The 72,089-nt window shown below is 31.2% G+C and overlaps 2 protein-coding genes across 2 annotated transcripts in view; both read right to left on the reverse strand.

Moving 5' to 3' along the window:
* Positions 1-18,206: 18,206 nt before the first annotated feature.
* LOC142326241 (uncharacterized) lies at positions 18,207-35,999 on the reverse strand. The gene is made up of 7 exons (XM_075368553.1): positions 35,841-35,999; positions 28,598-28,690; positions 27,352-27,507; positions 24,688-24,780; positions 23,473-23,590; positions 20,168-20,288; positions 18,207-18,347 (listed from the first exon to the last, which is right to left on the reverse strand). The coding sequence occupies exons 1-7, from the start codon at positions 35,906-35,908 to the stop codon at positions 18,313-18,315; spliced, it is 684 nt and encodes a 227-aa protein (XP_075224668.1). The 5' UTR covers positions 35,909-35,999; the 3' UTR covers positions 18,207-18,312.
* A 23,823-nt stretch (positions 36,000-59,822) lies between these two features.
* LOC142326242 (uncharacterized) overlaps positions 59,823-72,089 on the reverse strand; it is a 19,669-nt gene continuing 7,402 nt past the window's right edge. The window contains exons 3-6 of the mRNA XM_075368554.1: positions 71,967-72,062; positions 66,867-66,987; positions 62,891-63,005; positions 59,823-60,246 (exon numbers count right to left, since the gene is read on the reverse strand). Of these exons, the coding sequence (XP_075224669.1) occupies positions 60,215-60,246; positions 62,891-63,005; positions 66,867-66,987; positions 71,967-72,062 (364 nt within the window). The 3' untranslated portion in view covers positions 59,823-60,214. The remainder of the gene's footprint in view (positions 60,247-62,890; positions 63,006-66,866; positions 66,988-71,966; positions 72,063-72,089) is intronic.

Genomic DNA, 72,089 nt, shown 5'->3' on the forward strand with positions numbered 1-72,089 from the left:
AACCACGACACTTCTACCTGTGTCAAGCCGCGTGAGGAACCAGCCTCATGCGTCAACTGTAAGGGGCCGCATCCGGCTAATTACAGGGGCTGCCCCTATTACAAGGAGCAGATAGCTAAAGTCAAGGGACTTAAAAAGCCCGCGACTGTAGACGGCCGCAGCTGGGCCCGCGTTGCCGGTGGGGGAAAAAGAGCCCCCCCGAAGGTGCCGGCACCTGTGGCCAAGGCGGCAGTGAAAAAAGGGGAGGTACCCTCCCAAACACCCGCCAAGCCAAAACCGGCGGCAACCACCAAAAAGGTGGTAAAGCAAAAGGCTGCGCCAAAGCCGGCCCCGTCGGGGAAGGCAAAGCCTACTCCTTCTTGGCTATAAATTAACGAACATTATTTTTATTGATTGAAATTATATGAACTCCTGAACAGTGAATAAAAGCGTTATATGGTATTTAAAAAAGATGGAACCCAAATTCTGGTTTTGTGTGTGATTTTTACAAACCTACCTTTAGTTTACAATAGATGTTGAGAATGATAACCTCTAATCCGAAAGCTTGTAAATTGTTTACCTTTCGTTAATTTTCAGCCACTTTTCATAAGGCTGCTCAGTAATATTTGAAATCTCACTATAGATATTGTTATGTTTACCAAGCGTATCTGGATTGTTTTGAAAAACTAAACGTTTTTACCATCTAGAAAAGAAACAACACTAGTTGTATAAAATATGGATATCTTGGCTTCTAGATATAGTCGCTGCTAGTTTATTATCTCATGCTAAGGATAAGCTTCTTTTTTTTTATAAAACACTTATTTTTGTTTGGATAGACTACTTTGATTTTTATTTTATATTTTGGCTTTAGATGGTAGAAATATACAGTATTGGTCGGCAATAACGTAATGTTCATAATATAGGTCACTTGTACACGTTTCCCACCTACATTTACCCGATTCAATCAATTATCGATCTTCCGTAAAGAATTGAACTAGAAAAAGTTTGTAGAATGAAAATCCGAATTAAAGTACACCTTTGTCCTAGACACGACGTAGTTGGTAGCCTACGTCTTAGAACATTCTTGGGATGCCGCTTAAATTTAATCTATTATTTCTCTGAATACACAGGATTAAAATTAGTTCCTTCTAAAACATGTTGCATTATTCTATAAAAGGGATTTTTTTTTTACTGAGCAAGTCATTTTATTTGTTTCTATTTAATTAGGTGAGGTGTCATTAACGAATTTATTTACATATTAATCATTGTCATGTAATAATAATTATAATATTAATCAAATGAAATCATTAGGCTTCGTTATTAAATAGAGTTAATAGACCGTAAATTATTACGTACACAATAATTTTATTAATATTATTATTAAAAATTATTATCTTTAATTACTCAGTTTAAAATCATTTCATTATATACTATATATGTGGTTGGGTTTTCATGATAATTTTTTTAATTTTATTTTTTATAAATTTTGTTATTAAATATTAATGATATCCTGAAGATCCTTATATCTAAGTATTTTCAGTTATCGTAAATAATCTATTCACTATTGATTATAATGTTAGTTTATCTGAACTTCTGCAAACATATTTTGTATCTTTCCATTAGTGTAGTTATTCCACCGGGTTGGTCTAGTGTTGAACTCGTCATCGCAAATCAGCTGATTTCGAAGAGGATTTCAAATCCTAGTAGAGGTAGTTTACTATTATACGGATTTGAATATTAGATCGTGGATATAGGGTGGTCTTTGGTGATTGGGTTTCATTCAATTAACCACACATCTCAGTGAAGTGTCGACCTGAGACTGTTCAAGACTACACTCATACGTATCATCCTCATTCATCCTTTGAAGTAATTTTACGGTAGTTTCGGAGGCTAAACAGAAAAAGAAATAGCGGTATCGGTTATCTTGTTTGATTTAAACTACTATGTATTTTGCTTGTTATGTATATTATTGGTTTATCTTTGACAAAATCGGTCAAATTTACCTTTTTTGTTATTTTTATCTGCTGAAGTAGATCGTATTAATGTACTTCGTATTATAAAATAAACTGTTTAGGAATATTTATAATAAGACATTCATCAACTTATTCGTGTATAAAATGAAGGAAAAGTGCATTCAAGATAAAGAAAAAACTAACCACTAAGTAAATAATACAATAAATAAAATATCTGTATAACATAAAATGCCTATAAACAAAAATTATGCTATAATTGAACAAAATTCTATTAGAGGCAAACAAATATCTATCTATAATGTACTAAAGTTTCTTAAATAAATTAAATTATAAATAAATCCAATCCATTTTAAATAGCTCACAGTTAACGGAACTGTAACAAAAATCTGTAGCGGATGATCATTTGAAAATTTACCACATTTATTATTCAGCAGCTGTTAGTCCCATCGTATTTTTGTTTGCAGGCATGTACACCATTCTCGGGGGAACCTTTTTAAAATTATTTTCAAAGGGATGGAATCCTCTCCGTTACACCTACCCGAACTCAAAAATCTTAAATGGCAATGGTAAAATTTAATTACATTAATTGATAACCCGAAAAACAAAGAAATTTTATGAAAAGAAAATTAAAATCCGTTCACCCCTTCGCTCGGTAGGTGCGAAAACCCGTTTGGGGGGCATTACTTTTTTTTAAATTTCAGTCTAACAGAAATAACTGTAAAATTATGTGATTTATTATCTTTGGCTTAAAACTTTGTTTTAATTACCAACAAAATTTCGCCCTTACATGATTTATAAATTTTCAAGGGTTGAAAACTTTTTTTAAATGAGACGATAGTAGCTTGTGACACTTCATTGGAAGACCCTATGAATGATAAGTAATGTGATACAAATAAGATAAAAATTTGTTCACTGGCATTGAAGTTATTATTAAAAATGTGCTTTTTTTAGGTGTTTGGATACAATATTACTGACCCAAAGCATTAGGTCTGAATAGTCCGTTCTTGTTAAAAATATCGATTTTAGGTTTCTCCAGCATTGAAAAAACGTACCAGTAAACACAGCATTATAACATTAGTTATACGAAAAACCAATAATTAAGGTACCTACTTTTTTCCTGGTAAAATGTTGAAAATAATTAAATAGAAACCATTCATATATGAATAATTGTTAAATCAATAAATAAAGCTGAAATCATTCATTAGTTTATTTTGTTAGAATGTTAAGAAATAATAAATGAAACGCATATCAGTTTTTAAATCATTTGTTCTATGATTCCCATTTTCCTGTAAACAATAATAGTCTTTGCTAAAATTCACATCTTACTTTTATTAAAGTTTCTTTAGTTAACATCCCTGCATGCTCTTACAATTTTATTTTTCAACTCTTGTGTGTTAGCACGAATCTCATTAAAAATTATTGATTTTAAATTACCCCCAAAACAAATTCCAGTGGTGTAAGATGAGAGCAGATCTTGCCGCCCACTCAACTGTTCTTCTTCTACCTACCTATCCAGTGCCCAGGAAACATTCGGTCCAACCATACCGGAAGTGAAAGTGTGTTTTAGGAAAGAATAAAAAATATATTTAATTTTATCATTCGAAGAACAAAAAAAAAAATTAACTTGTCTGGATAATTATTGCCTAAAAACAGTGCTTATGACACTAATAACATATTGTTGTAAACAAAATGACCTTTATTTGTTGAAATTAATTGGAAAACAGCTCTCTCTATCTATTCTGTTTAGCCTTAAGGTATTTAACCACCTTAAGGGGTATTACTTCAGAGGTTAAATGGATGATTTGTTTGAATGTAAATAAAGTGTAGTCTTGTACAGTCTGAGGTCGACCATTCCTGAAATGTGTAGTTAATTGAAACCCGACCACCAAAGAACAGTTTGTTAGAATATGTTTTATACTAAACCTTTTCTTTTTCCTGTTTAGCCTTCGGTAATTACCGTTCAGAAAATACTAAAGAGGATGAGTGAGGGTGATATGTATGACTGTAAATGAAGTGTAGTCTTGTACAGTGTGGTTAATTGAAACCCACCCACCAAAGAACACCGGTATCCACGATCTAGTATTCAAATCCGTGTAAAATTAACTGACCTAGACTTGAACGCTGCAGGAACTCTCGACTTCCAAATCAGCTTATTTGGGAAGACGCGTTCACCACTAGACCAACCCGGTGGGTTTTACACCAGCCTAGTTTCAGTGTAATATACGTAAATATATTTTTAATCAACTGATATGCGCAGACGTATTGTATCGATGCCATTAAAGGTGCAAATCATCTTTTAACATAAGGGGTTGCGGGAGAAGTTTGAAGAGCAAATCGTTGTGCTTTTATAATCATGTCTTTTCGGTTTAGTGAATAGGATAAATGAACAGATGTTTATCATTCTTCGCACGTTTTATTGCATTATTGTGTGAACCTCTACTGCCGCTTAGCGGAGAATTCGGGCATTCTAAAAGTTGTGTAATGAGATCTCTCCTTAGATCATTATATTACTTAGTCAGACGCGTTGTGAATTAAATACACGATAATCCATGCGATGCTGTAAAACAATCTTGTGGAAATAAATTGAAATGCTGTGTAGATTTATAATTTAAATTAAAAAATCTCATAATTACGAGAAGAAAAGCAGCCGATTTCACGATAAAGTAAGGTTGAATATAAAATTAAAAGATTGTTCATATCTTGTAACACTAATTCATATTTAGCGTGTTTAAGCAAGTAGACGTAAATGTTGACGCGAAATAGTTTAAGGATTTTATTAGAGTTTGTCAAGATCAATCATTAGCTAAACAAAATAAAAGAAATAAAAACAAATTTATCGACAAGATGTCAAAAAAATGATAAATAGTTTTTATCTTTGTTGATGAGTTTGTATTTTAATTGTTCGCTTTATACTTCGCTTCAACTAGCAAAAATACCTTAAAAATGTATCCTATTAATTGACGATCATTAATTTTTTTTCTTCATTCAGATTGGGCATTTTCATATCATAAGCTTTTCGTTTATCTCCTATTTTTGATATACACTTCCAGGGAATGGTTACTTTTTAGAAAACGCTGGTACATTTGTTTCGATCAGTTGGAGTAACAAAAATGTGGATGATAACGGAAAAAAAATTTTTACATCATTGATGAAAAGATATTTGAAATTAAAAATGTAATGAATAATAAACATTCACGCCGAAACTAGTCAAAATGGATACTTCAGTTGAAATCTGAAAACCGTAATTTTTGCGATCACAATACTTCCTTTACTTCGTACAAGGAAGTAAAAATTATTGGGGAATTAATTAATATTTTATATATATATATATATATATATATTATTTTTATAGAAAAAATTATAAAACTTCTTAAAAATTAATTATTTTTGTTATTTACGTGCTCCTACGTTCAAGTGCAAGTGATTCAATTTGTCGACAGATTGAGATTATGAAAAATTATTTTATCTTTCTTTCCCTACGACATTGATAACACTGATTTCTTTTTTGTGTGGATTAAGATCTGTAAATAGAATCATTCTATCATTATCGGTTTAATAGAAACGCCACATTAAAAGGTCTTTAAAAGTTAATGTAATTAATGTTATGGGATGATATATACTTATAACTTCTACCAGATGCTCTCCTTTTGTATGTTCCCTCAGGTACGTATTTACAGATTGGTACAAAAGGATTTTTATTACTATTGCGAAACAGAACTGCTTTTAAACTAAAACCTTAAACTTTGAGGAATCCATGTGAAGATTCCACTCCTCAGGTTCATAAACTCACCTTAATTGTAACATAAGCTCATCAATATTTGTAATTAAATTGTATGTAATTTTCTTCGGCTAACTATTGAGAAAAATTTTCTGTTGTCTTCGATAGCCCAAGATTTTAAGTAAATTCCAACCTTGTAAATCTTGAGCCTAAAAGTTCAACTTGATTTTTGATAAATCCTAAATCTCTTACCATATCATTTAGCTCAGTTTGTGATATAATTTGTGGCTCATTGATTGAGCTCTTTGATAAATTCAAAGTCTGAATCACGATTGTCTTTTTCCATAATGTGTCTTCTCTATCTTGCTTTTGTGGAAAATATTTTCAGAAACTTTGGAAACTGGAATGGCTTTACCGTGAGTTTCAGGTCTGAGTGCAGATGGCAATGAATGATAAGAGTTTACTGTGTTAGATTTCTTAGAAATTCCAGACACTGTTAAATAGAAATAACAGTCGTAAGTGATTTTGGTTCACTCCAAACCAAATGGCAAGGGCTTTCGTTTGCCTTTGGCCTTCCTCCTTCCTCTTAAGTTGACCTCAGACACTACGTATCAGGGGTCCATTTCTTATCATGATCACCGATTTTACAAAGTACAATTTATTAGATTTTTTAATTAAAAAGTGTAATATTTCTGCTTTCTTTTAAATACAACTTCTTATTTTATGTTACTAGATTATCTTATGAATTGCTTTTAAATATTTTCTAATTCTGCTCTTTATACTTTTTAAATGATTAAGTATTTCGCCATAAAAAGAAACGTTATGGTATATTTTTATGTTATAAAAATGTTGGCTTACTCTATATACGTGTCAGCAGACAAATGCAAAATAGTAAATTAACTAACATTATAGTTGTTAGATTATAAACTATGTTCATATATCTTGATTTCATTTATCTTAAAAAAAATCGCGTATAGGCCAAGAATCATAACCCAGGAAATGAGTAACCTTTCGTAGAATTATATCTAGAAACTGAATGGTTTTTATGTGGTCATTGTTTACATAACAAGTAAAAATGTAAAAATAAAAAATGACTCATAAGCCTACATGTTTGAATTTAAACCATTTAACTAGTAGTTGCGTGTTTTTTGATTTGAATGATATTCCATTTTATGTGTAGGCCTACTATGATACAATTTAGCTTCTGTAATTCGTCACCATTAAAATTTTGATAAATGCATATGTTTTTTCGCAGAAAATGATAGAGAATAAATTTATACTCTAAATAAACTTATACAGAGTGTCCCACGAAGAAACTGAGAAGCCTTTTCTGAACATTCTACTGATGAAAGTAATGATAAACACTCTTTACCTCGTACCATAACGTATATTTTTATTTGGCCGTATGTTTACTTATATTCCTGTTTTTGCCTGATTTTCGACATAATCCGAGAAGGGGCTGTCACGGTACCATTTTGTTTATCCGAACGATGTTCCGAGAGTGTTGGCCAAACGAAATTGAGGACGCAGTGTAAAGAAAAAGTGTGTAGATTAATTTCTTTACTCGTTTTTTCCCCTGTTCGCCATTTTATTTTTCTTACTATAAAAAGTTCTTTATTTTAAGAACCGTTTGATTGATTTTAATAAAATCTTTTATATTACTTAACCAATAACATATCTTATAAAACAAATAACTTTTATTACTTAGTCGATTAAAATTTTAGCACCTTACATTTTTATCAAATAATTTCTTATTTAACGGTAAGATTTTTATTATGAACAAGATACTGTATAAAGTGTAAGGTATAACTTTATTTATTTTTTTTTTTTTTGTCTTCAGTCATTTGACTGGTTTGATGCAGCTCTCCAAGATTCCCTATCTAGTGCTAGTCGTTTCATTTCAGTATACCCTCTACATCCTACATCCCTAACAATTGTTTTACATATTCCAAACGTGGCCTGCCTACACAATTTTTCCCTTCTACCTGTCCTTCCAATATTAAAGCGACTATTCCAGGATGCCTTAGTATGTGGCCTATAAGTCTGTCTCTTCTTTTAACTATATTTTTCCAAATGCTTCATTCTTCATCTATTTGCCGCAATACCTCTTCATTTGTCACTTTATCCACCCATCTGATTTTTAACATTCTCCATTTCAAAAGCTTCTAATCTTTTCTTCTCAGATACTCCGATTGTCCAAGCTTCACTTCCATATAAAACGACACTCCAAACATACACTTTCAAAAATCTTTTCCTGACATTTAAATTGATTTTTTGATGTAAACAAATTATATTTCTTACTGAAGGCTCGTTTAGCTTGTGCTATTCGGCATTTTATATCGCTCCTGCTTCGTCCATCTTTAGTAATTCTACTTCCCAAATAACAAAATTCTTCTACCTCCATAATCTTTTCTCCTCCTATTTTCACATTCAGTGGTCCATCTTTGTTATTTCTACTACATTTCATTACTTTTGTTTTGTTCTTGTTTATTTTCATGCGATAGTTCTTGCGTAGGACTTCATCTATGCCGTTCATTGTTTCTTCTAAATCCTTTTTACTCTCGGCTAGAAGTACTATATCATCAGCAAATCGTAGCATCTTTATCTTTTCACCTTGTACTGTTACTCAGAATCTAATTTGTTCTTTAACATCATTAACTGCTAGTTCCATGTAAAGATTAAAAAGTAACGGAGATAGGGAACATCCTTGTCGGACTCCCTTTCTTATTACGGCTTCTTTCTTATGTTCTTCAATTGTTACTGTTGCTGTTTGGTTCCTGTAAATGTTAGCAATTTTTCTTCTATCTCTGTATTTGAACCTTAATTTTTTTTAAATGCTGAACATTTTATTCCAGTCTACGTTATCGAATGCCTTTTCTAGGTCTATAAACGCCAAGTATGTTGGTTTGTTTTTCTTTAATCTTCCTTCTACTATTAATCTGAGGCCTAAAATTGCTTCCCTTGTCCCTATACTTTTCCTGAAACCAAATTGGTCTTCTCCTAACACTTCCTCCACTCTCCTCTCAATTCTTCTGTATAGAATTCTAGTTAAGATTTTTGATGCATGACTAGTTAAACTAATTGTTCTGTATTCTTCACATTTATCTGCTCCTGATTTCTTTGGTATCATTACTATAACACTTTTTTTGAAGTCTGACGGAAATTCCCCTTTTTCATAAATATTACACACCAGTTTGTATAATCTATCAATCGCTTCCTCACCTGCACTGCGCAGTAATTCTACAGGTATTCCGTCTATTCCAGGAGCCTTTCTGCCATTTAAATCTTTTAATGCTCTCTTAAATTCAGATCTCAGTATTGTTTCTCCCATTTCATCCTCCTCAACTTCCTCTTCTTCCTCTATAACACCATTTTCTAATTCATATCCTCCGTATAACTCTTCAATATATTCCACCCATCTATCGACTTTACCTTTCGTATTATATATTGGTGTACCATCTTTGTTTAACACATTATTAGATTTTAATTTATGTACCCCAAAATTTTCCTTAACTTTCCTGTATGCTCCGTCTACTTTACCAAGTGTTCACTTCTGAACACTTTTCTTTAATCCATTCTTCTTTCGCCAGTTTGCACTTCCTGTTTATAGCATTTCTTAATTGCCGATAGTTCCTTTTACTTTCTTCATCCCTAGCATTCTTATATTTTCTACGTTCATCCATCAGCTGCAATATATCGTCTGAAACCCAAGGCTTTCTACCAGTTCTCTTTATTCCGCCTAAGTTTGCTTCTGCTGATTTAAGAATTTCCTTTTTAACATTCTCCCATTCTTCTTCTACATTTTCTACCTTATCTTTTTTTACTCAGACCTCTTGCGATGTCCTCCTCAAAAATCTTCTTTACCTCCTCTTCCTCAAGCTTCTCTAAATTCCACTGACTCATCTGACACCTTTTCTTGAGGTTTTTAAACCCCAATCTACATTTCATTGTCACCAAATTATGGTCGCTATCAATGTCTGCTCCAGGGTAAGTTTTGCAGTCAACGAGTTGATTTCTAAATCTTTGCTTAACCATGATATAATCTATCTGATACCTTGCAGTATCGCCTGGCTTTTTCCAAGTGTATATTCTTCTATTATGATTTTTAAATTGGGTGTTGGCAATTACTAAATTATACTTCGTGCAAAACTCTATAAGTCGGTCCCCTCTTTCATTCCTTTTGCCTAGCCTGTATTCACCCACTATATTTCCTTCCTTGCCTTCTCCAATGCTTGCATTCCAATCTCCAACTATTATTAAATTTTCATCTCCTTTTACGTGTTTAATTGCTTCATCAATCTCTTCGTACACACACTCTACCTCATCATCATCATGGGCGCTTGTAGGCATATAGACGTTAACAATCGTTGTCGGTTTAGGTTTTGATTTTATCCTTATTACAATGATTCTATCACTATGCGTTTTGAAATACTCTACTCTCTTCCCTATCTTCTTGTTCATCATGAAACCTACTCCTGCCTGCCCATTATTTGAAGCTGAGTTAATTACTCTAAAATCACCTGACCAAAAGTCGCCTTCTTCTTCCCACCGAACCTCACTAATTCCTACTACATCCACATTTATCATATCCATTTCCCTTTTTAAATTTTCTAGCCTCCCAACCTTTTTTAAGCTTCTAACATTCGTATAACTTTAGGTATTATATAATTTTTTCAAATCGATTGAAGAGCAGGTGCGATATGGCTAGAAATTTTTAAGTTGGAAGGAAAATTATACATGAAAACAGACATAAAATTATCAGGCCGGATAGTTTCTAGTCTGTACCCTATCAACCAGACTGACTGTAAGTTGCTTGTTGCTTCGGAACTTCCGATACATCCAGCTGGGCGTAGTCTTCTCGCTCGATTGTGGGCTGGCTCTTTCTCTCGGAAGATACATACTCTTATAAGTAACTAGTACGAAAGATTCTGCTTCCTGCCAATACGGTGTTGTGGCGGGAGAGTAGGCGCCACAACATGTATTTATTTTTACAAAGACACAAGTCATGCGAATTCACAGTTACCATGAATTGTTTGTAGAATCTGTTTTCACGTATATAGTCTTTTTATAACATCATTAAATTTTTTATTAACACTAATTATAAGATTTAATAAAAACGTTTCATTATTTGGGACATAAGCTATTTCTCTTGACTTATTTAGTGAAACATCGCCAGAAATCTAGCAAAAATTTGTAGAAGCCATTTTATTTTGGCCATTTTACTTATGATATCGCGACCTACTACTTCTCTGCATATCTCAGCGGAATTTCTGAAACCAGTGTTTAAAAAAAATGTTTTTAAGTTCTAAAACCAGATTTGTATTACGACTATTAAACAGTTATAAGCTATAAAGGGAAAATATAGACCTGCCCATATTTTCGATGCCGGTTTGTGGCAGGTATTAACGTTTTACACCTCCATGATTCAAGGAAATGTAAAAAACTCTGTAGAAATTTCTAAACAAAAGCGTTTATTTTTTATGAACAAAATAACCTTATATTATTTTTTGAAATTAATAGATAGCTGCTGCGATATGGATTAGACCTGTAAGTTGAAAGTAAAATTATACTTGGTCACAGAGGCATAAAATTGTCAGGCTGCGTAATTTCCTGTCGGCATCCTTGTTTTGCAAGCTTGTAAGGTGCTCCTGAACCTCAAATACGTCCAGCTGGATGGTAGCCTGCTTGTTGTGGGGCTGGATCTATTTGTCGAAAGATTTCTACATTTAACCACTACGGAGATTCAAGTTGTTTTCTTGGATGTATAAAACTCGAAACTTGTGTGTAGTAATATGAAAAATAATTTTATTGACCTATGAAACATGCCGTGCCTGACCAGGATTCGAACGCGGGTCCTCCGGGTGATCGGCCTCTACCACTCCGCCACGGATTTCGACGATATGGTTTTTCTGGTAATATGATGTTGAGATTGAAACAGTTTTGCCGTCATGTGCATTACATCATACCTTACGTATATATTTTTTGTTTATAACTATATTTACTATATTATTTTTATAATTCCTCGATAAACTAAATACGAAATTGAAGAAATATATAAAGATATAAAGAAAAAACAAAATTTAGAGTAATTGTTAACTCGTCTTATTTCCCCTGTTCACACTATTGTCTTTTTCTTGCAATAAAAACGGTTTTATCGATTTTAATGAACTTTTTTATATGTAATATAAATTATATATTATTTATAAAAATATAATTTATATTTTATTTAAATTTCGATTTTATTTTCATTATTATCTTTGGACTGGCTTAACATAAATTCTTAGAAAATGGCTCTATAATATTTTGTATGTGGAGCATTGGTGGCATGAAATAAAGAATAATACTTTATTCCTTCTGAAATATATGATGAGAGTGGTTTGCTGTAACTTAAGTCTGGTTAAGGTGTTTATTTAAACCGGTGGTCGAGTGTGTATCTTTTGCTGGATTTATTTTATTACCGACTGACGATTTAACCACATCTGTATCAAAAGCGTAGAGCGCTCATCATTTTTCCGTTTTCGCCAAGATCCTGCTTGGTGTATGGTGTTTGATTTAAACGTGCATACGCTATATACAGGACCTTTTAAAGCGATTGGGTTCTACATGGCACGGGGAGAAGAAATGACAACGATTGCTGGTGTAAGTATTCTTTAACAATCGAGGGTTCGTCTAGGTGGGGCTTGTCTTTAGAGGTTCGAAGAGTGACATGAGGATAATCAGACCTTCGGCTATTTGTAACTCGCGCTGCGAGAAGTTGTCACGTTTGTGGGCTTACTTGAAAAAGTAGTAGATATCAGCAAGTAAGTAGATAAATTAGCTTAGCTTAGCTTATCGGTTGTAGCGTCTGGGTAAACTAAGGCGGGTTAGAAATAAAGAGGTTGTGAGTGGAGGATGTTATTTCCTTTGATGACGAAGTCCAGGTTAGTGAAGTAGGTGAAATAAACTGCCTAACCTTCTAGTATTTTACTTCATTTTTGGTAGCCACACGGTTACCAAAATGTAGTCTGATTAGTCATTTCGTTAAGGCTGGGAACAGGACTGGTAGTGAGAACAATGGTGTGTGGGAGCCCCAACCCACTTCGCCTGTCGTTTTAAGCTGATTCACCTTCTGTTTAATCGCCATGAATCCAGGAAATTCTTCAATGGCCCTACCAGAAATGGTACGTTATGCTGACACCACCCTTATGGCAGTCCCTCAACAGGGAAATCAGCCTCTTCTCATTTCGTTTAATTTCAACAGTACGGAGAGCACTACCGTGGTAATTGTTCGCTTTATCTTTGGCCTGGGGCCATATCTAGTTTTTATAATCTTGAGTATGTTATTCATAACCCCCCTCAGATTTCCTGGTACTCTCACTCAGGTAAGCGTTGAAGCGTCTATTACTTTTTAGCCACACGTCGAGGTACTTCACGCACCCGACTTGGCAACTAACTTCGTCCACTTCAAGAGTAATTCCCCATTTTTGCTAATAATTTTCCCGTCTGCCCACCATCGCCAGACATGCAGTCTTGTGTGGGGCCAGGCTCATCTTCCTTTCAGCTAGCCATGCACTGACTAGCTCCATAGCGCTAGTAGCCACATGCACAACCTCGTCCTCCGTCCTGTCCGCAACAAGCACCGCCAAGTCATCGGCGTAAGTGACAGAGAGCTTAACTATTACAAGTTAATAGTTAACTATAAGTTACTTAACTATTAATTATAAGGTACTTTTTCCTGTTTAGTCTCCTGGAATTTCGGTCAGGTATTAATTACTTGAGAGGTTGAATGAGGATATGTATGAATGTAAATGAAGTGTAGTCTTGTAGAGTCTCAGGTCGACCATTACCGAGCTGTGTGGTTAATTGAAACCCAACCGACCAAAGAAAACCGGTAACTACGATCTAGTATTCAAATCCGTATAGTAACTGCTTTTACTAGGATTTGAACGTTGGAACTCTCGATTTTGAAATTAGAGATTTGCGAAGACGCGATCACCACTAGACGAACCCAGTGGGGTAGTTACTCTTTTTTACCCCTCCCCGGAGTCGGATTCTACAGTGAAGCGGGAGAGTTCTTAATCTAATAAGCCGGCTGGATCGTAACTATTACTGCTTGCCTGTAACTCCCAGAGTAAGGTTATCAGACCCGACTGTGTCATTCCTGTTCCCCCACCCTAGGAGCCGGACTCTGTCTTTATGCCTTGATTGCTTCAAACGAGAACACCCAAAAGAACACTCCCGGGGCAACTACGGTCTTCAAGAGGACGAGAGAGGAAGTTATAAGTAAAAATAACTTTTTAAGTTTACTTACAATTATGTAACTTTACTCAGTAACTGATCGAGAAACGTTTACTTCAAACCAAGACATATTATTTTCAAATTCCTACAGTAATTTCACTGAATGAAATGGCTTAGGGATGATAATTCCGTTCCTTCAAGGTTACAGATGCGTATTAACAGCGCCTTTTGCTATCTTCAGTGTCTACCTTCTAGGGAGTTGAGCATCACAGTGCGTACAGATGATGCTCAAACGATCAAACTGAAATTTCTGCAAATAAAAGTTTTTAATTAAGTAACAGAAAGATGCTTACTAAACCTTTTTCTTATTATCTTTCAATAAGATTTCTTATTTGAAGATACTTTTCTTATAAGTGATGGTTCCGATTTTGATCTATTGATATATGGAGAAATATTATTTTTGTTTTACTTATTCGTATGGAAATATTTCACAAGTTTAAACTATTATTCACTATTATCACTAATCTAAACTATTATTTATAATTTTAATATCATCTATGATATTGCTTTAATCTAGATTAGAGGAGTATCATCGGATTCACATCAGTGGGCATAGGATTCTGTCATAAATCAAAAAGTAAAAAAAAAATTGTATCCTTAAACTTTCTACATTCTTTTTTCATCGAAAATGTGAATTTTTCACAGACTATTATTACATTACGCATTAAAGGATAAGAGAACATTTTGTCTATTAAATAATTAATCTATTTTGAACCTTGCCAGTAATTATTGTTGTCTAAGTTCTGTTAATGTTCCAAATTACAGAAGTGTATTCATAGTAATGATAGCAATGACTAAATTATATTATTGGTGAAGTGGATAATCTATTCACTTAATTAAACCATGATTTATTCTTCAATTAAGCCAATTTTCTCTGCAAAAAGGTGCTTTATTAAACCAAATAGCAGATTTTGTGTAAAATTATTTGTAATTTTTATTTCCAAAGTATTCAAAATCAATCGTATAAAAAAAAAGAAATTTATCATAATATTGTCTGTGTATTACCATCAACCTTTCTTTAAAAACATTTAGCTGCCGAGCTTCATAGTTAGTTTTTCGTAATTTTGGTTTTTAAGCGGACGTAATACGATGTACGGAGACGCCCATGGAACTAACACCAAAATGCACGATGGTGTTTTTAGCTCGTATTGGTGCGTTTAGCAGACAGAAGCTTTATGCTTCTGTCTGTTATTGCAACCGTCGGTCAGGGTTTCGATGTTATTGATTCTTTGCTTTTATTGCTGAAATTTAAAATCTGTCAATGTTACGGATTCGGTCAGACAGATAACGACGGTTATTTCTGGTAACTGTACCAGTAAAATAAAATTCTAATCGCCTTTGTAAAGAATTATTAAAATATCGTAGTTTAGACTGTTTTAAACATGAATTTTCTGTCCATAAATCTTCAGTATATCGGGATTACTTAACCCTGTACTACTTAAAACGATATTTGAAAGTTAACAATTGAGCCCATATGTTGTCGTGATACTGTGTTGTAGACACATTGGTTATGCAAGTAACACAATTATTAAAAACGTGTTTTCATGCTTTGTGGATCTTAGGTATCTGGGAGTAAAAATACAGTACAAATATGCGAGTTTATTCGCCGAAATCATGAATTGGTAATAGATGTTATTTTGGCTCATAATAAATTCATCCGCATAGCTTTTTCCAGATGCCCATCAAAATAGGATTGCATTTTCTAGAATCAAGGTTCTGTTTCCATCAGTTTGTCCTGATGAAACATAATCGCTTTTAAATTAAGGGCTACTCAACCTCTTTCACAAATTTTTGTAATTACGTGATACGCTGTTGATAACTTGAAGTAAGTTGAGTACGGGGAAAGTGGCAGACCGACATAATCTGCTGGATATGCAACCATTCATTCTTTTATTTTTATACCTTTGGTGAATTGTCTTATGTTTAATTTTCACTGAACGTTCACTACTTTTATCGTTCCGTGCATCTTACTCCGTTTACTTATAGCTTGTTACCTTTCTAATTTCAGTAAGCATCCCTGTCCGATTCCTCACACTTACACTTTAATCTACACTTTTACTTACACTCTAATCTGTGTAATTCTTCGCAGGAATTAATTTCTAAGTAGGATTTGGCTCTAAAATAATTTTTCGTTTTCTAACGTTTTCATCAAATCTTTCTCTCTTATTTTTCTCATTACTTTTTCAGTTTTCGTATGTCTATTTTTCTTCGGACTAAATCTCAATACTATCCAATATTTCTTGTTTTTTTTTTTTACCGTCCACATTCAAATCCACGTAATAAAATATTTTACATAATGACCATACGTAACCTCTTCTTCAGTTCAGTCGGCATACGTTTTCGCAACAAATATTTAAATAGATTTCTTTATCTTCTCTGTAATCTTTTATTTTTGTGAAAGACTCATTCTTTCTCGTGCCAGCATTTATCTTTGTTTTTCTTTTAGTTGTTTTATTTGGAACTCTTCCCCCGCCTTTCAGGGGGAATCCATTCTGAGCTGAAATTCTTCCTCGGATTCTGTCACACGATTTTTTTTCTTAATTTTTTGACTTGAGACTTTTCTTTCAGTTGGTATTTAGATAATTTTGTTTTCTTTAACGTCTAAAATAGCAGTGCATCTTATTATTTAGTTAAAATTTCTGTGTAATCTAATTTTTTGAAACGATCTTACCACAGTAACGATTTATATATAATGAAAGTTGTGTACACTGTGGATTTGTTTATAAATTGATTCAGGAGGAAAGGTGTATAATTTGAAAACTGGTTCTAGAGAGCTTGAAATAAGGGAAAAAGTTCATTACCGAATTACAGGTAGCGAAAATGTTGATAAAGATTTCAGTACCTCCGGTTATGTGAGTACATGCTAACATTTTTTGGCGTTATATAAAAGGTAGGCTTAATTGCTTCTGTTGTTTGACCTGAAAAATAGAATAAAACTTGTCTCAGAATTGTAATTCCTTAAGTTTTCATGAAAACCCCAAAACAGAAATATTCGGCGATGAAAAAATATTTTTTTTAGGCTTGACGTTTTTATTTTTAAAAATAAATGAAAATTTATTTATTTTTATCAAAAAATTTTAATTTTATCATTAAAATTCTACCGTAACTTGATGACAATGCATTTTTCGTTATGTTTTTACGAACGTTTTCCTTATTTCAAGCACTGGAATCGGTTTCCAATTTGTTTCCCATCCCTCCGGAATCAACCTTTATGTAGTTTTATATAATCGTATAACAGAATTTGTTTCTGTATAACAGAATGTTATAAATTTAGGTGAATAAGTAAAACCTGACCTCATACAAATTAGATTTTTTAGCGATTATCAATTTTTCACAGCTTGGAAAGAAGAAAAATTTTTCCATTACAGCTGCTGAGATTCTCGACCGTCTCAGGAAAACGATACAAACTGTTCACGTAAAGCATTTAGTACAGAAAGGTCTTAGGATTGTATTCAGATATACCACTGAAAATTGACGGAGAATTGAACTTCAATTCCCAGTCAACTGCTGAGATCTGATTCTCAGCAATTTTAATTCTGTCTTATTCATCCTTTTGTTATTTCCTTTTAATCAAGATGCAAACAACAATGTTGAAAATTTGTTATTTTTTATCCCTTTGTTAATTGAAAATAATAGAAATCGCTCGTACCGTATTGGTTTTAAAATACATAGCAAAAATTATTTAGGTTATTGAAAAGCGAATTAGCGCGTTGTTTAAATAAAACAAATTTATCAGCTTAGTGAAACAGATCTTTGAAAAAAAAAAATATTTTTAAGAACCTCTGTACGAAATAGTGTTTAAATTACATTACCGGAAAAACGCATGTAATCTTATGCTTAATCGTACACATGTGCTACAGGCAAATTTTCTTCCAGCAAATTTATTTCTCAGGAATAACGCAGAAACGACTCTTAAAATTTTTTTTGTTAAGTTGGAATGTAAGTCATCACAGTAATGGCTAAGTGCGTTTATATTCTAAGGTTATACTTTGAACAATATTTATAGTCTGAGCTGCTGCTATTCAGAGTGTATACTGCTGTATATTTGGTTATCTATAGATATACATTACTGTATATTTCGTTAAAAATAATCACGCACTTCTATACGTCACATGTCCACTTCATACTACAACACTGGGATTCGAGTAATAAATTTTGGTTATCTTTTTTCTATTTTTTTAATGGTTTTGAAACTAAACAAGTTAAAAAAATAACATTTTTATGTTAAAAAAAAACAAAAAACTGTATAATTGTATTAAAAAAATATATATATATATAAAATTTTTTTTAATTAACGACAATAAATTATTAATATAAGTTATTAAGGTACACTTTTAAAGATGTTAATTTTATTTGTTCGTTGCTTTATTGATAAAGTGGTTTGTACTTCACGTCTGCCTCTGTAAAAAAAAAAAACAAATACAAGTTTTAAAACGCTATAGGATATATTTGTTTTAATATATTATTATTATTATTATTGTAAACGTTTAATTTATTAAAAGGAAATTGGAAAAGTAAAGCTGTTTTATAATGCTTCATATTTCTTTTTAATGTCGGTAGTCGATAGGTTTTTTACTTAGGAACTTTTATTGTTTAATTTTTTTTTAGATTTTCATATTTGTAGGTGACAATATTTATACAAATATTATTAGTCCACTTGCCAGGACTATTTATAAATAATAAATTTTAAATATTTTATATTCTATATGTTGTCTAATGTAGCTCTTTATTGTGCATGAGTATATTCAGGCTATATAGTTCTTTTACATATTTTGTTCGGCAGTGTAGTCGCAACAGTTCTGCAAAACAAACTGCTGTAACTTACTACTAACCAAGCAGTTATAGAGGTATTGTAATTGTTTAATGGAATTGTGGTCAGCAAAAATATTATTTATATAAATTTGCTGTGCCATTGGGGCGCGTCCTACTACTAAATTTGATATATATTAATACAATCGTGCTTTCATCTCTTTGTAAACAATATTGAGTTACAGTCTATATATATAAAAATGAATGTTTGTCTGTCTGTATGTCTCTTATGCCTTCCTAAACCGTTCATCCGATAGCGATGAAACTTTGGGGAATGGTTGGACGCATGCCAGGGAAGGTTTCTGAGTTAGTAAAATACGGGATATTCCGAAATTTCCCGAACTTTTCCGAATAACTCCTACAATTACTACGCTTAGATTATGATAAAATGAGATATTTAAAAAAATAATATTGTACTTTAAAAAACTGGAGTTCATATATAGGTGCCAGACTTAGAATTGTAAGATAAAGGTGATTTGATATTTTTAAAAATGATAGCGTATTTAATTTAAATCTGTTATTTTGAAAATTAAAATATAAAACTTTCGATAGCTGTGAACATTGCATTCCGACATATTAATTTTCAACCAATTTCAACGCCATTTCTGTGCAGGTATGCCTCCCAAAAAACAAGCGATCGGTCGTTCTACGTATCAAGCACGAAAGAAAAAAGCAACACGAGCATCAGAAACAAACGAGCAACGAGAAGCGAGAATGGAATCCAATCGTGAACGTAATGTTCGAGCCAGTTCATCAGAAACAAACGAGCAACGAAAAGTGAGATTGGAAACCGACATAGAACTTCATGCTCGAGCTCGTTCATAAAAAAAAAAAAAAAAAACGAGCAACGAAAAGTGAGATTGGAAACCGACAGAGAACTTCATGCTCGAGCCCGTTCATCAGCAGACTGCAAACCATTCGAGTAAGCACTGCTCGAACCAGAACAACCACTCACGCTGATTTGAATCTCAGTGCATATTACAGCATTCATCCAAGTGTGGTTATTGGAAAAATGGATGAACTATGGACATATTGTCGTGCATTCAAATTTAAGAATGAAGATATTGTTGTACATTACAATAAACATTATGCTTTGGAAATAAATTTTTTTTTAGCTTTTATTCCTGTTCGAATTGAATAATTATAGGTATGACAGGACAACGTCTGACGGGTCAGCTACTTATGTTAATAAATACTAAATTAAGTTTAGCTAAAGTTAACACGACATTCATTGACTCTTAGGCGGTACGAAGTTCGCCGGGTCAGCTAGTATTGTAATAATAACGGTAATTTAATTACCGTTGAATTCAAAATTATATTACTCTTATAAGCGTGCCCTATCCTGCGGTTCAGCCATGACTTTGTGTTTTGTTTTCAATAAATTTAAATAGAAATTATTATTAATGCTTACCGTAAGTAATTTCTTGGTAATTTTGATTGTAGTATCTCGCATTCGTATTGTTACCGATTACAACGGATCCGTCGTTACTTCTTGCACTTGCAGTAGTTTGGAGCATATAAAACGGTTGAGACTGAAAAGAGAGATTAAAAATAATTCGATTAAAATTAAATAAAATATTTATATAATATATACACGTTTATAAACTTAACATTACATTTAAATATATTAGGTATATAATATATTTGTTTTCTTATCAATGAAGATTGATAATATACGGTTCAAAACTGAAAAATGTTTTTAATGTTTTGCTGTTCAAATTTTTTCGGAAATTTTCTCTTTGTATTTTATACAGTTTTACAGGTGATATTAACATTCTGGGAAAGCGTTTTTACTATAAAAGGATAAAGAAAAAAGTGGGGATAAAATTTTCCCGTTTTTGTCTGTATGTTTTTCCCCCTTCCCAAACAAATCTAAATATCAAGAACGGGTTGAGAAACATTTAATTATGGTAGGGAAATTTGTTACGTTCCCTTTTAACAAAAATAAAAATGAAAAATTTTGCAAATGTTTGTGGATCTGTTACCACAAGAGCCGATTTGCAAATTGTTGAAAATTAGTTTGTATCCTGATAATATATATGCAATTTTAAGAATCTATAATGGAATTTATCTTGAACAAAATGAATTTTGGCAATATAATAATAAATCGGGAATTAACGAACGATCAGAGTAGTTTGGGAGCAATTCATCTCTTTGTTTTTATAAATAAAATTCATCGTAACGAAAATCGCCTTTTTTACTTGATTTAGAAATGCTTCTTGTTATTCCATATATTATTAAAGGAAAAATTATAATTGAAGTCTGTGACATATATTTAGAGCTAATTCTGTATTTTTTTCTTTTAAAGAAAGAAATTAAATCATTAATGCATTACTAAAATTACCTGTAAATGCATTATTCAATTTTTTTTCAGACAACATCGAAGGATTTCAAGATTTAATTTCTTTCTTTAAAAGCAAAAAATACAGCATTAGCTCTAAATATGTGTCACAGACTTTAGTTATAATTTTTAAATTTTCCCTTTAATAATATATGGAATAACAGGAAGCATTTCTAAATCAATTAAAAAAAGGCGCTTGTCGTTACGATGAATTTTATTTATAAAAAAAGAGATGTATCACAGACAATATAGTTTAGTTATAGAAAAAAAACCTTCAATGTTGTCTGAAAAAAAATTGAATAATGCATTTACAGCATCTTTTATAATAATTTTATAACGTAGAAACGCTTATTTTTTCTACTTTTGTGTAAATATTTTGGTAAACTTTTTCCACTTGAGTTTCATGAATGGTTGTCTTTTGTAAGAGAATATTATTAATTCTTACTTACCGTACACAAATTTGAAGATTAATATGAAAAAACCCAAATATTATACGTATTTTTTACTTATGAAAGTATAAAAAAATCACTTATTTAGTACTTTGATAAATTGAGAAAAGAATTGCCCATATTTGTACAAGGATTCTTGTGTTATATTTTTGATAAAGGTAACAAGAATTATTTTCTTTGGATTTCGTTTTCGAGTATTAGCCTTTCCCGACTAATGTAGCTAGAATATCTATACTAAAGGGGAAAAAATGTAATATATTTAAAAAAATGATCAATAAATTTTTTAAAATTGTGCCTCGAGGCGCCATTTTTGAAATCTTTTTTCACCATACAAAAGATTCTGATTTTTTAAATTAGAATTGCAAAACGTCTCCTCTAAGCTCAAAATTAATAGTTTTTGTAAGTAAATTCATAGTATCTTGGTCTGTTTGAAACCTAATTAAACCAATTTTCTTCAAACTTGGTAGGAAGTTACCATTCTGAGGGAGATTTATTATATTAAATTTCTGGAAAAAGGTGTGGGTGGAGTGTTGTCAAAATAAAATAAAAATATTTTACTCAAGCATTTAATCAAAAAAAAATTTCTTACAAAAGTTGATGCCCTTTTTATTAGGGTAACAAATTAAACATTTTTTTAAATATTCACCTACAACCCAAAAGAACGACTTGAATTTTTTTTTACTATTTACGTAGAGAATATTTTCTACATTAATGGTCCTTTAAATGACAACGAAAAATGTTGGGTTTGTAATTTTTTTTTGTTTAACCTCCGGGTCCGCAGTCAAGCAATTCCTTCTGCAAAGGATGAGATGAATATTTTGTAGCGTGTGTGAAAAATGCCATGCATGACCGGGATTCGAACCCAGGACCTCCCGGTGAAAGACGGAGACGCTACCACTCGCGCCACGGAGGCCGGAAGATTGTCTAATGTAAAGGTTTAAAAGCTCAATGTATAATACTCATTGCTTTTAAAATGTGAAAGTTGTCAAAATATTTCATCATCCCTGAATATCTAGTACATTTACAACACAAAACTTTCATCACCCCTTTCCTAAAAAAATCATATTCTAATTTATTTGAAATTATAGTGGTATATTTATTCGATATGTTTGGACAATTTTTTTTTTTTTAATTTAGGATTGTTACTTTGGGGCTACTTTTTAATATTAACCAGTTACTCCCTCTGGAGTGAGGAAGTCCCGAAATCAAATTTTATTTTTCCAATACCGAATACCTTAGGCATTAATTATTCTACTCAGTGCTTGCTTAGGAATGCTTTAGAACTTATTATTTTTGTAATCGTAAGTCTCAAAAAGCCTCCTTTGAGGTTGGGTTGTAATTTAAAAAAAAGTAAAAACGTTTTGTGGGATTTCGGTTTTAGTTTAAAATAGTTCTCGATTCTCCGGCCCCAAACTAAGGAAGAAAATTTGTTTTTCTTTTCGACTTTAAATTATATTTTTCTGAATTATACTTTAAATGCTTCATAATTTTTTAATGTAAAAACATCATTTAATCTAGGAAGCCAATTCGGACCCAATCTTTTTCAGTGACCATTTAATATTTTTCGGAGTTACACTTTAAATTCTACATAATTACGTCATTAATATATAAAAATGTTAATGAAAAAGAAAACATATGCAATACGGCATATGTTGAATTTGAAATAAAAATCTGACAAGGCCTAGAAGTTCCGTGATCTTTATCGGATGTTTTCATTCAGTGTTTTAGTGGAATTCTTGTAAACATGAAAATTTGAGGCGTTTACAAAAATACTCAATAGTTTCGTAAAAGTAATTTACTACTGTCCGAATTGTACTTACGCTTAGTTTGGAATGGATGTAATTTTTTCAATTACATAATTTCAATAATTTCTGTTATCTATTAAACTTAAATAAAATTACTTTTCTGACTTAATTGAATACTTACATATCGCGGATCCGTACAGGTGAATGTTTTGTGAGTTATCTGTTTCCTGACTGGAATGTTTGTTACAATATTATCTGATGGGAATTGAAGGCCTGGAATTTCTTGTATCTGTTGACAGCTGTAACAATATACGAATTAGTTTTAATTCCTGTTTACCAAAAGTAAATGGGTAAAATTTGTTATAAACTCAGTTGCTTCTGCTGGTGCAGATTTTATTAAAAAGAACTAACATGTTTCTATTTCATTCCGATTATTAATTAAAATAACCATCGTGGTAAAAATCAGTATTAAATCCTTTTAGTAGGTGTGTTTAGTGACGTAATTGATTATTTTTAACTACCCAAGTGTAACTTGTTTTACAGGAGCGTTGGGTCATCAATCATCATATCATTTTGCTACGTTATATTGAAATTTTCAATTACCAAATAACATTTTTACTGCGATCATTGATGTTTAATTTAATTGTAGTAGTAATAAATATTTTTATATAATCTATTAATATTTTTATTGTTTACTTGCAGGTATTATCTTCAACGAATTTCACATCTTATGTGCACCTTGTCCACATTTTCGTATGTATATTAAAAATTACATATATTTAATTCCTATTTATTTTTAATATTATTACTCGGATTAGTATTATTAGAAAATAATTTTTAATCGGTGGAAAATAGACATTTTTAATTTATTAATTTGTTTAGTAACAAAAAAACTTTTGCAAAATAAAATAATTTTTATTGAAACGTGTACATTACATCCGTTACAAAAAAGTTATTTTGTATAAGAGTAGAATACACTGTAGACATTGTATAACAGTACACTTTCCTTGTGGATCACTGAATATAAATTACTTTATTCTTCTCTTAAGAAATTGCCAGCACTTTTAAAGAAATTTCTTTCCATTCTGGTTTTACAGAATGTTGTTGGAACAGATAGTTGGATGAAAAAATCGTTTCTTACCTTTTACCTAATAGTGAAATCATAAAATCATATAGAAATACATTATATATATACAAAGGACTTTTTTAATGTCCACCGAACTGTGATACAAATTCTGTTTTTTTTGTTTTTTTTTAATGTATAAACGATAGCTATAACTGTATTTATTTTTTAACTGAGAACATAACTTTTGCAGAATTGTTTACGTTAATTAATTTAATTATTACTGCAGTATTATTTATTAACTTATTAACTATAGCGTAATAATATACTTACTTTGGTGGAAATGGATAATTTTGGGGAAAAACTGGAAGATTTGGATTTGCATTTTTCTTCAGCCAGTTGTATGATCCAACCGGTTCCTGTGTACTGAAAAATAGACAATTTGTTTATTTATTTTATATAATAACAAATCATTTTTCTTTTCATTTTTTTTTTTAATGTAAGTTATTCTTATATTGGTAAATTTTAAATCGTTAGATAATAGTAATATCATATTTGAAAATATCCTAAAATTAATAATTAAATGCGTTAATTAAAAATAATTAAAAATATACCAGTTGAATCAACATTCAACTGGTATATTTTAATTCAAGCAATACTTTCACAGAAAATCTTTGATTTGTAAATTTGTGAAGAGGAATATTTCTTGTAAGCAATGTTTTATATAAAAACATTATGGTTTTTTGTTTACCTTTGCAAGTGATATCACTTGCCGCTGTTGTAAGTAGTTGTGGACCTTTCTTTTGCAATCCTGCCATATAAAGACTTGTCTTGACATGCTGGTCTATTTGAAACTTGTGTGTACGAAATATTTTTCTCGCAAATTCGACAATATGAAACATTTCCGTCGTATGTAAATGTTCCAGGATAGTCAGCTATTCACGAAGACACTTTTTTTCGGGAGGCATAGTACACATTAAACTTTGCACAAATAAATAAAAAACTAAACTGATGCAATGAGCACGTCAGAAATAACATGCGTAATTTAATTGCCTAGTGGGAGGAGGAGTGCTGCGGAGTAGGCGTGCGCGATGCAGAACGATGTCGTCCGCCCTTGTCTCGCGTGAATCCGCGTTTTACTTGGCCTCAATAATAATATTATCCTTCCAAAACAATAGACGCGCGGCTGCGAAGTGCGTTCTAAGAGCCGTGATAGGTTTGGCCGGCTACAATGTAAGATGGTACTCTACCGAAAAATATTGTAAATATAGCTTCATAACTAGATTTCAAGGAAAATATGCGATAAGCGTGAGAATGGGCGTAATATGGAAATGCATATAATCGGTCTCTATTAATTAGGTTTGTAGTACTTGCAAAATTAGGCATCTACAATAAAACATTGTTATTTAACTCGGCACTATAATGATTCACCGACTCATTTCCCGTTATTCTGTATTGAAACGCTGTTCTTACTTGGAAACAGTACAGTTAATAGATCTATCTATCTAACATCAAATGAACGTTTTTCAGTCTGGGTTTATCTCATTAATAAAGTGATAATGTAACTTGGCTAAATTTTTTCTTTCACGGCCATAGTTGTATTGCTTCTGTGCAGCAACTCCAACCTATGAAGAGGAAGTACATTGATCGGTCACAATTTTGATATCGGGTTTCTTGAAATTTTTGACGTGTTAGTACCCCCTCAATCCAAAAAAGTTAAAAACAAACCATAGAAATTTACGTACGTGGATTGTCCTGTATTTGATTGTATCTCCGGACTAGGTAAACAAAACTCTTCAAAAAGTCTCAAAAGATTCTGTCTATTAAAAAATTGGTGCTAATAAATATTGAAATAATAAAAAAATATACTTTTTGTATAGCGACTGTAGAAATTTGAGCGCTATTACGATAAAAGTACTACGTAATTCATTTAAAATTCCAAAATTTTAAGTCAATCGTAATTAGGGTGGTATGATATTCAGTATTATTTTGAAACCGTTTTCAACTTATACCCCGATATCGGATTTGGTCTGATCTTTGACCCAATCGGAAAAGGGACCGTCACAGAACTGATATTCTTTTTTTGTTTTGTTTTTTGAAAAAACGAAAGGGATTTGTTCAGAACTAAAAGGAAAGAAAGAACTTCATTTAGTTAAATAATTTACCCTCCGTTCGTTTTTTTTTCTTTTGTCAAATAAAAATTGTTATGGGGATATTTTAACGTCTAATATTTATTTATCTGACATCTTGTATAAAAAAAATAACTTTTATAATTTTAAATATGAAAATGTCGCCTATTAAAATTTATTATTAACCATTATGGACTAAGTAAATATCAATTTTATCGAGTTTATAAAATCATACTTGCTCAATTACTCGGATCGATTTTTAATAAGATTTTTATTTTTAAATTTTATTAATATCAAAGATATTATATTATGTAGGGAGCGTTTAAGTAAGACTATGGTTCAACCCCAACTTGTTTGTCCTCTTCGAATTTGAATTCCTATAATGGATAACCTATTATATAACCTATTAACCTATAACCTACTATATAATATATATAATAGGATTATTATATAGCCTATATAATAGGATAACCTATTATAGGCCTATTTTGATAACCTATTTTGATATTTTATTTCAAAATATCAAAAATAGATTGTTAATTTAACTTTTATAATATTTTTTAAAGTAGACTTATTGAAATTCATTTTTATACATTTTGTGTGCTAGTTTACTAGCACATACTTAGCTTAGGTTGTCGATGTTTTACAAATTTTTATCATGATAAGGATTCTGATGTTATCTTGTTAGAAAATATAAATTTAAAAATATATCATTGGTTCATAAATAGAACTAGACATTTTTGGCGTTATTTCCGAAGAAGTAGATAAATAATTTTTGTATGCTTATATATATTTCTTGGAATTTGAGATAATTGAATTATTTTCACATTATTAAATTAAGAAAATCTAACTGCATTCATTCACTTACGCAGTTGATGTTGCGTAACCGTTATCACCGCTCCTATAGAAATTGTTACCATTGTAATTCGATGCGTATTGAGTCTCACCGGGACCTCTGCCGTAAATGCTAGCTTGCAAATTTTTAAAAAAATCTTTTCCTAGCACGGCTTCAGCAGCTCCATTTCTGAAAAAGAAAGAAGTAAAACATTTTTACATAAATTGGAAATAAATCGTTTACAAGAAATGTGTATTTAAAATCTAAAAACAGGTAGTTATTATGATTCTTAAACAATCATCATCAGAAGACTGCGGAATTATGTATCGTAACAGTAATAATAGAGATATTAATCTACAAATAAGTATTTGATTTCTTTCGAAATAGTCATAATCTCAAAAAAGATGAAAAAGATGTGTTAATTCATTTACGGATTTCGGTTATTAATTTTATATTTTAAATCTTGGATAAAGTCTTTTCCTAGCACGGTTTCAAAAGAAGAGATACCCGTTGACAGTAACTTGTAAAATCCATTTTAATTTTCAGTATATTGTCGCTTGATATAGTTAAACCTACTGCCGTATTTAGTACCGGTTTCGGATTTTACAGCAGTATTCATAGAAACAGATTTTTTAAACAATCCAAATTTTTTGAAAAATGAAAAAATGAGCCTAATTGAATATTCTATGCGTTCTTAAGATTAATTGTGCTAAATTACTCACGATTACTCAAACTTATTTACTAACTGATCGGAGAACGTTAGTGATGGAAGTGACTGGTGATGGTGATAATTCTGTTAGTTTCAGATTACAAGATACGGATTAACAATAGCATCTATTGCTTGCTAGCTCTCTTCAGTCTTTTTACCTATTGTATAACAGAGAGCTTACAGATGCTTAAAAGATCAAAATAAAATTCTCTGTGTATAGATGTTTAATAAACGTTTCTCTCTTATTTGACTTGATCAAGTTCCGCTCTTGATTTGTTGATACTGAGGCAAATTATTTTGTTTAGCTCCTGTAACATTCGGATAGAAACATATATGACGTTTGGATTAATCGTATAAACTATTATTTGTAACTTTATTGTCATCGACAAACAGTAATTCCATTCTAATAAAAATTTATATAAAAAAAGGACCATCATAGTTGCAATCAAAATTATTTACTATAATTTCTAACAGATTCTTATACGAGTACGAATATGTATGGCTCATTAATATTTAATGTATGTAATACAAGTAATATAATTATTATTTACGAAAAATCTTTTGACTTACGTGTTTGCAGTGAAGTAAGTTCCTTGACCGTTAATACTGTTGCCGTATGGTTCATAACCCTTTGTATAATAACCGTTGTAGGATGGTTGCCCCCTGTAATAATCATAATAATAAATTATTTAATAACAAAATGCAGCATTTTCCTGTATCCTACTCGTTGTAATTTTAAGAAATAAAAAATAAATATTAATTTAATTACATTTAATGAAAAAATAAATAATTTACACTACTTTTTCTCGTTCCCGTTTAAATACCTAAGCTTAATTGGGATGTAATTACGGTATTTGATTCAGAAATTATGAAGAGCTAATTTATCCAATAATATAAATTCGTATTTATTATTTATCTCTCAATAAGATCTCGAATGTTCCTTCAAGTATCCTATTGTTATATTTTTTTTACGGTTATGTAACACGATTTTAAAAAAAGCCGGTAAAGTCTTTGTACAATCATTAAAGTTTTTTTTAATTTTCATAAGTTTAAATACAAGTAACAAAAAAGTTTCCGAATTTTTAAAAAAAATTGAGCCCTTATATTAATTAGGCTTTCGCTTGATTTTAATGATTACCATGATAAGATTTAAGGATCAAAATTTCTAGATTTCAAATATAAAGATATTTTTCCAGTGCTTTCTTACTCTGTGGGAGCAGGTTAATAAATATATTTTTTTTATAAAGAAGTAATCCTTAACAAACAAAAAAAGAAATTTGAAAATATAATTTTTTTAAATATATAAAAAAAATTTCAATATGGGGAAAGAAATTTTTAATTTTCATGCGGGAAATAAAGTTTTAAAACTATTCTAAAAATATTCACGTATAGAGGTTAAGCTTAATAAATTTTCTTAAGTAAAGTTTCCTGTAAATCTTAACTCTCTCCAATAAAGGCTAAACAAGACCGTAAAATATTTCAAAAAGATTTTCCTTTGTTTAAGCTTCGTAGTTTATAATTTTGGAAAATTATAAAACATTTTCTGAGGGGGAGGTAGAGCAAAGGAATAAAAAAACTCCCTTTCGGCATGCCGGAAGGCGGAGGTAGATTTCAGCGGGGCAAAATAGGGGTAGGCGAACTCGTATTGTTAAAACATTTTCTGATGAGGGGGAGATAGAGCAAAGGAATAAAAAAACTCCCTTTCGGCATGCCAGAAGGCGGAGGTAGATTTCAGCGGGGCAAAATAGGGGTAGGCGAACTCGGATTGTACGAGCTTGTATCAAACATTAGTTTCCATGTTTTACGGACCCTACGTTTTGTCATTAGACTACAAGCTATTGCTAAATTTATCAAGACTTCCTTATGATTTCTCCTGAACTGCTTTACAACACACCTATTTGAGGATTAGCGGAAGGTTCTAGATTTGTCTCTTTGTATTGTTAAAAAAGACGAATGTTTTCAGAAAGTTTAAAACGTATAAATGGTAACAACCGTGATGTTGAGAAGATCAATTAAAAGTACAATAGGCCTACGTTATCCACATTAAGTAACTAACGTTAGATACCCTACCTTGTTTGATTATACCGAAAAGAAAAATCTGTTTTCCAATCTTCCAATCAATTTAGCCAAAAAAATCACATGATGTAAAATGATGTTTGCACAAATTGATTCAGAGTCTTGAATGTCTTCAACAATGTTGAAGAGCCGTTACCTTGTTTTCGCTAGGTGCTGCTGCCGCCTGTATTTCTTAAAAATAGAATTCAATCGAATTACAAATATGAATTCCCTAACTTGAGCAAAATCAAAATCAGTGTTCTTACGTACTTGCTCATCCACTGGTGCCACCTTGTCTTTGTCTGGTTCAGCAGCACTCTCAAATTTTGTGGAGTTTCATTCTCATCAGTCGTAGGTAACAAAGTCGGCCATTTTCAGGAGATTCTGGATCGATTCGGGAACTTGTGGTGCATGGCTCCTTTTTACTTTTAACGCACTATAGTTTTGGGATGTCAGATCCAGCAGCAAGTGGAGCTCACCACTGAATGCTGAACGGGATGAATCCCAATGAGTTACGTGGCCAGCTCGTGTAAATGTTTATTGGCCTTCTTAAAATGTAGTTTATGAAGATAACCTCCAATATTTCGCCAAAGTTTTGTTCTGTTAAAACATTTTGTAGAGAGGTGTAGGAGACTAGGGCCAGTGGTAGGTTGTCAATAAATTCACCACTCTTTTCCGCATAACAACATCGAAATCGCAAAGTAAAAACAATTTCCATCTCCAGTTGTCTGAATGGACATAAAAAAAAAACCCCAGCAATGTATGAAGGTACCAGCACTGTTTCTTGGTTGTTTCCCATGAGAGCTGCTTATGTCCTGACCTATAAATTTAAGAAAGCCTTTTATTTTTGTAATGTCTTGAGATGTCGTTTTGACGATATATTCCTGGAGAGAAATCATAGGCACAGATGCAGTCGAGGGCGCAGGTGGGTATGCCGAAAGTATTGTCAGAGGTACTGACAAAACATTTAGATAATATTTAGAAGATTAACGACCACTTTAAACGGATTCGTTCTTGTGCCTATTTAGGGAGCTATGATTTTTTTTGTCCTTGACGCCCCATTTTTCCACCCCTGGCCCTTATCCAAACAATTGTAGGAATATTAAACGAATTCGATATTTTACTTGATAAGAAAGTAAAACCCCTACGATAAGGGTTGGTCATATCAAAAATTGTTTCAGACGAAAGTTTTAGATATCTTTTAGAGAACAATAAAACCTCACTTTAAACCGATTTTACCACTTTAAACCGATTCGATACTGTGCATATTAAGGAAAGTATACTTTTTTTTGTCTTCGAAACCCCCATTTTTCAACTCCCTGGACCAATAATTGGTGATATGAAAAAACTTTACTTAGATATGTATTAGGCCCTTAACCAAAAAATAGTAGGAAATTTAAACGAATTCGATATTTTACTTAATAAGAAAGTTATTGCGATAATTTTTTTCTGTTTTCTTTTCTTGGTTTTGATCATCCCTTGCCCTAAGGGTCGGTCGAACTCGACCGAGATTTTGGGTCGTTATATTTTATGAATCAATTTTAAAATGATTGGCGCAAAATTACGGCAGTTATCGTGTCCATGAGAAAATTAAATATATAAACTGACGGCTGTTTTGTGGGGGTCTGGGGATGTGAAACGCGAAGATACGTCGAAATTTTCCGGAAGTCGAATCGTGGTACCCATTACAGTAGGTAGCTTTCTTATGAAATCTACCTAAAATACATTTCGGATTTAAGTAATGTTGGTTGATTTTTAAAAGAAACATTTTTTGATTATACGATGTAGGTAACAAATTTAATGTAATAACGTTTTTCCTAAAAATTCCTCTGAGAAAATCGAAATTTGTTTTTACGCGATTTCTCTGATCCCCCGTAGGAATATTGAAAAAAAATTTTATAATCAATTTATTGAAGAATGGTACGAAGTTAAACGGCATGCTGGCAGTCACAATGTTGATAATACTTTGGAATTCTTCGAGAAATCTCAGAGTGGGAACCACATTGTAACGATGTTAAAATCTTTTAAAAATGCATTAATTGAAAATTAATGTCGAATGTCATTAGATAAATGCGATAGAGCAGTATATTATTAAATTATAGGATAATTCATCATGTCGTGACAGCAATTAACTTTCCTATTAACGAAAGATAAAAAAAAATTGTCTTTTAGTTTATTAGTAAAATATACTTACTTAATAAGAAGAAATTTCAATAAAAATTTTAATTTACGTTTAAAATAGTTAAAACTTTTCAAATAATTTGTTCTTTCTTTTTAAAAAATCTTTTTTTGTACTGTAAATTAATTTAATTGTAAAAAAAAATATTTGGAAATTTCTTTGTTGTTTATTTAAGTTTTAAACTGATATCAAAAAGGAAAGATAAAACAAAAAAAAAGTACATTGCTCAATAAATGATAACCATACCAAGGGAATTTAAGGATCATAATAGTAACTAAGTGTCCCTTTAGTAGTGATATTATTGCTTGTTGAGAAAATAAACAAGAGAGAAATAAAACATCTGACGTGGACAACACATGATTTTCTTGTATGCTATTAAATTATATATGTACATTTTTTACAATCAGATGTTAACAATTATTTAATAAATCAATATATTTAAATTAAAAAAAAAAAAGTTAAAAAAGTAGGAATGAAGTCATATTCGAACCGGTCTGCCCCTTGTCGATCCAAACATTTCATTAATTAAAATTTTACTTGGCCATAATTCTGGAAGCAATGAAAAAAGTAGCTTTTATGATATATCGTTGAAAAGCTCTCAGTGAGGGCTTATTATTGCAGTTAAGAAAATACCCAAAATCTAAATGTTTTGGATTTGCACAACTAGATATTACAACAGTCCTAAATACAAAATTTCAACATCCTACGGTAATCATTTTTGAAGTTACGCGGGATACATACATACGTGCAGACATCACGCCGAAACTAATCAAAATTAATATTTTTGTTGAAATATGAAAATTGAAATTTTTCGCGATAACAGTACTTCCTTTACTTCGTACAAGGAAGTAAAAAGCATTGCTGTCAAACATTGTACTTTAATATAGGATAATTAGTTCTGCGGCCTTGGGGGAAGGCCCCGAAGAGCCTCTGAAGTGGTTCCGGGATTAGCCTAAGCCGACCTGGGCTCTGACGTTCCAGGTTCTGGCTAGATGGGCCGGCTAGTATGTGTGTATATATATATATATATATATATATATATATATATATATATATATACAGCCTATGACGCTTCCGGTAACATAAGAATTTCAGCGCGGAGTCATAATATCTAAATCTGTTCAGCCGTTGAGGGTGGAACAAAGATCTAAATACATTACACTCCTTTTTGGGGAGTTGTAAAAAAATTGCCACCTCTGCTTGGCTGCAATGTAACTAATAGTTTCATGGTATTTTGCGTGGATTGTATATATATATGTTTTTTGGTCTAAATGAACTAGTTGGACCCTATAACGTACAGATATGTAAAAGCCCGTTACCCGATTTTTGACACGATTACCATACTTTTTCTTTACTATCGACCGGAAAGTAAAAATGTAAAAAAAAATATAAAGCAACAAACCAATCTGTGACAATTACTTAGTACTTTGAAAAACTGCTCTCATTTATTAGATTTAATATTACCCCTAGGTTTTATTAATTAATTTCATTACCTTTACTTAAAGTAATTATTAAAGTAATAATCTTTAGCTTGATCCTCTTGATTACTGCATATTTGTTAATTTGATATTCGTAAAATCCATTATTTTATGAATGCACGAAATTTAAACGTTAAATTGAATTATCGGCTTATTAATTTAATTCAAATCAGTATTAGAATGGCCACGGAGGTTGTTGTTTAACCCTTTTATTCGGAAGGCCCTGAGTTCTGATTGCGTTCAGATTGGCATTTTTTGGAAAATTTACATTTCACAAACTCATTCATTTCAAAACTCAACAAAGTTTTAGGTTAATCAACTTAAAAAAAAAAAAAATCATATAACAAAAAATCAGAAACTAATGCTGCTTCTGGTGATTCTATGAAATTCAGTGTAAATTAATTTGTAACTTTCAATTGGCGATTCGATTAAAATCACCAGCTGGTAATAATTATTTTTTCATCGTGTTTAATAATAATAATAAAACAGTAATAATGATTAGGTAGGAAATTGTTTTAATTATTATATACTAAATAAACAAAACATTACAAATCTGCGTTTATTCTCGTAGAAAAGCAGATAGTAATAAGCTACGGGATATAGAGGAAAATATTACTAGTATTGAAAAGGAAAAATGTTTTAGATTTGTTTCGCAGTTTTTTATCGCGGGGGGTGGAGGAATATGAAATTGTAAGTGCTGCTTGAAAATCAGTTTGCTTTAATTTTAAATTATATTATTTAATTGTATTATCTTCCAAAATTTCCTGTTGTTAGTAAATAGTTTTGACCTTTGATCGTTATCCTTCGTCTTTGTATTAATGTATAAAATTAAAATATTAAAATTAACAAAACATATCCAAACATGTTAGCTTGTATAATTACTTTTTAAAAAGGTTCGATCAGAATTTCACTAAATCAAAATAAATGTGAAACTAGCAAATAGAAATCAAAATCATGACTTTATATAGCCAGATAATTTCGGGCTTTGCAAAACGTAACGGTATGAGAATAACTTGAAAATGGCAAAGATGCAACCGGTCTATTTACCATTAAAAATATTGGAACTCTTAAATAGAAAAAAAAAAAAAGAATAGTATGATTTGTGTACTGGAAGTAGGTTACTAGTTCATACTACACAAAACTTTCATATCACGGTGTCATAAAATTTGTTTAATATTTTAAAAAAAGGTTTTGCATGTATATTGTTAAGAGATGTAAAAATTTGTAAGTATAAAGATATTTTTATGTTCATGTGCTTGCTTCAGAGAATGAGATGAATGATTTGTAGCGTTTATGGAAATGCCATCCCTGATCGGGATTCGAACCCGGAACCTCCGGATGAAAGACTGAGACGCTACCACTCGCGCTAGGGAGGTCGGCAAAAAAGAAAAACAGAAATATTACATAAAGAAAATATTACCCTGTGTGAAAATCACGGACTATGATGTAGAATAATGCGAAATTTATTAACGGTAAAGCGTGATTTTTGTAATATTAGTTTGAATTGCTTGAGTTATATTTAATTTCTAGATAATTAATCCTCTATCAAGTCCTAAGTATGATATGGAAATATGGTTGGGAAATATTTTGTAACATTTGAATAATGCTAAACCTGACTGACAACTTCCGGTTGGAAGGTTGAATCGCTTCACTCCTTCACAGAGGTCGGCGTAATCTCTTAATAAATTTTACAAGTAGGCTAGGATATAAATAAATTTTTTGGCTGTGTACAACTATGTTTATATTAAGATAAGTAAAGATTATTTAATATTTTGTCTATGATGTATAATTATAATTAGTTATCGTAAAAAAGATAAAAATTTTAATTTTTATATTTTGCCTTCAATTTCTGAATATTTTTTTTAAACAGTCCTACTACTTTATTAAACTTTTTTTAATTACTCTACAAACAATAAGAGAAGTATGATAAATATATTACGGAAAATTCCCATAAATTCTATAACTTGTGTATATTTGTAGGTTGTTGTGTATAAATTGATGTGTAAAATCCATAGTTTTTTTAATAAATAAAAAATTGTTTACGTTAATTAAATATTGTCTTATTTTTAATTTAATAATATTTATACTAAATATAGTTTACCAAGTTTGTGATGTTGTTGTTCCAATCCATGTTACGGTAAGTATAAGAACGAAGCTGTAGCTTGCCATGACCTTACTGTAGTACAACACAAATATACGAATCGGCGCTCAGCTTTACTAGTGTTCACTCATTCCTTTGCTGACTGGTTATATATAAAACTCTGTAATTGGTGGTGGATGACGTGTTTTGCCTCGTGACGTAGAGTAATTCCGTGGTATTCAATCATTTCTTTGTTATTATTTAAATTATCTTTCCAGGCAGTTTAAAAATTTTTTTTATTTAGAAAATTATAACAATGGTTATTGTTATTTCATTTTATATTAGTAATAATTCTACGAATAGATTCTAATACATAATAATAAATAGTTAATCTTTCAAAAAAAAGGCGATCCCAGAAAAATAGCCTATATTTTGTTTGAAAATCTCTCAGGTTTGTGAGGAAAACTTTTGTTATTAAATTATTCAAAATTATTGTCACGTTTATACTTTATAATTTTATGCTTCTTGTTTACATATTTTCTATGAATTATTTCTGCATTACTCTTAATTTTTTAAGGTATTTATTTTCATATTACTGAACTAACAAAGGAGATCGAAATTACGAGTTGAAGGCCCGTTATCATAAATTGTATATTTTCATTAATTTTTTTCTTGCTGGAAAATTATAATAAAATTAACAAGTTTTTTTAGGTTTGTATTGTACTTAATAATTGTATTTAAAGATTTTTTTTAACGGTGAACTTCTGGATCCACCGTTAGATATTCTTCAGAGGATGAAATGAATGATTTGTAGCGTGTGTGAAAATGCCATGCCTGACCGGAATTCGAACCCGGGACCTCCGGATGAAAGGCCGAGACGCTACCACTCACGCCACGGAGGCCGGCCCTGGCCCTTTTGTTGTATATATTAGTAAAACTTATCGTCAGTATAGCATCAGTATTGAACGGCGTGAATTCTTAGATTAAGTAATGCCATTCTTTACTCTACAATGAATATTTTCGTAAGCTGTCTTTTATAAGTGTCTTTCAGCAACTTTTGATCGGTACTTAATATTTTTTGGTCAGTTCCTTTTTAAATTTTAAATGTTGATTCAACTGTTTTTTTTTTATTGAAATAAAAATTGTGCGAAGTGTTATTATTATTGCGTTTCGAATAATGATGCGGCATGGTCGTTTACAGGTGTTGTTTCGTGGACTGGAGAAAAGTATAGGTCTTTTGTAACCTTGTAATTTAATCTTTAAAAACGCCTTTAAGTAATAAAAAAAAAAATTTAGCCCGTCATTATCACAACCGTTATATCTGGACTTGAAAGCTAAAAAGTTGATCTTAGAGTTATTCTTTCATCTATATGATGGCTTCTTAGATTTAATTTTAATTGTATTTTACAGACTTCAGTTTTTCGAGGATATAAAAGTTTGAATAAAAATTTCCTGAATAATACCGATCTGTAAAGAATTTAATTTTGAAAAAAAATTAACACCAACTACTTTACAAACAAATGCACTGTACGAACAAATAATTGTTTTATGTAATGAACAATTAAAGAAAGAAAGCAGTTGAATGTCACTAATCTTTAGATTAATGCCAAATTTATATCTTTTGTGGCGTTCAGCAGCGGTGAATTTTCTAAACTTTTGCAGTTTGCCATTGCTTGAAGGAAGTAAGTATGTGATAACAAAGTTTTCCCCTAACAACCACCACTTCCTTTTTTAATTGAGATCAAAATCGCTCAATATTTTTTAAAGCGAGTTGAGTTTAAAGTTTTAACTCATCATAAAACACAGATCGTACGTATAATGCCATTCATTTTTATGTAAAATATTGATATTACCTTTTTTTATTATAACAGTTTTTGTTTCAGGATTATTTTTAACTCTGCATTTGTTTAGTTTATATGTCATTATTACGAATAAAAGTAAATTTATTAATACACATCTACATGATATGATAGTTTAGTTCACTTTGATCGTCCCCACGCACTTTTCTTCCTTTTTTTCTTTTTCTGTTTAGCTTCCGGAACCACAATAAGGTATTACTTCAGAGGATGATATGTAAGAATGTAAATGAAGTGTAGTTTTGTACAGTCTTAGGTCAACCATTCCTGAGATGTGTGGTTAATTAACCAAAACCCAACCACGTTTCATTAGTTTTAAGTTTCATTACTTCTATACCGATTATATAATGCAAATTAATATTTCGTGTTTCTTTTGTTTACATCTATTTTTCTACAAAACTATTTCTGATCTTATTCAGTAAGTAAAGCTATATGACTTTCTCACCTGATATTCTAATCAACATTTTATTATTTCTACAACTTCCTATTATTATTCTTTCGAATTAGAAAATAGGTCATACATTTATTTTAGGAGCGAACATATAAAACTTAATTAACTGATTTCTATTAAAGTATAATAATTATAGCTTAAAAGTTGTAAAACAAAATGATGTTATTTAACCAATCTAAAACTTATATATCATTTTCAAAGATTAATACTGATGTAAGCTGAAATAAACTACTTAAGAAGCAAAAGCAAATATTTAATGAATAAGTTTTCTTTATTTAATTTTAACAGATCATAAATTTTCAAAACTGAAATAACCTAATGCTTTTGAGTCATGAAAGAAGAAAAGGTGCGTAGTTTTTACCTGAATAGAACCCGAATCCTCTTGTGTCACCCAGTTAATATTACATAAATTTTGTTTTCGTTGTTTATTAATTACAATAGGTAAATAGGAGGGTGGAAATTTTGTACCTATCAAGAATGTCAAAGTTGAACAGAATTCAAACCCGGGACTTAGGGAATTCATACAAAAAAATATATGTAATGTTGAGAAGCCATCACTCCAGTACGGAGGTCGGGAAGTTAAAATCATAAATTATAACGTTTTAAGTGTTAATTCATACTGTTTCATAATAATATTTTATTTATTGTATTAAATACAGTATAATTAATGATGAGAAATTATAATTTATTAATTAACAAAAATTAATAATTTTTATTTTCCCAGCGAATGTAATAGCTGTATTATAGCAGAAATTTATGTGGTATCGGGGTTTTTGCTGCAAATCTTTACGTTTAAAGGTTCAACTAATTCTAGGGAAAAAATTTAAAAAAAAAGACACCCTTCTTAAAATTATGTTTTTTGTTCTTTTACTCTATCTCCCTTCGGTTTAAATATTTTTCAAATTTTTTTATTATCATGAAAAGTCTACAGTTTTTACTTCCTTGTACGATGTAAAGGAAGTGTTTTGACTAGTTTCAGTGTGACGTCTGTTCCTACGTATGTATCTCGCATAACTCAAAAACTATTAACTGTAGGAAGTTGAAATTTTGGATTTAGGTAACATCTAGTTGTGCACCTCCCCTTTTGATTGCAATCCACTGAACCAAAAGTGTCCAATAAAGCCCAAAATCCAAAACATTTGGATTTTGAACTTTTTCTTATCTGCAGTAATAAGTCCTCATTTAAAACCTTTCAAAAGATATGTCATAAGTGGTACTTATTTTCATTTATTCCAGAGTTATAGTCAAATAAAATTTTATCTTACAAGTGGAATGCACATCGGTTCGAATACCACTTCATATACATATATTTTTTTTTAACTTTTTTTAAAATTTAAATGAATTGATTTATTAATAATTATTAACCTCTGATTGTAAAAAACTTATACAAATATAAATATAAAATTTATATTACTAATATAAAATACCGATACGGACACCACAAAAAAATGCGTTGCAGTGTAATGTCCACTGTATTAAAGAATTGGAAGATCGTCTCTCACCCTCAAATGAAATAAGTTTAAATGGAGTGCAGCAAAAAATGTGTATATGCAATTAAATTGGCGTACAAGGAAGTCATGTGGTGTCAATGTTTTTAATAATTCTCCTTTTAAATTTATTTACAAATATTTTTCCCCATGGAGTAAGGAAGCCCCTAAATTAAGGTTTTAAAAATTATTTCCGTTAAAAATGAATTATTTCCGTTTTTGGTCGGTTTAATTTCGTAACAATAATAAAAACAAATAATAATAAACAATTATAAAAAATTTCTATAAATTTATACATAGTTTTTCTTGGAAAATTATATCTATGTAATTTAAGCGTAAATTATATACAATATCCTACGTGAAATCTTTATGAGAATAGAGTTACGGAACAAGGAAAATAAGCTGTTCGTGGAGTAACTTGAATGGAATGAATTGTACTTAAATAATTATAGAAGTGATTTCAGAGGTTCAAGGTGAAAAATTGTAGACTGTTTGACTAATGCGTAGAAATTTTGTAATGATATCTTGAACAGGTTTAATTATGTGGTGTCTTGAGATGAGATGATTCGTTGAATCGGTTGTTCTCTGCGTGCTATCGAGTTAGTGTACTATAAGAATACGTAGTAATTTGATTTTATATAGATAGAAAACGAAGCATAATAAATATATATTTGATCAATATTACAGATTACCTGGAACGAAAATTTAATAGCTGATTATTTGGATTAATTGAAGATAGTCACGGTTTTGTATTATTATACAAAATTTATATTATAACATTATAACAATACATAAATGTGTATTATAATATGTATTGTTTTACATTTAGCTTTATTATTATTTAAACTTATGTTTAAGTAAGTATATTACTGGGTCTATATTTTATTTCACATGTCGGGGTAAAGTCTGATAAAACGAAAGAGAAACAAATTAACATATTTCTTAAAACTTCTTTCCTAAACCATTTGGTGCTTGTCGCTTCCTAAAATTGCTCAATTAGGAAACACCCTCTCTCACCTAAATTAACAGGAACACACTTACTCTTTTAGCTTGTATGCTCATAACTGCATAATTAATAAATTAATTTATTTTAAATAAAATCATTAATATAAAAAATCTGACGTGGACACTACATGATTTCCTTGTACGCCTATTAAATTACATTTGTACATTTTAAAAAAATGATAAAAAATTTATTTCATTAATTAATAGCTTCTGATAATTTTTTTTTTTTATTGTTATTGAATTATTTATTGTAAAACCTTAGTCCGATTCGTATCGATGTGCCTTCCCCGTTGTTAGATGCAAATGTTTCATTTGGCTGTAACTCTGGAACCAATGAAAATAAGCTCTCATTGAAGCTTATTACTGCAGTTTAGAAAAAGTCCGAAACATTTGGATTCTGGGCTTTTTTGACACTTTTGGTTCAGTCGATTGAACACAAAGAGGAGTTCAACTAAATGTTACAACAGTTCTAAATCCAAAATTTCAACATCTACGGCTAATCGTTTTTGAGTTATACGAGATACATACGTACGCTGAAATTAGTCAAAATGGATTTAGGGATGGTCAAAATGAACATTTCCGTTGAAATGTAAAAACCGCAATTTTTCGCTATCACAGTATTTCCTTCACTTCGTACAAGGAAGAAAAAATGGGTAAACTAGAGACTAATTTTTTGAGGTTTCAAAAAAGTATCAATTAAATCTAAAAGAATATTATATGTAATTTTTGTTTTGTAGTTAGTAATAAACTTCATAAATGTATATTTTTATTTCTATAATTTAAAAAAAAATTCAAGTATCGTCTATAAGAGCTTGTTTACAGTGTTATAAATTTATTATCTATTAATTGTTAATTAAAAGTCGAAAGGGGAGTCTTTGTCATAAAACAATAAAACCTCAGAAGAATACAAGGTGACAAGGGTGTAGTCAAAATCAAGTATAAAGGGCCCGCAATTATTAACTGTACATCCTTAAACAAATTCGTTATTAGCTGAAAAGAAACACAAAACAAAGATAAAAAAGGATATCAGTAAATAGTCATGCTTTCATGAAACTTATTATATGTTTTAAGTAATAGTCCCCTTTTAATACCACTTTGTCTTAAAAAAAGTGAGTCTGGTGTGACCAACTCGAAGTCTTGTAAGGACAACCTATTCTCGACGCGTCAGAGCATTTCTTGTTTAAATGGAAAAAAGGGTTTTTAATGGAATTAAGCTTCGTTGTATGCGTACCATTCCGTCCCTGTTGTTTCCTAATATATTCCTTTCTTATAGCCGCATGACATAGTTTTTAAAGTAACGTCGACTTCATCGCTGATTGCCGCTTGCTTAGCTGATCTATCAGCTGCTTCATTCCTTGGAATACCGGCGTGGCCAGATGTCCATATAAAGAGTTGGTATGTTTCCTGTTGTCTGAGATTCTTGAATGGTGTTAAGACTTCTTGAACAAGTCCATCACGTGTGAAACTATTCCTTAATGCATTGATTTCTCTGAAGGAATCAAATCAGAGAAGTGTACAGCTTTGCTTTGTAGACACCGGCTATTTTAGATAGTCACCTAGAGTAGGATTCGTCATGTACGACTCTAGGGCTTCCGACGCCGATCTCGGTCTTAGACCTATTGGTGAATATATGGGTGCAGTTTTTATATTCGGATATCAATCATCGAAAATTCATTTTGAATGAATATAAACGTCCGTACTCCTTGTTAAATGTCCCTGAGGGTTCCCTTTTAGAAACTGACAGAACTTTTGATAAATGAATGTAATTATTACCACATATTTCCAAACTTCTTATCTCAGCAGCTCTGGAATTAGGTAATCTTTTCCGATCGTTCAGCCAGATTAGTTTATAAAAGGAAAATTTATATTACATCCTGTCCTCCATAGGGGACGACAGCCACCTTGTGATGATCCCGGCCGCCACACCACCCCTTTCTTCCCTAAACCTTACCGATGTTGTCTTTTAGACGACAACTTGATAACACAGACATCAGTTTGGCTTTTGTCAGGATATCACCGATGCAAATGCATCGGCAGACATTTCCATCAGTGTATTTACACAAGTACTGCCTTCGTATGGCCTTTTCTAACTACGCCTACCTACCGTAACTTAGAACTATCAAATTAATTCGCGCCTTCCTCTTAACACACACGAAACTTCTTCTTACATTTAATTAAACTACGCTACTTGTACTATCCTCAAAACAAGTATCGATCGCAACAACTACAAATTTCCCTTCTGTAATTCATCAGGATAACTTCCGGCTTCTGACAAACTTGTTTCAATCGGGACTACGACTTCTATGGACTACGTCGGGTTTCTTTAGGTGAGGCTTTTTGACAGAGCCATTCGTTATTGATCCCTAATATAATCTGGATTAGTGCAATGCTAATCCCAATTCAAGTTTAACAGACATGTGATAATAAAAGGTAGCTATCCAAATTGACGATCGATATCTGCTACTTCGATGAATTTGTTAACAGCAGTATGCTTTTTTTTTAAAAACCTTTCCTCGTATGAAACTTTTTTCATCATAAAAATTCAATTGATGTTTATAAAATAAACATCCGCTTTCTGCTGTGAAACATAACTGCCTCAACTTACAACTTGAGACCTTATCTTTAAAAAAAAAAAAAAAACACTTCGTTTCATTTTTAATCCTTTTTTGTCTTTTCAGATTTAAAAAACGTCTTTTTGATTCAAATTATTTGGATTATTTTTTTTTTCTGGGTGAGGTGAAGATTATTTCTAGGCCAGTGTATAAAATTTTGTGGTTCGAGAAAAAATCTACGTGTAATTTTTAGACTTTTAGAACAATCTGGAATAAATCTTTTGCTAGGTGTAACTCAAAAACAGGATTTCCAGATCTATTTATTTTGTCTAATCCACCTGCTTTTCTATATTTTGTTAAATTGATATGTTACTAGTAGCGAAGGTGTTGTGTTCAGTTTGCAGCTTGCACAATAAATTCCATTCTGGCCTGCTGCTATGCTTAAAGTTGAGGCCAACACAGCACGCCTTTCGTAGTTCTCTATTTTTGATGGGATCCATCTGGAAGAGAATATTTGATGGGAAATTGGTCTCTGAGAGAGTAGTTAATTTGATGATTAAAAACGGGGATTACGCTGAGGAAGATGAATTTCTACATATGCAGCAATTCCATATTTTGATGATTTATTGCTGCAGTAAGATTATACCCTGTTGAATTTGACGGCTTCTTTATGGCTTCTACCCAAACTTAACTTCCACGAGTATACCTTAAGTCAAATAATCTTACAATAATATTCATGATTTATTACACCTTTGAGGTACGTACAGTACAGATTGATACGTACAAAATGGATTCAGGGAAAAATCGAAAACTTATGTGCACAGAAAACCAATACATAATTTTTACTAATTACCTTCTCTTTCGCTCTTTCGGCTGGCATGGTTTTGGACAGATAATTGGCATATTTTTTGTTCCACACACACACGCAGAGTAAAAAAACTTCCTATATTCGTACAACAGCCAAACACCACGCCGCTGGAACTGTGAAGCGCATAGTTGGGAATGGCTACTGAAGATTTCGTAAAAAAAATTTGCGTTTTTATTATATTTACTGTTTTTTTAGGTGCCAAATGGGGGGTACAATATTCGATTAGTTGCCAACTGGGGCATTATCTAATTTATTTTTTACTTTTCAGTGCATTTTTATATTTGTTAATATATTATATTTTTTTGTTTAAAATTCTCAATTTGATTTAATTCTTATTTTTTACCTTTTATAGGGGTTTTCTAATTTGTTTCTTTTTTTATTAATGTTAATATTAATATTAGTTAAATAAAAGCTTATTTAAAAAATAATTTTTTGTATGTAATCAAATATATTTTTGTAATTTTTTTTATTTTCAATATATTTGGACAGGTTTTTTTTAAATTTAGTATTGCCACTTTGGGGCTACTTTTTAACATTAATTTAACCCAGTTACTCCCCCTGGAGTGAGGGAGTCCCCGAAATCAAATTTTATTTTTTCAATACCGAATTACCAGTTGTTAGGGATTAATAATTCACTGCTTAATAATAATATTCACTGCTTGCTTAGGCAATTTTTAGAACTTGTTTTTATAATCATAATTCGCAAAAAGCCTCCTTTAATGCTGGATTGAAATTTAAAACAAAATAAAAACGTTTTGTGGGATTTCGATTTTAGTTTACTTAATACTAAAGCATATTAAAGTCCTCTTCATTCGCCGGCCTCAAATTAAAACAAAAGAAAATTGTTTGTGTTTTAATTATACTTTTAATGCTGTATAATTTTTTAATGTAAAAACATCAATTAATCAACGCGTTCAATTTTGACCCGATGTTTTTTAGTAACCGTTTTAATCTTTTTCGCAATTTTACTTTAAATTCTGTAATTACGTCTTTAACATGACCTTTGTAACGTGACCTTTGTCAAATGTTTTTATGCAGTGATTCTTATTTTTTATTATTGAGGGGAATTCTTGTAATCATGAAAATGTAGGCGTTTACAAAAATATCGTACGGTTGCGTAAAAGTGATTTATTTGCCGTCCGAATTGTACTTACGCTTAGGTTTTCAAATGGATTTAATTTTCTCAATTAGATAATTTCAATAATTTCTGTTTTCGATTAAACTTAAATAAAATTACTTTTCTGACGTAATTGAATACTTACATATCGCGGATCCGTACTGGTGAATGTTTTGCGAGTTATCTGTTTCCTGACTGGAATGTTTGTTACAATATTATCTGCTGGGAATTGAGGGTCTGGAATTTGTTGTAGCTGTTGACAGCTGTAACAATATGCGAATTAGTTTAGACAACTCAATTTGCTTCTGTTGTTGTAAATTTTATTAAAAAGTACTAATATTTATTATTTAATTTCGGTTATTGAAATAAACATCGTGGTAAACATCAATATTACCTCCTTTTAGTAGGTCTGTTTAACTCGTTTTACAAGAGCGTGAGTCGTCAATCACTGGTGGGTCGTCCATCACCATATCACTTTGATACGTTATATTGTAATTTTCAATTTCCAATAACACTTTTACTGTGATCATTGATGTTTAATTAAATTGTAGTTTTTTTTTGTCTTGATGCAGCTCTGTAAGATTCCCTATCTAGTGCTAGTCGTTTCATTTCAGTATACCCTCTACATCCTACATCCCTAACAATTGTTTTACATATTCCAAACGTGGCCTGCCTGCCTACACAATTTTTCCCTTCTACCTGTCCTTCCAATATTAAAGCGACTATTCCAGGATGCCTTAGTATGTGGCCTATAAGTCTGTCTCTTCTTTTAACTATATTTTTCCAAATGCTTCTTTCTTCATCTATTTGCCGCAATACCTCTTCATTTGTCACTTTATCCACCCATCTGATTTTTAACATTCTCCTATAGCACCGCATTTCAAAAGCTTCTAATCTTTTCTTCTCAGATACTCCGATTGTCCAAGTTTCACTTCCATATAAAGCGACACTCCAAACATTCACTTTCAAAAATCTTTTCCTGACATTTAAATTAATTTTTGATGTAAACAAATTATATTTCTTACTGAAGGCTCGTTTAGCTTGTGCTATTCGGCATTTTATATCGCTCCTGCTTCATCCATCTTTAGTAATTCTACTTCCCTTATTGGATTGCTTCCCTTGTCCCTATACTTTTCCTGAAACCAAATTGGTCTTCTCCTAACACTTCTTCCACTCTCCTCTCAATTCTTCTGTATAGAATTCTAGTTAAGATTTTTGATGCATGACTAGTTAAACTAATTGTTCTGTATTCTTCACATTTATCTGCCTCTGCTTTCGTTGGTATCATGACTACAACACTTTTTTTGAAGTCTGACGGAAATTCCCCTTTTTCATAAATATTGCACACCAGATTGTATAATCTATCAATCGCTTCCTCACCTGCACTGCGCAGTAATTCTACAGGTACTCCGTATATTCCAGGAGCCTTTCTACCATTTAAATCTTTTAATGCTCTCTTAAATTCAGATCTCAGTATTGTTTCTTCCATTTCATCCTCCTCAACTTCCTCTTCTTCCTCTGTAACACCATTTTCTAATTCATTTCCTCCGTATAACTCTTCAATATATTCCACCCATCTATCGACTTTACCTTTCGTATTATATATTGGTGTACCATCTTTGTTTAACACATTATTAGATTTTAATTTATGTATCCCAAAATTTTCCTTAACTTTCATGTATGCTCCGTCTATTTTACCAATGTTCCTTTCTCTTTCCACTTCTGAACACTTTTCTTTAATCCACTCTTCTTTCGCCAGTTTGCACTTCCTGTTTATAGCATTTCTTAATGGCCGTTAGTTCCTTTTACTTTCTTCATCACTAGCATTCTTATATTTTCTATGTTCATCCAACAGTGCAATATATCGTCTGAAACCCAAGGTTTTCTACCAGTTCTCTTTATTCCGCCTACGTTTGCTTCTGCTGATTTAAGAATTTTCTTTTTAACATTTTCCCATTCTTCTTCTACATTTTCTACCTTATCTTTTTTACTCAGACCTCTTGCGATGTCCTCCTCAAAAATCTTCTTTACCTCCTCTTCCTCAAGCTCCTCTAAATTCCACCGATTCATCTGACAACTTTTCTTGAGGTTTTTAAACCCCAATCTACATTTCATTATCACCAAATTATGGTTGCTATCAATGTCTGCTCCAGGGTAAGTTTTGCAGTCAACGAGTTGATTTCTAAATCTTTGCTTAACCATAATATAATCTACCTGATACCTTGCAGTATCGCTCGGCTTTTTCCAAGTGTATATTCTTCTATTATGATTTTTAAATTGGGTGTTGGCAATTCCTAAATTATACTTCGTGCAAAACTCTATAAGTCGGTCCCCTCTTTCATTCCTTTTGCCTAGCCTGTATTCACCCACTATATTTCCTTTCTTGCCTTTTCCAATGCTTGCATTCCAATCTCAAACTATTATTAATTTTTCATCTCCTATTACGTGTTTAATTGCTTCATCAATCTCTTCGTATACACACTCTACCTCATCATCATCATGGGCGCTTGTAGGCAAGCGCCTAATTGTAGTAATAAAAATATTTTTATGCAATGTATTAATTTTTTTTATTGTTTACTTGCAGGTATTATCTTCACATTTTCGTATATATATTTAATTCCTATTCGTATTTAATGTTATTACTCGGATTAGTATAATTAGGAAATAATTTATAATCGGTGAAAAATAAAAACAGTTTTGATCTATTAATTTGTTTAACAAGTTTTTAAGAATTTGGAAAAGACCAACTTTTTTCCCTCGTATTTCTTTTAGAAAATGGATGAATCCTTTTTTGGCTTTTTGAAATAAACTTAACAACATTTAAAATTATCTTAGAATATTTCACTGAACATTAGTTTCGTTTTGTCATATGAAACCTGTAAAAACACTTATTATTTTTTTATAAAATAAACTTAAAAAATACTAAATCAGAATTTAATCGCCATAAAAAAAGGGGAAAATAATACTTTCAAAAAGTAGTTCTGTAAATTTATATTTTTTGAATGCCCATTTGAAATCGGTAGGAATTTTTTATTCCTAATATACCTGTTTACATTAAAGCTGATTATTATAGTTTAATCTGAATTAACGATTAACGATTTTTCATCCATGAAAAATCGTTTGTCACCTTTACTAAGAGTGAAATCATATATAAATATATTCGTATATAAAACTGACTTTTTTAATGTACACCGAACTGATACATACTATCGTTTTTTTTTAAATTTATTGAATATATAAACGACAGCTAGAACTGTAATGTTTTTCTTTTTAATTGAACTAACGAACATTTACATTATTATATATATATATATATACATGAAAATGAAAAAATGGAACACTAATTACTGAAGTTCAAGGGTTTTCTTTCATTAGCCAAACTATTGTGATACAATTTAATTTTTAACGGCGACTATTTAAGTTAAATAAACTTCAGAATTATGGATTGATTTAACGTGTGTCAAAGAAAGAAGCATTTGTGAGAATAGACTCCGGTTTGGTATCTTTAAACAATTTTATTTTTGAAATTTTTTATTATCATCTTGGGTGTATTTTTGATTGAGGTTTTTTTGGGCGAGTAGGTATGGGTTCAGTGGTATTATATTAAAAGAAAAGTAAATAAAGCCAAAAAGACTGATAATTTTTCCTTGAATTTTACCCGTGTATATAAAGCATATGACGCATATGATGTTTCTATGTTTCGACTGGTGGTCCAGTGTGTAGTAATTGGCAACAGAATCTGGTAGAATAATGCCTTTATCCTTATAAGAACATGTTTTAAGCGAATAAAATTTCTCCTATAACATGCACATATTTTTGTTTTATGAATATTAAATATTCAAGTCTTGTTTTTATAATAGATTAAGTTTAGCAAATTCATTACTTAATCGATCAAAACTTCCGTTCCCTTCCCTCACGTTTTTCTTATAAACGCATTTTACAACTAATGGATGTTTTTTGTTTTTTTGCAGTAAATAAATTGTATGTTCTTGATTGAAATGTCTACAAATACATTAATTTTAATTAAATCAAAAGAATCTGTTATGTTTTCACATAATTAACTATTTAATACTTTGGGGTAGAGCCACTTTACGAAAACATAGAGTGAAATACAGTTCTCGTTTTTGTTAAATACATTAAGGTAACTGTTTTTATAAAATTATTCATTCTGTGTTTAAACAATTGGTTTAGCGACAAAAAAATTTCCATCTTTACTGAGAACAAAATACTCTTTTCTTTTTTAAGTGGTTGTCATATATTGACTATCCCAGAAATTAAAATAAGAAAAATATTTACTCGATAAACTATGTTTCTAAAAGTACTTGAATTTTTTTCTTTAATATTTCTTAATATTCTCAAAGAGTTATGAAACCCAAAACGAATAATAAGGTAATTTTTGTAAATAGATTTCCTTGATTCTTAACCACTTTTTTTCTTAAAAATCAATTTTCCATTTAAAGACAGACTATATTTCTTTCCTTATTTTAACAATATATGCCGAATTTTTAGTTTATAATCAGCAATTTAAATATATCAGTTGATGTTAGAGAACACATAGTTATACTGTTTCAACCTGTTTAAAAATGGTTAAAAGAAAGTCCCAGTTTTCAAATATTGTTAGAATTAGATTCAGTGTAAAATTTTATGATTTTTTTTTTCCCGTATATTCTTTTATTTATTACTGATTTCAAGGTATTTCATTTGCATAGATCCAGTTTTCATCAATCTTTTTTCTTTAATAATCTATAAGTAAGTGACTGGTAAGGAAATATTCCTTATTAGCGGAGGTTTATTACTTAAAAGTAATCTCTTTGTCAGATTTATGTTTTCAACTCTTGCAGTTTCCTTTTTTGTCTCTTTTTAACTTACCTTTTTAAGGTCATTGAAAAACCGGTTAAAATAATATTTCATTACCTTTTAAAGATTTTCTTATGTGTAACGCTGCCAAATTATATTTTCCTGGTTAAAAACTGGAAGATTAGTAATAAGTGAATTACTAAGGACTTTCCCATTTAGGTACAAGCCCAGTTACCGAGAATTATTTTTTGTAATGATAACGCGATGAAATGTTGCCAGATCCGCTGCTGGAAAGTCAGCATATTTCATACTATATTGTCTGTTGCATGTATTATCTTTTCAATACTGTATATTTACCAAATAATGTAATTATTTAATACATTAATCTGATTAAAACGACTTTTAAAGACGTAATGTATAATTATGGTTATACGCAGGTCTTTCTGGTCCTTATAAAATAATGTTTTGATGATAAATGGAATGTTAAAAGTTCATAGAAAACCATTTAACGTAAAACTTCACATTATTTTAACATATCTCTTGAAAAAGTAAATAAAATAGACAGAATTATTATAATAAGGAACTTTTTTTTATTGTTGATGATAAAACTTTGTAGATTGGAAAGTAGCTTTGTTTATGATACACATTTTGCAGAGTTTTTTCAAGTAACTTTCTTTCATTGTTACTCATAAGTTTGATTTGCATCATTAAACAAAATCCGATAAATTTTTGACTTTCTTGAAAAGTAAATAATTCGATTTGTATATTTTTCTTTTATTTATTTTTTGTTACAGTTTTTTTGTTCATTAGCTCTTTTTAATTCGCATAAAAAGATAAATTAATTAATTTAAATATTTTGCAAGTAAAAAAAAAAACTAAACCTTTGAGAACCAGATCTTTTTTGGAGGTGGTTAAAAAATCGCTTATTTTTGTTAATAAAAAAAAAACTGTACAGTTCCTTATTTATGGTGATTACTTGTAAGCTCGTGCTAAAAAATTTGTAATATTTTTTAATACCAATATTTTTAGCAGTTTTTTTATGTTGTAAGAAAACCAGTCTACTCTATCAATTAAAAATATTTTTTGTGGTCATACCTTATTCGAAAATCTTTTGAAGATGAAAGAATCCAAAAACAGAAATAAAACAAAAAACAAAAAAAATGAGTTTGTAGTCACTGTAATAAAGAAACAATTTCACTTTGGAAATCATGATTTTTAGAATTACTTTCTTGTTTTGTGTTAAACCTGAAAATTTTAATTTAGGAATGTTAAAAGAACAGTTTATACAGAGTGTTTAAAAAGTTGCGCCACCGTTTGGGGAAAATAAGTAAGTTACAACAATAGTTGTTGAAAGCGGGCCTCCATTATGCGATTCACATAGTTGAATACGACGTTGAATGCTCTTAAACATATGTTTTAACGTTTTTTGAGGAATTGTAGTGACACATCGTTCAGTTTCGCTGTTCGGAAATGGTGTGAGGATGATTTTTGTAACCGGCTTCCTTAAGGTATCCTCACAAGAAAAAGTCAGGAAGAGATAATCATTAGACCGAGGGGTTCACAACCCCTTCGAAATCACTTGCCCATGTAAACACCGATCCAAGAAAGTCATAGTGTTGCCTGCATGAACCGTAGCATTGTCTTGCTGAAACCACATGTACTCTAGCGGGCCTGCAGGTATACTGTTTACAAATTGGTGCACCATATGTATATAGCGCTTATTGTTCACTGTGTCATGAAAGAATGTCATGTCAAATTCGTGAAATTGCACACCAAACATCCATTTTTTTGTCCGTGCAGAGGAGACTCGTGTAACTGATGTGGGTTTTCCGTACACCAAATGCGCGAATTTTGTGCATTCACGTATCCATCAAGGTGGAACCATGATTTGTCAGTCCAAAACCAGTCATCAAATTCTTCCCAATCTGGCATTACAGATGACATGAATCACTGACAGAAAGGTACACGTTTTCCTGCTTCTGCAGGTAACAACTCGTGAGCAACACGAATTCTGTACTGATGTATTTTTTAAAAACTGCGTAATGGCGTGTGGACTCTACCAACGGACAGACCAGACTGGTTAGACAGGCGTTGCACAAATTCTGTGGATTAACAGAATATGCAGCTTGCATGTTCATCAAATTTTTTGATGTTAATACTTTCAATCGTCTACTTTTGGCTGCATCTGCGCATTCCCTTTCTCTTGAAATTTTGCGTACATCGCCTGGTGGAGGACGTTTTTGGTGCATCCACACCATAATTTTCTGTGACGGCATTCTGGGTGTGGGCATAACTGGCATATCTAATGTATTGGAAGACTATGAATATTATCTTCTGCATTGTGTAACCCATTTTTCCTCAAATAAATATACAACAGAAGAAGGAAACATTCTTCCATAAGGTTGGGTAATTTTATGAACTTTTATGTACATTTTTTACACATTTTCTAATTTACTGCTTGCACATATGCTTGTGCATTCAAGCTAACACATATTTAGCGGCCATTCTCTATGGCAGTTTACCTTCACCATATCTTGCACACAGTGTCCTGCATCTTCTTCTTTTACCAACAACAAACAGTATACGTTTTTTCTTGTTTTCTCTGTAATCCCATTGTTTGAGCCTCTGTACGGTTACTAACATCATCTCCGATAGGCCGATTACAAGTTACCCTAGAATCTCCACGTTGCTGTTCTTGAAATTAGCATGTTGCTACTTCCTCAACTATGGATACTGTAAACTGGTATCTTGACACTGATTTTAAAATTTCTTTTGTATAATTTTCCTTGTAAAAAACAAATTCATTTAACACGGTTCTTGCAAATACATTAAAAGTTATTTTTCCCCAATATTTGACAGTTCTACACGCTTCCAGGTAGCAGTGTTCAGCATCGTATCGAACTGATCTGTTCCACCCATATATTTTTTGTACTCTAACACAGTTCAAGATTTTTCATTTATGGTCTCCCTTCCATGTCTTCTGGATTTAACTGCTTCAAGTTTTGGGTAGTGGATAATAGCAGGACAGGCTGTTTGTGTGACATTTTCTGTTTTTATTTCATGCCAACATTATTATTTTTGAAATAGTAAATTTTGCTGTTGGCGGGTAGATGATGCTGCTTTAACTTGTGGGGTAACCCTATTCTCTTTCTTCTAACGTTTACGCTAAATAAACGTTTTCCATGCATATAAAAATTCTAGTAAGGGAAGACTAAAAAGTTATCGCAAGACAAATGATACTCTTTGTTCAATAAATTACAAAAAAGACAAGTTTTTTATTACATGAAAACCAAGGCCATTTTTCTTAACTTCATTTCACTTCCTTCATTTGTAGATCCTTTTTAACAAAAAAAGCTTATGCAATATTTAGAAACGGAATCGCAAAGGACCCAGAGCTTGATGCCTCATATTTGATCGTGCTTGTTTGATTGTTATTCCATCAACTGTGAGTAATTCTTAGTTCCAATTAAACTCTCGTCTGTAGATATCTACTGATGTACGATGCACACATTTTTTGAATTTTATTATTAGAATGGTCCAGTAGAGGATAAAAGTTTTGACAACATTTAGGATGTTAACAGACTTCATTGGGTTTTATTAAAACTCTATTAATCATATTACAAAAAGTCAAAATTGACTCAAAATGTGTTCAAACAAACATTTTACGCAACCAGGGAGTGCTCTTTGGAGAAGATATAGACCAGTAAGTTTTTAGTGGTGGTTTTTTTTTTTTTTTTTAATGAGAAATGCATAGTATAACAATGAAGGTAAGGATATCACAGCTGGTAAGAATATATCAGCTATAGGTAAGGATATATCAGCTGTCACTGGTTTCCAGGAACTAAATGTATTAGAAGGGGAGATAATCTCTCCTTTTGATGCTGTGATATCACTGACGTATTTGTTAGTTTTTCAAATAATTTTAGCAAAACTACAGTAAAAAAAGGTTTGAAATAGTATCGGATTAACGTCTGTTGGAGGGATATTTATAGGACCAGATTTTTCATCAGAACTAAAATTATGGTCAAATGGGACCTTCAACTTTCTTCCACACATTTTCAAAATCATTTATCAGTTCAGAATCATCGCTGAAAACTTGTCTAGATTTGTCATAATCACGATGTCTAGTTATCACTCGCTTGAGTTTTGTTGCACGTTCAGTAACTTCATTTTACCAATCGCTTGTGTTTACGAATGATCTTGAAATTTCCCCAAATGACGATGTCTGGGGCAAGTAGGAAGTATAACTTTGATTTTCATCAATAACATGAAAATTTAGGTTAGAACTTTCGGTACACAAATCACTATCCGATTGAACATTCTTACGTTTCCGATCAATTACATTCGGTGTTCGAAGTACACCGCTCATTTTGCGTATTATAACAGCTGTAATAGATATTGCTGGAAAAAAGAAAACAAAGCACTAATGTGAAATAAGTATAGAGTTACGATCCTAACGTCACAAACAACTAAAAACAATGATAAACGCACAGTGTTCTCGGCTCATCTACGTACTATCCAACACACCAATAAATACAGTACTATAAAAAAAACCAATGAACTAAACATTACTTTTCACTCTGAGCGAACTATGATTCCACTTCCAACTCAAAACAATATGCACGATACTTACGCATTAAACAACCAACACTATTAAAAGTTCTCTAAAAATAAAAACACAAACAGTCGTTAAATTCAAAATAATATTAATCGCGGTTACACATGCGATTTTAAGCAATAACAAACGTAATCTCTATCATAAGCGGAACCATGACAACCAAACATGTTATCAGAACCACCAACCACATTTTGACACTGATGAAATTTCGCTAAAATGTCTTGTTCGCATAAAATTGACGAAAAATCGCCAGTTGATCTTTTTACCATTAAACTGAACCCGACGAAAAATCGTCAAATGGTCTTCAACCGGCTGAACACAGCTTTTCACCCTTAGCTTTGTAGCGGTAATGTCAGATTTTATTAGTGTAGTTTTAATATGGTTAGGAAATAAACATTTTGTATATTCTTTACAGGAGGTTTTTGAGTCCTCTAAACCAATGGCGAAAGCAAGACACCGAGAAACCCGAATAATATTTCTCTTAACGGATAATCTGGAATAGATATGACAAAATAATCAATTTCTTTTATAATATTATTTTTGTTCTAAAGTCAGGATAATTATAAGATAAAAAAATGTTAAAATTTTCCTTTTTAAGTATTTTGCGCCTTGTCTCATTCTTTATGTATAATTAACTTTCCACGATCGATAAAGTAATTGATTTCGTTGGTTTCTTAGGAATATATAGTCAGTTGTAGTAGTTTTATTTTTATTTTTTTATTTGTTGGTCTTTTTTATTAATTGTACGAAGTAAAGGAAGTATTGTGAACGCGAAAAATTGCGGTTTCCAGATTTCAATGGAAATATTCATTTTGACCATCCCTGTATACAAGTTGACTAGTTTCCACGTGACGTCTGTACGTATGTGTCTCGCATCGCTCAAAAATGATTAGCCTGATTATGTAGAAATGTTGGATTTAGAACTTTTTCTTAACTGCTGTAATAAGCTCTCATTGAGAGCTTTTGAACGATATATTATAAGTGGTGCTTATTTTTATTGGTTTCAGAGTATAGCCAAATAAGATTTTAATTAATGAAATATTTGGATCTTAGGGGGAGGGACATCGGTTCGAATCAGACTTCATCTCCTTTTTTTAATTTAAATATATTGATTTATTAATAATTATTAACCTCTCATTGTAAAAAAAAAATCTGATGTGGAAATCACATAACTTCCTTGTACGACTTATTATACGTACACATTTAAAAAAAAAGTACCTAATGTTATTTCTTTAATAACTTCTGATAATTTTTATTTTTTTATTGTTATTATTGAATTCTAATTTATCGTAAAACTTTTTTTATAGTCGGAGGTAATAATTATTATTATACAATAATTATTACCTCATGTACACAACATGAAGTACATTAAGTTCATGTAAACATGAACTTTATTTATTCAATAATAATAATACACAAATAAAGAACGTGTATACAAATTAGGATCAGAAGAATTACATCAAACCAAAGAACGATTAAACGACTGTCAACTTAAAAACCGAAATGATGATCAATTACAACTTAGGGACAATATTGTCCGACTATATCAGAGGAATAATGACATAAAAACAAGACTTTTTCGCAATTTATTAAATAAAGATCCGGCATGTTTGCCTCAGTGTATATGTTGTTCTTGTGAGGGTCTATTTTTCAGTCGCTCTGTAGTTACCTTTAATGTAGAAAAAATTAAACAGACATTCAAAAATAATTAAATAAAATTAAACAGAAATTAGACTAGAAAATACTAAAATAATAAGATTCTAAATTATAATTTTCAATTAATATTAAATAATCAAATGTTTCACCAGCTCTGTTTGATATAAACATAAATAATAATGCCTATTAAACTTCATACATATCTTTTTAAAAGTACATAAAATTTTATTTCACTAGTAACATCTGATTTTTTTTTTTAATTGAATAATTATAGTAATTGTTTTTACAATCACGAGTTAAAAATTATTAATAAATCAATATATTTAATTACAAAAAAAAAAATTAAAAAAAAGTTAAAAAAAGAAAAAAAGAGGTGAAGTTCGATTCGAACCGATGTACCTTCCCCCTATAGATCCAAATATTTCATTTATTAAAATTTCATTTGGCTGTAATTCTAGAACCAAAGAAAATAAGTATCACTTGTTATATATTGTTGTTATATATATCAGTTGTTATATATTGAAAAGCTCTCTATGAGGGCTTATTACTACAGTTAAAAAAAGTCCAAAATCCAAACTGTTTTTGTTTGATTTTGGGATTTTTGGACACTTTTGGTTCACTCAATCCAATGAAAAGGGGAGATGCACAATTAGATGTTACAACAGTCTTAAATCCAAAATTTCAACATCCTACGGCTGATCGTTTTTGAGTTACGCAAAATAGATATGTACGTACAGACGTCACGCCGAAACTAGTCAAAATGGATTCAGGGATGGTGAAAATGGATATTTCCGTTGAAATCTGAAAACCGAAATATTTCGCGGTCACAGTATTTCCTTTACTTCGTACAAGGAAGTAACAATTTTCCGATGAATAATAATTCAATAATAAAAAAAAAAAATTAAAAAATATCAGATGTTCTTAATGAAATAAGATATTTTGTATTTTTCATTTTAAAAGATGTGTAAATGTAATTTAATAGGCGTACAAGGAAATAATGTGTTGTCCACATCAGATTTCTAAAAATAAATTATATTACCTTTCTTTAACATTTCGTTAGTAAATATTAGATTTAAGTAAGTTTTTTTTTGAAATTAGCTCTGGCATTAATTTTACGTTTTTTTCTGTTTTGAACATCATTTTATGATGTTCTTTGTAAGATGATAACAAAAAAACACATTTTTCGCCTTCCCCCCAAAAAATTGAATTTTCAACTTTCCTCACAAATAAATATCCTTTGCATTTCGTTTTGTTAAATTTTACCTGTCATATCTATCCTGTTTATTACCCTGACGATAATGTGGTTTTAATGAAACGCGAGAGGTTTGAAAAAAGAATATGTATTTTAATCTTTCAAACAATGTAAAATTCAATGACTAATCCGGCTATACAAATATATTCAAAATACACTATATACTAATAACTTTTGCAACTATAAAGACACATACAATTTAATTTAATCTTAATTTTTTTAAATTAATTAATTAATTTGACCTTGAACTGAATTAATTATTCCATGATTGGCTAGCTTGGATCCACTTTTCTTGAAGACGACGTTCACATTGTTCCTCCGATTCAGCCGCCTGCGATGTTCTAACACGTTTCCACACACATTGAAACCGTTGATATCGTTGATAATTTATTTCGTCTGATCGCAAAAGCTTTGTTTTTTTCTTTCGGTTGAATTTACCGATGGATTTTCATTTCTTTTAGGCATCGTCAAATAACTACGCTAAAGCTTATAAAAAGTTTATACACTTCTCGATGAGAATACCCTATTGTCCGAAATTTCATTACATACTATGTTCTGAATTCACACACTATCGAGAAACAAGTTTTACAGCTCGCACTTTGACCTTAAGTAATGTGCGTTTAAGGATAAGCTGAAACAATTGACGTCTCCCATCTCCTTTTATATTGTTAAATAACTTTCCAGGTTTTCTCTATTGCAGAAATGCTCCAGAATGCCCTACAAATAATTCGAAAATTCCACATTGATGTAGAAGCTGCAGTTAAAAACTGTTGTGTGATGTTGCGGAATGATCTAGAATTCTCAAAAATCATGTGGAACATTTCAGGACGTTTACAAATTTCCAAATTATAATTTCGTTCGATAATAATATAGTAGTGCTTTCACTCCTTATCCCTTCCGATTGCAGTAGGGATGTGTAAGTTCCGCAGTATTTTTTCTCAGTATGTGTTATACGGTACCGCATTTTTGACCTGATTACCGTGCTTTCCTATTTAATATAGCTATTTTAGCTATATTTGCCGGGTAAAATAAAAATTTATTTCTTTGGTTTTTATGCAGGTATTTCTTTAAGAAAAATTGTAGTAATCTATTGAGATTGATTAAATTCATAAAGATTTGATTAGGAAGCGTAATAAGATGTAAGATAATATCTAATTGTTAAATTGTATTATAAGCCGAGCAGTGGCGGCTCGTAGCTAAGTTAGTGGGAGTGCTGCTACAGAAAAGTTTTTCCTGGGCTTTTTCAAGGCCATAGTTAAAGTTTTCTGTCAAATAAAAGAACCGAAAAAATGAATCAAATAGAATAACTGGAAGAAGGATAATCTAATTCTACACTTCATCACATTCTAGAATATGGTACAACGCACAATGTGCTTAAAAACCGTATTCGGTTTAACCGGGGGTAAATAATAAAATGTCCGTTTAAAACTACTATAGTCCAATGGTGTTTAATTAAATTCCTATGTACACAGAATCAATTACATAATTAGTTTTTACTAATTTCTTGTCTTTCGCCCTTCCGGCATGTTTTTGGGCAGATTTGGCAATCAAAGAGCCCTTGTTTTCCGCCGTCTTCTGATCACTACTGAAAAAGCAACTAAACTGTTTTCATATTCCTTCCACCGACTAAACTATAAAAGGGAATGAACAAGGTACGTTCCATACTCACGCGGAGTAAAAAAATCTACCTTCCACCAGCACGCCAGGGTTGGCACTGCGGGAGCGACAGTGCTCTCTCTCCCTCGCAGCTTCGCGTGCAGCTTCCTATGTGAACATTCGGACAACAGCGAAACATCACGTCGCTGAAACTGTGAAGCGCATAGTTCCATTCGAAGATTTTTGTATATTTTTTTATAAACTGGGGGATGGCTACTGACATTAAGCTTAAGGATTTTATATATTTTACAAGTATAAAGAAAGAATTAAAGAAAAAAGGACTTATTATATTAAGTGTTTTCGATATTATCAAGTGGAAATAGGGTGTGCTGCAGTTCCACCGTGCCTGCACGCGAGCTGCCACTGAAAGCCAGGTATTGAAATAAAACTCATCGTAAAAGATTAATGTCAGTTTGTATAAAACTTGATTTAAAGAGGTGGTTATTACCTTTGCAGGTTGTAAAACAGCGTTTTAAATCCATTGTTGTTATCATAATTAATTAAATTATGTTAAAAAAAATTAATTGTAAAATTATGGAGTAAGCGTAACTTTAACTTCATTATTTTAATTACTATTTTTGCGTTATTTTTTTATTTACTGTTCTGATAATTCAATTAGGTACCATTATCAATTTTAATAAATAAACAAGCATTTCATTCGTATTAAGGAAATTTTTTTTATTAAAAATAAATGAGAGAAAATAGTCAGCTTAATTTTTATTATTTTGTTTTTTTTTTGGCTCAGTTGAGCTTACATTGAAAGATGTCATGTGTTAATAATATATATTGCAACTAGTGTAACTGGAGTGTATATATATATTTTATAAAATATTCCATTAGTTTTTTCTAGATATAAGAACCAACCATTAGAAAATATTAATTTTTCCTTTTTTCAGTAGTAATAATTATAACTATTGTAACAATAATATTCATGATTAACAATGCAAATAAATTATCAACTATGATTTTTAAATTATTCTATTTATTATAATTGTAATACTAATATTAATAATATTTTATTTATACTTTTCCCTTTTTGGTTATTGTCATAAATATTTATTCTTAAATTTATATCTGTTCTTAGAAGAGTGGATCGTACTTTATTTCGGGCTCTGAAACAGAGATTAGAAATGTATTATAATTTTGTTAAATTTAGTTTAATCATTTGATTAACTTGATGATTAACCTAAATATATAAATAAAAATGTATTTTGTTTAATTTCTATATTGCGTGTAAAAAAAAATTGATTTTTATTGCCACTTCTGCCCGGATTGTTACCTGTAATCAAATCAAGTTGTTTAAAGCCAGAAGATTAATTCATGTAATGTGACCTTGATTATTTTCAGAATATGACCTTTTTTTTCAAGCAAGAAAACATTTTTTGAGAAGAAATGACGGAAGTCCTCTTTGTTAGTACTGTTGCAATATTAATGTATATTATCATAATACACTTTAACATAATAATTTTTGAATTTTTTATTGAAACGATCGAACGTTTCATTTATTATTTTATTTTATACATCTTCCTTCCCAGGCATTTTAGGGAAACGATATTTTCAATAGAATTAAAAAAAAAATAACTTCAGTAATATTGTTAATTATTATTAGATTTAACACTAATATTTAATATTATTAAAGTATTAATAAACTTAATCATCTCGCAGTATTAATAAGTATTATAAGTATTAATTAGTATTATGAGTATTAATAAGTATTATGAAGTATTAATAAACTTCATCCCCGCAGAGGATGAGATGAATGTTTGGTAGCGTGTGTGAAAAATGCCACGCCTGATCGGGATTCGAATCCAGGATCTCCGGATGAAAGGCCGAGACGCTACCACTTGCGCCACGGAGGGCGGCAAGTATTAATAAAGTAGAATCGGTTAGTGAAATTAAAAACAGACGTTAATGAAAAATTATATTCATTTAATAACTTTCAAACAACTCTCTATTGCATAATATTGTATTTCACCGTATTATACAACATATGGAAATCCCGTACTAAGTTCTATTAAATTATTATACATCTTGGAAATGCAGTCAGAATTTCATAAAGTATTAATAAAAAGATCTAGCCAACTTTAATATCCAGTGAACGTTTCCTACTTTTTGGATAATTTTGTGAGTAAACTTTCCCAAATATCAATTTCAAAAAAACCTGTTCGAGGTAATGCTGAAATAAACCAGATATACCACATAACCAAATTTCATTCGTGTACACAGACAAACAGTTCGACACCTTTGTGAAAATCACTTTTCTGAAATCGGGGACCTCTAAAACGGAACTTCCAATTAAAAAAAAAAATTAAAAGTATGTGTGTGTTATATTATTATTTCCGATTATTCCCCCTTTAGGAGAGCGTGTGAACTTGAATAAATCATTGCTTTACTTACTTCTCTTTTATTTTCTTCCCAAAACCTCTTCATCCGGTCACTATGTATCTCTCCTCCGTCCATTTTCTTCCTATCGTTTCTTTTTTTTTTTGCTCTTGTTCAATTTTCTTATTTCTAATTTCATCCTAAATTCCTTGATTTCTTCTTCTGAGATGTTCAGTCGTTCTAGATCGTCGTGGATTACCAACCGGGCTGCTCTAGTGGTGTACACATCTTCCCAAATCAGCTGATTTTGAAGTCGAGATTTCCAGCGTTCAAGTCTTAGTAAAGGCAGTTTCTTTTATATGGATTTGAATATTAGATCGTGGATACCGTTGTTCTTTGGTGGTTGGATTTCAATTAACCACGTATCTCAGGAATGGTTGACCTGAGACTGTGCAAGACTAAACTTCATTTACAATCATCATACATATCATCCTCATTCATCCTCTGAAGTAATATCTGAACGGTAATTCCCTGAGGCTAAACAGAAAAAAGAAAGAATGGTCGTTTTGGGTTTCTTTCATCTAAATGGACTTAACTTACTTGCTTTGACGATGATCTAAATTTTCTTATTGAGTCCATCTTCACCCATCCTTCATAAGTATCCGTAGAATTGTAGATGTCTTTTCCTAAACTTGGTGGTGGAGTCTATGTTTTCATATAATTACTTTGTGGGTTTTTGATCCAGGTTCCGTCTCTGAGGATCGCACCGTTGATTTTCCGTTCTTGGTTCCCGATTTCATGAATTTGGGCCATTCTTCTGATTACTGTGGTTTCTGCTACATACTAGGCCTCCGGCAAGACAACAGTGTTGTAATGTAGTTTCGCATTGTGAGGCACGACCTTTTGTTATAATGATTCCATGTAAGCTTGTACGCCTTTGGCAGTTTCTCCCAAGTACTTGAAGTGGGGGGGCTTGTGAGATTTTGCCGTACTGTGTTACATATATATATATATTATATATATATATATATAATATTATATAATAACGGATAAACGAAATATATGGGAACCAAATCAACTGGATCAATTTAATTTTTAATGACAACTATGTAAGTTAAATGATCTTCACAATTGCCAATTGATTTAATATGTGTCGAAGAAACAAGCATTTATGATAAGCATAATAATGAGCTGCTTTATCTTTAAACGATTCGTTTTTGAAATGGTTTTACTGCCATGGGTGTATTTCTGGTTAAGGGTTTTTTGTAGAGGGGGAATTGATTCAGTGGTTTTATATTTAAAAAATAAAAGAAAAACTGCCAGAAAGACTGATAGAAATGTTTCCTTGAATTTTTACCTGTTTATATAAAATACGTATAAATGCATATGATGTTTTTATCACTTTAATATCTAATAGCTAAGTAATTAACTTACCATATTTCATCTCATGGTGATCAAGTGTGTAATAACTTGCGGTAGAACTGTTTGATACATTAACGTGTTCACTCTTAAAAGAACATGTTGTTTTAAGCATATAAAATTTTTCCTTCTGTAACATACACATATTTTTGTTTTATTAATATTAAAAATTAACGTTTTGTTTTTATAATGAATTAAGTTTAGTAAATTCCATGATTTAATTATCAAAAAAAAAATCTTCCCATCCCTTCTTTTATGTTTTTCTTGTAAATGCATTTTAAAAAATTGATTGTTTTTTTTCCAATAACTTATATATTCTTGATTCTTGTTGGAAATGTCTAAAATACATTCATTCCATTTTAATGTAATCAAAAGAATTTGTTTTCAAATAATATAACCATTTAAGATATTCAGTATAGTCGTTTCACAAAAGCGTGGAATACAATACCAATCTCGTATTTGTTAAATGTATTACTACTTAGTTTAAGCATTGGAAAACGACTACACTATCTCCTAACTTGTTGAAGTAATTAATATTCCAGTTTTAATAAAAATTATTCGTTTCTTCGCTGTTGAAACAGTTCGTTTAGTGACAAAAAACTCTTATCTTTATTGAAAACAAAAATAGCATTTTTTTTTTAATTGTCATATTTGTGACAATTTTAAATATTTGTAATTATTTTACATTGACAATCCAAAAAATGAGCTGTACCCTTTCTCTCATATTGTCTCTTAATATCTGTCTGGTGTTACGTGAAGTTCTCCGTAAATTTAATGTTAGTTAATTAATTTTCCCTCTCAATTACTTAGGTAAATTGATCTGTTCCTCTCACCTTTTTGGAAGAATGGGATACCTTAAATTTATAGGATATGGCTGTTTAATGACATTTATGTTCCTCGTAATTGGTAGTCTGAAAAGTGTGGAAAATTTGGTGGTGGTCGTTAATTAAAAAATAAAACAACTTTTTTTTTGTTTAATTATTCCTTTTCATGATGGAATAATAGGAACAGGATAGATAAGCAGGTCATAACAATGACCTTTAAATTTTCGCAGCTTTGGTAGGATGTAGATTATTTGTGTTATAAAGTTTCTATTTCATGCTTGCTTTATCCGTAGTAAAAAATCTGTTGTGGACACCACATCACTTCTTTGTACGCTTATTAAGTTACATATAGACATTTTTTGCTCATTTAAACTTATTTTATTTGATAGTGAGATACGATCCTCCAATTCTTTAACAATTGCTGAAATATTAGTTTTTATTAACATCAAATATTTATAGAATTTTTAATTCAACAGTCGCACCTGAAATGTTTAGATAGAGTAAAAGTCCCTTTATTACTCTTTAAATAAATTTAAAAAACGAAACGGGAAAGATTACTAAATCTTGTAGCGACATTTATTATCAAGTAGACTGAAACAAATAAATGGGTAAAAAAAATTATGTATATACACGGGAGAAATGGAGAACCATGTAAGTGTTACCTATTCACGGTTTTATTGGGTTTTTGTCTTTGTGTATTTATTCTGAATTTTATAACGTTTGTTAGTACAGTCTGTGAATTTTCAGAAGGTCTCACATCTCGTCTATACTTAGGTTTCAAAAGAATGACATTCAAGCTTTTATAAAATTACAGAATAATGAGCAATGTTTGTTCCACCATCAGAGAAAATAGTAGGATATAGGCTAGGCTTTAAAGTCACTGAATTATTGTCATTGTTTTCGAGTTTTCTTCACAAAATACTAACACGCAATATTCAATTACCCTGAAGAAAAATGGTCCTAACAATTTCCTTAACATTTTTTATTAGTTTATATATTAATTTTGTTTCACGTCGTTCAAGTAGATGAGTGGTGTAAGTGAGAACGTGTCGGAACCATGAACACATCGGTTCAAATCCGACTTCATATGCATATATTTTTTAACTTTTTTTTTTTTAATTTAAATTTTATGTTTTATTAATAATTATTAACCTCTGATTGTAAGAATTTTTAATTAAAATGAGAAGTACATAAATTTTTATTTCACTAATAACTTCGATTTCTGTTGTAATGGGTACCATGATTCGACTTCCGGAAAATTTCGACATATCTTTGTAGACACAATAACTGCCGTAATTTTGGTCCAATCACTTTCAAATTGTTCCTTAAAAATAACTCGTCACAAAATCTCGGTCGAGTTCGTTAACGGCCAAAATCGGACCATGGGTGTGGAAAATGTAGGGACTTTTTCGAAAAAACAAAATATCGCTTTAACTTTCTTATTAAGTAAAATATTGAATTCGTTTAAAGTTCCTACTATTCTTGGTGCCTAAAACTTATACTGGTAAAGATTTTTTATATCATCAACCATTGGCCCAGGGGGTGGCAAAATGGCGTTTTGAAGACAAAAAAATCATACCACTCTTAATAGGCACAGTATCGAATCTGTTTAAAGTGGTCGTTAGCGCTATAAACATTAAACTAAAACTTTTGTCTGAAATAAAGTTTGATATGACCAACCCTTACGTCAAGGGTTGACCAAAATATTGCTGGAATTGTAAGAAGAAGCTTGTCGTATGCTAAACAAGGGAAACTTTTTTCACATGCAATTATTGTCGTATTGAGTAAATTTGAATTTTTTTTAACTTTAAGGTGGAAATCATTTTATCATCCCCTACTTAGCACCGGTGAAATCTACCTCCGCCTTCCGGCGTGCCGAAAGGGATTTTTTCCATATTATTTTTATTTTTATTGTTATTATTTATTGTTAAAAATTTTAAAGTCGGAGGTTAATAATTATTAATAAATCAATATATTTATATTAAAAAAAAAGTTAAAAAAGAAATATGTATATTAAGTCGGATTCGAACCGATGTACCTTTTCCTTTTAAGATCCAAATACTTCATTAATTAAACTTTTATTTGACTATAACTCTGGAAACAATGAAAATAAGTACTATTTATGATATATCGTTGATAAATTCTCAATAAGAGCTTATTACTGCAATTAAGAAAAAGTCCAAAATCCAGATTTTTCAAAATTGAAATCCCGCTTTATTTAGAGATCTAATTGTATACACATTTTTGGAGTCGATTACAATCAAATGAGGAGGTGCACAGCTAGATGTTACGACAGTCCTAAATACAAAATTCTATTCTACGGCTAATCGTTTTTGTGTTATGCGTAATACATACGTACGTACAGACGTCACGCCGAAACTTGTCAAAATGGATTCAGGGATGGTTAAAAATGGATATTTCCGGTGAAATTTGAAAATCGAAATTTTTTCCTTTACTTCTTACAAGGATGTATAACTGTTAAAAAATATTAGTCATAATTGTTTTATTTTTTGCACCTACTTTCGTACTTTGATATTTGAATAATATGCTACAAGTAACAATACAGGTTTGTCGGTTACGATCGCCGACTTAATATTATCATTTCTTACTGGAATTTTTTTTTTTATATGTATAAAAAATACTATTTAAAGATGTATGTGTATATACTCGTATTATAAGCGTATTTATTTTATTAAACGTCTTTCTAGATTCCTGAAAAGATTATACTAATATAAAAGAGAAAGTTGGAGTTTCCTTTTTTGCTTGACCATCTATGTAAATCATAATAAAATCAGTGTAATCACATTTCAAGTTTTTATTTAATCGGTTGCTCTAATCAGCCTACGTCTGATAAAATGCAAATTAGCTGATAAAAAAAATTTAATTGGTGATTAGCTATTAATCAATAAATGGTTTTCAATTTAAAAATCATTGAATTGTAATAGATGTTTCGTGACGGTGCGGAAAATACATTCAAATTCAATTAATCTGTTATTTATTATTTAAATAAATGTCTCTGTCTCAAATGTACCGTTTTTATTTTGATTAACCTGTTGGCCAAATATCAAAACCAATTAGTCGGGTGGGGATCAAATAATGGCTGAACTATGCGTTGATTTACAATGTTTTAAGATAATTAACGTTAATTGTAAACAAAATAAACTTACGTAACGAGGATCGCTACAGAGAAACGTTTTATGTTTTTCTTCGGCTTTTCCCTTAATTCCACTAATAAACGCTTTACAATCTGGAAATTTTAGACCTGGAATATCAGGTATTTCTGTCATCCTGAAAAGAAAAAGAGTAAATAGCCATTAATTGTATTATATGAAATGTTTTCAATGGTATAATATCGTCTTATGACGTATTATTTTTCTCTTTTGAGTAAAAGCAACGTTTATTTTCAAATGAACGCTATATCAGGCCCGGTTTTGACACTTTTCTAGTCTACTTAACAAAAATTAGTTTACCATTGAACCTAACCATTAATTCTAGGGATCAACATCTCGATTCCCCCCCCCCCCCGCGAGGGGGGAAGATCACCCCTCATAGCGTGTACCACCCCCTCCGTTCCTTGACAGTTGTGGCTTTAACGGAGGTCATCTTCTTGCCCTCTAACTGAACACATTCCACAGTGTTCAGTTCGGCCTCGTGAGATGCCACCAATGCAGATGCCCCGAGGGACATCTACGTCAGTAATTCCGCCCCAGTAAAAATCGTCTTCCGAAGAAGAAAACAGACACCTAATACTACCACGTAGCCTTCAAGAACTAAGCTAAAACCTTGCACGCGGAAGCGCGAACGTCGCGCCTAGTTCTCCGTATTTAATCAGCCAATTTCGTGAATTTCTCTTAATTCGAGGCAAATAAACAACATCCCACCATCAACAAGTGTTGATCGCAACAACGAAAATTTTGACCTAGTTTCCTTAGTGAACTCAACTCTCGCTTAATAAACCGTGACTTGAGTTAGTTAAATAAGTTAACTGCGGACTGTGGTCTGGTCCTACTCATCGCCTACCATCGCAGAGCTCCGCGTGACATTCATCACCATAAACCGCCGTCAAGACGCCACTACACACCACGGCTGAATGGCGTGCAGCCGCGTCCCGCCGACGGTGTCGTTTGATCATTCAAAATGCTCTCGTCAAAGCGCAACCGCACTCCCCGCTGAATGGAAGTCCATGCCCGTTAGCAGCGGCCGCAACTCCGCCGACAGCTTAGCAATTCAAATTGACACCTCTTATTAAATAAACGTCACTCGTTGCCGAAGCGCCTTTTCTTTATTTTTCCTGTTTAGCCTCCGGTAACTACCGTTTAGGTAATACTTCAGAGGATGAATGAGGATGATCTGTATGAGTGTGAATGAAGTGTAGTCTTGTACATTCTCAGTTCGACCATTCCTGAGATGTGTGGTTAATTGAAACCCAACCACCAAAGAACACCGGTATCCACGATCTGGTATTCAAGTCCGTGTAAAAATAGCTGGCTTTACTAGGACTTGAACGCTGGAACTCTCGACTTCCAAATCGAATGATTTTTAAGTAACTTCGCGCCACGGAGGCGACGTATAAGTAACTCACAAGAAAATTAATAATTGTTATAACGGGTTTCTTAAGTGCAGCACTCCACAATAATTAGCCTCAATTGAAGTCACGTAACCACTGAAACGACAAAGATTCGTCTGTTTCACTAATTTACTTACACATACGTCCCTTTCTGAAATATTATATTGTTTCTTTGTACATCTAATAATCTAATTTTCATCTAATAGACCATGTACACGAGTCGCCTTGTTATACGTATGTTTAAAATTATTTAAGTTGTGTACACTCTAATGTTTTAATAGAGCTATAGATATGTTTTTTAAATTTTAAGTAGTTAAAATCTCACAATAATTAATTTATTTTCAGTGTGGCAGTAATAATAAAATATTATGTCGCATTAGACATAAATTTTGTGCCGAACAAGCACAAATTTAACATAAAATATATAATTTCTTACCCTTGTCTGTCAATGTCTTTACTACAAAAGTAAAAGACATTTAGTACCACTAATGTTTTAATTTCATATAAATTTATGAAAATTAGTCAATTTTTTGTATAAAAAAATTATCAATTCATCGTTATCTTTAATCTCGTATGATAGATTTCTCATAACAATTTGAGTAAAAAAAAAACTTCATGATTAACTGAAATTGTGCATGACGCACAGATTAAGTGATTGGCAAGCAGCGGGTACATCAACACCACATTTCCGCGTAACAGTTTGGATTGTATAAGGTATAACAAATATTAAACTTATGACACCTTTTGTTGCACGCACCCATTTTATTTTTTTAAAATTGAAAAATTGAAGAAAGAAAAATAGTTACATTTTTGCATATTAAAAAAATCGCCATAGAAGATAACATAGAACGAAAACAGTATTTGCCATTTGCGTAATGTTAGTAAATCGGATCTGTACTATAGATGTCTAATTCACTTCTATCAAGAAAGTTCGAAATACAACGTTCCTGAACGGTTTCTAATCAATCAGTTCATCCGGTATTTCTGACCAAGCCGTAATAATCTACCCACAGATCTGTATCAAAGAATCCTTAATTTTACCAGATTATGTAGTTTCAGGTGTCTTGTTGGTCACCCAGTTTCAGGAGTTTTGTTTTAAGTGGTCGGTTTATGCAGATATGTAGAAGTTGAAGAATAGGTGTTACTCCACCAGGAATAACATGATCACACTTTCCAGCAATCAGTCTTTGCTTCATATGGTCGGTTGTATGACCCCTAAAACTTTCCATTACAGGTGGGAAAGGTTTTTCGTAATAATGCGCCTGTTGTACGCTCGTAGCTACATTTGATGCGGTGCAGTACTAATTCATTATTAACCCATCTCTTTACTTGTGTTTGTACGAAAAAATCGGGTGGAAATTTTTCACTTTCGGTTAATGTTTTGTATTAAATATTTGGTGTAATTTTGTGCGCTCGAATATATTGTCTGTATCGCCGAGCAATTATGTTTTTCGTAACCGACAGGTCGTATCCTAATACTCTTTGCAACTACACTTTCAATTAATGTCTACGGAATTTCGAAAATCACCATGTTTGGTCCGCATTTCCAATTTGCTCAAGGGAACAGAAGATCCTTTTTTTAAATTTTTGATATATCTTTGAAACTGTGTGAATTAGTACGCTTCTGATAGTTGCTGTGGTTATGTAACCACAGCGACTATCAGAAGCATTAGAACCATCAGAAGTATTGTGTAATACTTAGAATAGAAACATTATGTCGACAAAGAAATCGGCGTACCTAGTTAACACCATCTTTAATACCATCTTTATGTATTCCTACCGATATTTAATAATCAGCGATTTCCAAGACTTTCATTTGAAAATTTTCTGTAGAAATCGCCTATCTAAACCGATGGAGGTACATTCCGTATATGCGCGGAAAGCTTTTCTTCTATTAACGGGTATTTCGCATTTTTCCACCAAAATATTTTCTTTGTTTTATTGGCTATGAAAAATTGGTTTTCTTTTTTCACCACTCATTAGTGCAGTACTATGTTATATTAAATTTTCTGCCTGTAGAAATATTTCCACATTACTTTGCGTAAACAATTACACTAACTTTTCTGCACAGTAAGAACGCAGATTTTTTTTCACTCGTTCTGTAGTTGTACTGTACACGAAACGTTTACACGCTGAACGATCGTTGTCCAAAAGAAAACTGATTATAAATGTTCGATAAAAAGTTTTCATATGATATAAGAATACCCAACGCGTGATAAAATTCTAACAACAACTATCGATAAGTCTGACACCACGTCGTAGGAAGGTGTTTAATTTTATAATACTGATATTTACTGTTAGTCATGGTTTTTGTTTCATCTAAACCATTTTATTTCACTGGATGTTGGTTTGTAATTAAAACAGTTGATTTTTTTTTTGCAACCGTCATTCCGGTCAAAATGGTACGGGTGATACTTGGATAACAATAAGATTATCGTTGATAATCTTAAGTGTATACGATAAGATTTCTTTCTTATTCAGCCAAATAATATAAAATAATCTCTCAGAATAACGTAAGCACAACTAATTCGTGCTGCAATAAAAAAATAACACTGAACATTATTAATGCCGGCCTCTTGTGCTAAATTACTATTGTACCGGTATCAGGAGAAGAAACGGAACGCGAATGATTTTGAAGAGTTGTAATATCATCCTATACATATTACAATCAAGACCTTTCATTCTTGCTGCGAAATCACACTTGTAGAATGACGGTTATATTATGTTAGCGTGATGAATATTATAATTCTTGGTTGGATGGAAGGTAGGATTTCGTTGGGAAGGTCCGTTGGAAATGTTATAGTAATTGCATCATTCCCCAGGCGCAGTTCTCTTTAGTCTATTCTTTGAAAGACATTTCGGGGCGAGATCTTGGGTCGATCTAACTGCGATATTTTTGATAGGGTCCCTAATTTCCTGTCTTTAACTGGTGATGTATTAGAGGTGCTCGGTTTGGAATCGGTAAGTTTTTATTCGGGATGCTAAGGAAAACGAGAATCTAGGTGTGAGAAATTGTTCTCCTCTCAGTCTCTTCTGTCATTTCTGCCTTATGATTTGGGTAGTCATCTTGGTTATTTGTTGATAGTTTTTATTCACGGCAAGAAATCATGCGTTTAACAACAATGTAATATTCGCAGCAGTTTCTATTCCTATGGCCATAGCAATAAAAAATAAGTAATAATAGCCTACAGTTCTATTGTAAAGATTAGGGATGATTTAAATTTATCAAATATTTTTGTATTTATTTACTATTATGAAAATTGATTACTTTCCTTGTCTACTATGTAATGTGTCATGATCGTCTTGCTATGACGTTCTACCTGTTATTATAAGTGTATGAGTTTGTGTCTCTGAGAGACAGTGTTCTGTTTTTGAAAGAAATAATTTCTGTGTTATTAACAGTTAATTTAATTGTTTTACTAAGATTGTCCATAACGGTTATCGATCAGTAGCGATATTAATTTAAAGTTTTAACTTTTCTAACGACACATTTGTGACTCGGTTTGTCGTTACAATTGTTTAAAATCTAAATTAATTTAATATGATATTAAATCAATTTTTATTTTATAGTATGATATATATATTTTAACATTAGTATTTTAATTTGTACTGATCGAGGTGAGTAATATTTCTGACCAGACATAAAAAAAGTTATTTGTGTTCAAAAACAATTAAATGAAATAAAGCCTTTGTTACTTACTGTGGTGGAAATGGGAAATTTTTGGGAAAATGTGGTATTTTTGCATCTACGTTTTTCTTCAGCCATTCGTTTGATCCGATCATTTCTTCTTTTGATCTAAAAATAAAAATAATCACATTAGTA

This window comes from Lycorma delicatula, chromosome 6 (genome assembly GCF_047948215.1).
Source record: "Lycorma delicatula isolate Av1 chromosome 6, ASM4794821v1, whole genome shotgun sequence".
NCBI classification, from domain to species: Eukaryota; Metazoa; Arthropoda; class Insecta; order Hemiptera; family Fulgoridae; genus Lycorma; species Lycorma delicatula.

Bases quoted from the DNA above. Each gene is read 5' to 3' on its own strand.
- LOC142326241 (XM_075368553.1), bottom strand. From the start codon at position 35,908: ATGGCAAGCTACAGCTTCGTTCTTATACTTACCGTAACATGGATTGGA. The intron at 24,781-27,351 runs GTAAGTGAATGA...TCTATTTTTCAG, and splicing joins GGTTACGCAACATCAACTGC to TACACAGGAACCGGTTGGAT. The intron at 18,348-20,167 runs GTAAGCATTAAT...TTTTTTTTACAG, and splicing joins TTACCAAGAAATTACTTACG to AGGCAGACGTGAAGTACAAA.